We start from the raw sequence: 72,089 nt of genomic DNA on the forward strand, positions 1-72,089 counted from the left end.
AAAAATATGAAGGTAATATTCAATAGGCAGAAGAGACAGATTTTTCTTAAAGGCTGTTCTCCATCTCAAAGCAGTAAGTTAGCTGCTTTGAGATGCATTTATTTAAGTGTTTCCCAAAGTTTGTCCTATAAAACACTAGTCCTATGAGATGCACCTTGGGAAAAAAAGGTTCTATGAGAAATACATTTAGGAAATGGTGATTTCCATTTTGCCACTATTATCTCAACTTAGAAATTCATAGCGTAACTTAGCTTACTAAAGCCTCTGATTAGTCCTGCTATAAAGAAATCTGTTTAACTTTAATTAACCCACTATTTCCCAAACTTATCTGACCACCGTCTCAGGGGAATTTTCCATGGAAAACACTCTGAAACGTGGTAATATATGTCACCTAAGGAAAGAGCCGTACAAACCCAGACATTCTTCAAAATCTCTCAGATTGTTGCCTCAATTGTTGGCTTCAAATTATTTGGTAGAGTAAACGTTGTTTGTTCCGCCAGAAAAAAGAAAGAAAGAAAGAAAGAAAGAAAGAAAGAAAGAAAGAAAGAAAGAAAGAAAGAAAGAAAGAAAGAAAGAAAGAAAGAAAGAAAGAAAGAAGGAAGGAAGGAAGGAAGGAAGGAAGGAAGGAAGGAAGGAAGGAAGGAAGGAAGGAAGGAGGGAAAGAAAGAAAGAAAGAGACAAAAAATGTCATGAACTTTCTAAAGAGAGAGTCCACATTCTACTAAAATTTCAGAAGTATTTAAAATTTGACATGAGCTGTAAATAGTGGAGAGTGGATATCTTCAAATTTCTGTTTAAAAAAAAGATTGTGCACATCTGTGTGTATGTATATATACACAAACACATATATATATACACACACATATGTACGTATATATCTCCTTTATATACTGATCACTAATAAGCACTTTCACATTTATGTAGTTTTAAAATATATTTATATTAAGATACAACTTAACTTGTTGTTCTTACTGTGAATGACTAAGCTCTCATTTAAAAAGACGAGAAAGATGGATGGAAAGGAAAGAGAAGGGGAAGGATCAAATGGGAGAGATCAGGATCTCTAAGAACCTGGCCTGGGTTGATTTTGAGAACCAGAGGAAGGCCAAACATTGACATGACACAAAAGAATGTGTTTATCATCACTTGACAATTGCTCTACATCTGTCTGATGATGCCATTCTCACCTCTGAGCTTCTCTGACCCCCTTGGTGTCTGCACTCATTCAAGCTCTTCCTACAGTACCGTCTTCAACAAAGACTCTCTCCCATCGCATTACCTGGAGATGGGCTTACTCAGAATAACCAAGTGCAGATGTTGTTCCCCTTGGGATCGTCAGTCAATAAACTTATAATTTGGAGCCTGGGATGGGTAGGGGGTCCTAAGATTCACTCTTTCTCACCTGTAGGTTATAAGCACAGGTGGAAACTGACACAAGGAGATGGTGGCCAAAAAGAATCAAGGACCATAGGCCCCTCACTTGGGCCAAGGCTTCCCCCTAAAACAGGATGAGAGAACACAGCTTGGGCTAAGGCTGCAGTGGAGCTTTTCCTTTTCTGATTCTAGATCTTGAGACTTGTCCAGAGCACTGCAGGACCACAGGCCTAGCCCGGACACCTATTACTGCATGGAGAGAGTGCAAGGATGGGAGAGAAAGCACCTCCTCCTGGGAAACCCTGAGCAGTAGGTTTACTGATTGGTAATGACAAGTGGGAGAGCTGGTGCCAGCCACCTCGCCAGGGCCAGAGAACCTTCCAGACTCAAGTAGAGCCCTTGAACCCTGGCCCCACCCAGTGGCACAGGCCTGGACAGTGGCTATTCAGCTCTCATCCTGGGCATACGGCCAGGAGCCCATCAGCAGGGAGAAGGAACTCACACTACTCTCTTGAACATCCACCCCCTGTGGGAGGGGAGCAGAGATCTAGAAACTCACACAAGGAAAAAAGTTCCCCCTTATGTACACCATGAGTACAAACACATATAACCTGTACCCTGCAGAATTCTATATTTAAAAAGACCATAATAAGGTCATTGAGGCTTGATCTTAATTTATGGAACCATAGGCCCTGCTCTTTGTGAGGCCTCCAGTGGTGTGACAGGTGGCTTCTCTGCCTATGAATACTCCCAAAACCCTTCCAATCTGCATCGCTGGGCTACCCCCATTCTGAAGGGGGGCCATGAGGTGGCATCATTTGACCTACACAGCTCTACCCTAATTGGCAAGAAAACAATTCTTTTGATATCTTTCATTTGGAGAGGACCAGATGGATGGATTGGGGTTACTTCTCAAGAATTGTGTTTCTCTAGGCTTGGCACCTAAGGTAAGTACTAAGAAGATGGGTTTTTACTGTAAGCACCCAGAGGTCAGGGTCTGTACTCAGTTTTGTAGAACACACAATGGTATTTGAACGCTACATTTAATGAAAAGCTATTGTGAGGTCAAGAAATGTTGATAGAGTCTCTGTCGTCAAACAATCTGATGTTTGACTTACCTGATATTCTTTACATTTTATCCCTTTTCAAGTTAGCAGGTGCTCTTTGTCCTACATGCCTCTTTTTTCTACCACCAAATAATTCCTTTTCTTTTTGGGTCGCTTCAGATCCCATATTTGAGACTCATTCAAAATAATTCAACTTCGTTCCTGGGTCTCATGGAATTCATATAGAGTATCTAAAAAACATGACAGGTAGGAGTTGTTAACTTTCTCTGGACAACTTTAAGGGAAGACTTAATGGAGGACAATTAACTGGAGCTAATACTTTATCGATGAATTGGTGTGATAAACTAGAATAAAGCAAGAGCACAGCCCAGAAGTCCATGCCAAGGAAAACCTAAAACTATTGATAAAACAGATAGAAATGGTAAATATTTTTAATCAATACTGACTTTGGCATATGAATAAATGCTTGACTAATGCATCTTACTACTTATAATTCAGTTTTGAACTTCCATAAGATGTCCTAAGACCATCTGAGAGGAAATTGGGGTAAAATGCCTAAATCCAAAAAATCATCATCGGGCTTCCCTGGTGGCGCAGTGGTTGAGCGTCCGCCTGCCGATGCAGGGGACGCGGGTTCGTGCCCCGGTCTGGGAGGATCCCACATGCCGCGGAGCGGCTGGGCCCGTGAGCCATGGCCGCTGAGCCTGCGCATCCGGAGCCTGTGCTCTGCAACGGGAGAGGCCACAGCAGTGGGAGGCCCGCGTACCGCAAAAGAAAAAAAAAAAAAATCATCATCTTTATGGCATGTGTACTGGAATTATTTCTAGAATAATGCATCTTCACAGCTATAATTCAAATTAAGTTTTAGTCTATTGGTTTAACTGCAGCATATCTGAAATTTAGAAGTTTTTATAGCCCTCAATCCCACATAATGGTGGTTAAAAACCTTAGAGAAAATTCAATTATAGTAGAAGAGAGTTTTGTTCCTTTTTTTCTTCTTAAAAATAGACTTCATTTGGAGACCAGCTAAATATATAGCAGCTTCAAAATTTCCAGCCCAATGTCTATAAAAATGGAGTGGGTTACTAATCCAGAAGTGCTATGGAGGGACACCTAGATTGTTAAATATGGCATAAGAACATTAAAAGAGAATTTAATTCTCTAAGAGTAATTCTTGCTCAGGTAAAATACATCTGTCAAAGCTTTAAATATATCACATGACAAAATGATTATACCAATTTCTTTAAGTACATGTGGCATCAGAAAGAATCCAGAAAGGGCCCAGTAATGCTGAGGGCTAGAGGTCTCACCTTTCATCTTAAAGAACCTAGAAAAGGGAAGAAGCACTAAGCCTCCAGGATGCTGGCACATGGTCTACCAAGGACAGCTCTATGCCTGGCAGCTGTTTAAGGGGCTCCTGCTGCCCTAGAGAAGGGCTCTGGCTGCCCGGTGATTTAGCCACCTCTTATCTTCCTCTCCACACCCACCTACCTAACTAGGGCCATTCTTCAAGCTATAAGTTTCTCTTGGAGAGGTGCAGGGTAGGAAATGGGTTAGGAGGTGAGGTAAGAGGTGGGGTTCTGAGGAAGGGATTACAGAATTATTTAGAGTCCAAGATTAGAGATTATTCATCCAAATATCTCAGTTTGGTGTGAAAAAATTAGATCCAAAGAAATTAAATGGCTTGCCCAAGTTCAGAAACCTAAGTCACAGTGGACCCACCTAGAACTCAGCCTACAGATTCTGAGTCTCTGGCAGCTTCTTCTACACAAGAGCCTGCACGCCCTGTTCTCCTGGGATGGGCATCCCTTTATCATGACCTTCTCTTCTCCAGGCACTAGATGTCTTGGACCGGCTGAACTGACCGGAGTCACAAAAGGACCTGGCCTTGATGTCTGAAGGATGACCGTGAGCTTTCGGGCTGGATTTTCACTCAGTTGTAGAATAAATCTTTATTTATAGGATTCCACTGAAAGCAAGTTCAAGTGTGTCAAATTTATTAATGTCAGTCTTAGAGCTTCTGCACACAGTGCTTTATCGATATATGCATTGTGCAACACGCCTGGGCTGCGAGCCGGTGTGCAGGGAAAAACCAAGGGCTACAGCAACCCCACAGGTGTCTCAGTCACTGGGAAGCCCCCAGGTAATGACTTGTAGCCTCCAACTACAGTTTTGTTGTTCCTCCAGTGGGACAGCATTAAATGGATCGGAAGATAGCACCACAGCTATCACCCCTTCTACATACAGCCTTGACGAAAACAGTTCTGAGAATTCGTTGACTGGGACAGGCTGTAAGGAAGGAAAGCTTCCTGGAGAAGTCTGGATGTGAGCTGGGCCTCAAAACGTGAAGAAAATGACCTTGCTTAACATAGATCAGTGTTTCTCAACTTTTTTTCATCATCCCTCCCCCACAAAGAGACTTTTTAGACTTTTCCTAATCACCCCTTTCAAAACCAAATATTTAAGAAAGGATACAGCAAATATGAAATATACAATAGATTTGTTTACCCCAATAACAAAGCCAACTTTCCATTTTGGAGTTATGGTTGTGGGGAAAACTGAACATTTATGCATATTAGCATTGTGCCAAGAGCCTTGATTTATTTCAAAACCATGAAGATTCCATTTCTCTAAGCAAATTTTGGAGATTTTCTTTAAGAGAATCATTTGTTTGCTATTCTATTGAATGATGCTTTATCTCCTTTGTGTGTGTGTGTGTGTGTGTGTGTGTGTGTGTGTGTTTCAGTCTTATAGCTTCTCATCCCCTTTATTTATTTTTATTAGTTTCATATGTATTCAAAGAGATTTGCAGAGTAAGTCAAATTCATTTGTATTTTTAAGGATGCTGCATTTTTTCAGAATTAATGTATTTTTTAATGAATTTTTAAAACATACACTAGAAATTGTATTAACATTTTAAAGAGGAGAATAATAATAACAAATTTGTTTGCATTCCATTTAAATCATGTATGTGAAATGAACTATATCCTACAGCTATCTCTTGCAGAATACAGAAGGATGGAGCAGGAAGAGCTCCCTGTGGTCCTGTGAGATTTCCACTGGCTTTCTCATAATCCCCAAACAGTGCCGGTTTCCTTTCAAATTCTGAGGACTGCCTGGTGGATCAGGCATGGTTATGGCTGCCACCAGAAGCAGACCCAGTTCTTATCCCATCTGTGCTCACTCACAACTACAGAATTGGGACCATGCTTTCTTTAATTGCAAACAGCATTCTTTCTCCTTGGTCAGAAAAGTTTGTCCATGACGGGTCAGTACCTCAAGCACTCCCCTTTTTATGTCCTTGGCTATCACTGATTCCCAGTTATTGGGATCAGGGCACTGAGGAGTTAGCTTTGTCAAACTACTGGTTATAAAATATATGGGAATCGGGCAATAGCTGCTAGTCATCCTAGGAGGACAGAATTTCATAAAGACGATATTAGGCATCCGAGTTTGCCTTCTGTTTTTGACTCCTAATCAGAGAAGGCTAAAATCTTGCTGCCGGACACAGTGCACATGATGAACTGAATTAATGACTCAAGCTACACATTTTTGTTAAGCATCTTCTGAGCACTAGCACTTCTCTGAAGACCTGATCTGAAATGATTAGGAACAGTATGTGTCATCATAAAGTAGTATTGATGTCTGCTAAGTATTTGTTGAGAAGATTCCAAAATATTCTGATTAGCATCTGTACCTTTTATGGTGAAGACCCTGTGCCTTTAGGAGTTTTTCTAGTAAAAAAACACTTTCTTGATCTTAAGTGGCTGCCCTCTCCCTGATTCTTTCTCTCATCTTCCCTGTCAGAGGATTGAGGAGGAGAAGACCACCTCAACATCCTTGAGGAAAACAGTTCTGAGAATGAGTTGACTGGGACAGGTTGTAATTTCCTACCATTGCTAAGGAGTTGCTAAGCAAATATTATAAAACAAACAGAAAGGGGGATACATTCATTTCACTTCCAACAAAGGAAAACAAAAAGTTAGCTCCCTGGATATGAGAAATAACGGAAAGAGGGGGAGTTATCCTCTCCATGTTTGTTTTCTAAATAGGATTTGAGTCTCATTTGCCTTTTTTGGTTTGGTTTGGTTTGGTTTTTGCTTCAGATGAGAACAAAATGGGAGATGTGGTCAAGAAAGGCATGGAACACACCAAGTCGCTGTCCTCTGTTAACTCTCCAGGGCAGAGGCGGAGGTGGAGGCTTAAGGCAGCCTCCTATAGGTGAGAAGGAAGCCACAGTGGCCTGGGCCTCACACAAAGCCAGAGCAAAGGACCCTCCCTGGTTTCATAGTGAGAAAAAGAAGTCAGGTTTCTCTCTGAATAGTAGTACAAGATGAAAGATCACCCGCATGTCACTGAGATTCCCACGTGTACTGTGAAAGACACAAAGAATAATAGATCTGGCTGCTAACTGGGGGAATCTATCATCTCCTCTGGTACACACATAAGCTATTCCCCACAGGAAAGCAAGGCAAGGACAAAAGTAGAATATATGCCAAACTTGCCATGAGTGGTTCTTAGCACAGGTCGTGTAGGATGCCTTTCTCTCTCATGTCCTTAGCTATGGCTCAGGTTTCCTAAATTTTTATCCCCATCCTTGCTCTCTGCACTAGACTCTTGATTTGTGTATTTAACTGCTTATTTGACATCTCCACTTGTATATAAATAAGAATACCAAACTTTTTTTCCTAGACCTCTTCCTCCCCATTTTAGCAGTGATTTTTTCCCCCTTACATAGCATCTTGAGTCTAAAGCCTGGGAATCATCTCTGATGTCTTTTTTTTTTTTGCACCCCAGATCCAGTCCATCAGACCCTCCTGGCTCTACCTCCAAAGCTTAACCTGAATCCATCCATCTCTCACCATGGCCACATCATCACTATTTCTGGCTTTTACAACCACAAAGGTCTCCTTCACTCACTCCTGTCCCTCTATGATCTGTTATCCATAATGTAGCCAGAGGTCATTTCCCATCCCCTCTCAGGCCATTTGCAGGAATATTTCTTGGTCAAGAATGTACTTCTCTCAGCCCTAACCCTGCTGGCATCATCCTCATCCTTCAGGGGCCCTCGACTCAGAGTGGTCCATCCCGATCTCCTCATCTGAGGAGCACTCGGTCATTCTCTGTCCCTCCACCCAGTTTTATTGAAGAATTTTATTACAAATGGCTATGTTATTTCTTGTTTGTGTTGATTGCCTGGCTTCCCCTCAAGGATTAAGCTCCAGAGAGGAAAGACTGGGTCCTTCTATTCAGTTGCTATGTATGTAGGAACCAGAATAATGCCTGGCACAGAGTAAGTACTTAATAAGTGGTGACTGAGTAAGTAACCAGATAAATAAATGAATGTCCCAATCCTCTACATTGAAGCCAACCAACACAGCAACATGAAGGCAATGAAAACCCCCAAAGGTGTCTGTAGGAAGGCCCTCCTTGCCCTCTCGCAGTTCATATATGCTCCCTCATCGCAGGCTCTATCTCTCATTTATGAACCTGCTCCTGCCCTTTGGGCTGGTGTTGTCACGAGACCCCACTAACTCCCACCTCTGCTTATTCTAGAATGGGGAGCACACACGTGGGACGGCCCAGGGGGTGTCCTGCAGCAGGCGAGACCCTCTGGAACCCACAGCTCACCCTCCAGTCCCCACGCTTGTACTGGTGCCTCTGCTCTCCCTCAGGGGGCTTCAGAGAAAGTCACAAGATAGCACCACAGCTATCACCCCTTGTACAGCCTTGACGAAAACAGTTCTGAGAATTCGTTGACTGGGACAGGCGGGAAGGAAGGAAAGCTTCCTGGAGAAGTCTGGATATGAGCTGGGCCTCAAAACGTGGTGAAGAAAATGACCTCGCTTAACATAGATTAGTGTTTCTCAACTTATTTTCATCATCATCCCTCCCCCACAAAGAGCCTTTTTAGACTTTTCCTAATCGCCCCTTCCCATAAAATCTAAATGGCACCAACACACTGTATATCTGTCTATGTCCTATGACATTTTAGAGGTCCACAAATCATCGTAATATCTAAGATTTTTCTCACCCATGCTCCCCACCTCTGAGAACCAATTTTTGGCTCCTTGGGGGAAGCATCACTCTGTAGAGAATGCGTGTCACACATATGTGTTTCTCTTGTATAAATGATGGTGTTCCTCTGATAGCTTATTCTATGTTGGTGGACAAATTTCTTCTTTAAGAAAGATCTTTTCCAGTGTGGGTTACTTAAAGAAATGTTTAGATCCTCTTGGGGGAAAAAATTGAACCCCTCAAAAAATGAGCCTAGGTTGGCAGAAGAGGAGACGCTTCATCTCTCCTGTGGCTTTGCTCTTGGCTTTAGACTTCAAGGAGTTCAGATGTTAGAAGGGTGAGAGGTGGCTCCTGAGTCATGTCAAGCTGGACACTGGGAAGGCTGCCTTTCTTGGAGCAGATATTACCTAGAAATTAGAAAGAATGTTTGGTGAGCTAAATTATTTTTTCATGTTATTCTATGTTTATACATATTTGCTATGTCTGTGACTTAATGTGTCAGCAAGAGTAGGAAAGAAAAATGGGAAGTAAGATGGGAAAATGGACATGCTATGGGTCATTTAGTTGGATCAGTGAGGGCCATGGACCCCTTTTCCTGAAGATGTAAGGACAGCTTCATAAAAGAGATGAAAACCAATCATTGCCTATGTCTCAGTTTTGCATAGAACTAACAAGTGCTTGTAACCTTGACCTTAACTGGACGAAACTGGCCTGCCTCCTTCCTTCCTTCACTCATTCTTTCAACAAATATTTGAGTGTCAAGCATTTGTGAATAATATAAAAAAGCAAAGGTCAAGATCAATTGACTTTTCCCCCAAAGAGCATACAGCCCATGAGGAAATCACACAAATGATGAGATTCATGGAGTGACTGTGATGTTCCCCAGCTCCAGGCTCCATACTGAGACCCACCGAGGACATTCACTGTTTGCTGTTTTTCAAGGATGAACTCACCCTTTGGGAACTTAATGTTGCTTATACTTCCGAATTCAGTGTTTTTGAAGAGCATAATCAAGTGGCATAATATCAAGCTGCTACCTAAATTAAGGTCTCTTCTCTCATTTCCCTCTCCCCACAAAATCAGTGATTACAATCAAAGAAACAATTACCTTTGTTTAACAATTAAAACATAGGTTTTAATTAGCCTATGTTTGTTCCCCATTGAAAATACCTCTACTAAGGGAATGTCTAATGAGTCCTTCTGCTCTGGTGCCTGGAAGAATAGACAGGCAATAAGCCAATGGCCTGATGCCCCACAGTTGCTTCATTCTTAAGACCTTAAATCTCAAGGAAATCAAGTCTGTACATGGGATCCCAGGAGCTGGGGCTTGCTCCAGACAGCTTTTGAGCACAAAAGATTGTCCAGAGAACAAGACAGAGGAGGCTGGCCCTGAAAGATGGGAGACCGAGACTTTTTTCCTGGCTATTTCTTAAAGGAATTATGTCAGTTTCAGAAGGTGTTGTAATGACATGCTCCTCATCTGTTGACTTTTTTCATCCTTAGGACCAACCTGGGTCTGTAGATCTCCTTGATCACCAGCCAGTTCTCACAGCCAACTGCAGCCAGGCAGCTGCTGTGCAGGAGCCTGCTGAATCTTCTGGTTCTGTTCAGAAGTTGCAGAGGCCAATACAGCGGCTAGCCTGCTGAATGAGTCCTCAAGAAACCCAATTCTAAAAGTGCATTTCTTATCCTATGTGAGCTTACCTGCTGAGCCTGCTATGCAGTTAACCCTTCCCTCTAGCAGGAGACCTGTGTCCTAACACGTTGTGCTAAAGCTCCCACTTCACAGCCTCCTCTAAGTGGCCATCACCATGTCTCAATCCTCTGCTGTAGAATTCTTACAAAACTCCTTATCTTGCCCATAGAAGAACAGAAGTGTGTAGGGCAGGGAGACTTTGGGCTGCAAGCGTGTTTCAGTAGTATGGTTCTCAGGTCTGATATGCCTGTGCTTCTACATTGCAGGCAACTATCACGGGGAAATGACCTTGAAGACTCACCGTGAACTGTCCTTTACCCTTAGTTGATCTAACACTGTTTATCAAACTGACCTTTAGCATTGGAGATCAAATTGTTCTCCAGGCAGGAAGAGAAAATTCCTTTTGAACATTATGAATTCTTACCTTGGGCTTCCCAGATCAGCTGCTAAGTTTCAGAAGGACTTGAGGACTTTGAGGCTGCTACACACCTTCAAAGTCCCCCTGGCCACTGCCTCTCCACCTTCTGGCCACTTGATGCTCTTGTCCACTGCATTCACAAGTAGGCCACTGCCATGGTAGAGAAAATAACCAACTAAAAGATATCTTCCATTAGTCCCTTTCAGAAAGTTCCAGAAACCCATCAGATTCCCAAATTCCATCAGTTCAAACAAGCAAACAAACAAAACATGTATCACATAAATGAATCACCTCTCAAAAACACAGTACAGATTGACTGCTTTTCTCTGATAAATTTCCGCATCATCTTCGATTTTCCAAAGATGAGTAAAAAGTCTGCATTACATTTCTCTCTTGCTTCATTTAATTTGAGCTCAAATTTAAATGCAGTGTTTCCTTTAGAAACGATTGCAGCCTGAGTCTTTTATGGCCAGTTTCTAGCTACAAACTCAAGCTTATTTATGAACATAAGTTTTAAAATAATATTGAAATGGAACTTAAAAACTGAGGTTCTAGTGGGTTTTTTTAAGAAGAACTTAGTAAAGAAATGAAAAAGATAAGGAAATAAAGTTTGGTGTATGAAACTGAGTATGCTATTTCATAAAAGTCATACCTCTGAAATGCATTACGTGAATAGCTAAAACTGCTGATGGCTTTTGAAATTTGCTGAGAATAAATTTGAAATCATATTTCCATGGAAGTAATTGCCTATCCTCTAGAACAATGGTTCCTAACTTTTACAAAGATCCTTTTTGAGTACCAAGAAATTTAGTGAGAACTCTCTCGTGGTTGGAAAAACGTAGAACACATGCAGAGGCAGACTCACAGGCCTTTGTATTAATTCCACAACCCCTAGGAATCTGGGTCCCACTGGCTGGCTTCCACTGATTCTGTGCTGGGAGAGCCATAAAATTATCCAGAAATGATGATCGCTATGCAGACATCCTAGAACACGTTCACTGTTGGCCTTAAAACTTCAGATTACTGTGTGTCCACCAGATTTGCCTATGTCAGAAAACAAATCTCTTCCATTTTTTTCTTTTAGTCTTAACACATAGGCTACTATGGATGCTTTATACCCTCTCAATTTACCTTTCTAGTACTCTCTAATTAAATCTAACAACTGTTCACCTTCTTCTCAAGCGTAAGGTTGAATTGTGAGAACCCAGAGAATTCATGAAAGACCTTTCTATATGCAAATAATAAATGTGATAACTTATCATTCCCACCATTGGGATGATTGTCCACATAAATCTTAACTGTGCTATTGAGAGCCACATTAAATCATTCCACTAGTCCATTGCATTATGGGTGATAAGCCAGTATTTTTACATACTTAACATGATGACACTTTCACAGGAAATTCACACCTCAGCCTGTCTGCAAGAATCTCTGAAAGAAATTCAGGCCAAAAATGACCCATGCCAATCCTTGCCTACTTCATGGGCATAAGAACACAATGTCATACTGCTTCTCAATACTTTATGCCTCTACAATGAATAGTTTGCCATTTTGAGAGGGATTTTCTCATTTCCACCCTCTCTAGAAGACCTTCCCATGGACAGATCAGAAATATTGCAGCTCTTGTTTAGACATTCTTCTTTCCCAGCCTCTGGCATGCCTCCCAACCTGTACATCATTATGCATCTGCCTTTGGGTAATAGAATCATAGACATTATTGGGGTTGCATGAATTAGGGAATCTATAAACTTGGATGGGAAAAAGATTACATCTTTATTTTCACTAACCTCTAACTGAAATTGAGCATTTCCTTCAAATGTGAAAGCAGGTAGGAAACCACAGTAGTTTCGGGAACTTTATCACCAAGAGAAATCACAGGTATTTTCACATCACATTAAGGTTGTGCAGATGTCTGAAAATATTTACTCTCATCACTATTTCAAACTTTAGTAGCTGTAGACCTACCATGAGTAGGAGCTTGCTGGAGCTGGAGCTTGCTATTTAATATGGTAATAAAGAAGCCCATATATTACTAAATCACCAAATATATATATATATATAGGGGGTATATATATTTGGTAATTATATTTTACCACAATTGGTATTCTTTGTAATCCTATGTAGTTCATGTATTTAAAAACATGATTTGGAAAAAGGGTACATGGGCCTCATCAGGTGGCCAAAGGGGTCCAGGGGACAAAGAAAGGTAGGAATTCTTTCCTTGAAGGTGTGTGTCTTTGAATCATCACTGCTTCTCCCACATCCTTGAAGACCTGTGATTGGTTCCATTGCTCTTAATACCCCACTTCAAGGAGCCCTGGTTTACAATCTGTGAGCCCAGGCTTCCTTGGATGGGGCTAGTTCTGCCTCCACAAGCAAGAGACATTCTGAGCAGAAGGCCTGACCAGGTGGGCTGATCTCAGTAGACACCCTTTGTGGCTTTTCACCCTTTGTGGAAATGCCAAGGACCTCAGGCAGCACAGAAACATGTCCTGGCCCCTCATTCATTCCGACGAATGCTTAAGAGGCCCTTGGAGAACATGTCATCTGCCTCCTAATTTCACAGTCAAATCAATAGAATCAAAGAGCAAAATGCCCTGCCTCAAAATCCACAGTTAGCTAATAGCCCTGGCTCCCAGGAAAGCTCTCTTCTCTATACTACACACGGGCACAGAGCAGCAATCATTTACATTGACACTGTACTCATTATATACGATGTACTGTTTCAAGTGCTTTTCGTGTGTAATTTCTTTAATTATCACAATGACCTTGTTGGTAAGTTCAGTGATGATCCTCATCTTACAGATGGGGAAACTGAGACCAAGAGTGGTTAAGGAACTTAACTACTGGTTACACAACCAGTAGATGATGCAGCCAAGATCCCAATCGGGCAAGCAGACTCCTCTCAGACCTTTGACCATCCTGCCTCTCCAGCCAGGCAGCTATGGAAGCTGATGACAAAACCCCAAGTCAAACTGAGCAGAAGTAATCTCACAAAGCTCCAGTTTCCTCACCTTGTCAACTAGGGATAGAAAGACCTACCTTGCAGGGCTGCTCTGAAAATTAAGTTAAACATATATAGCAAGCGCTAAGTGTGTCTGCTACATAAGCTCCTAAAATGGTAGTTATTATCATTTTTGCTATTACTTTTACCAAGCTGGGCACAAAAGATTGCAGACAAAGATGAAGCAGATGGTGAAAACCAAAACTTTGAGAGTAAGGGCATAAGCAGAAAACCATGGCCCCCAAGTGGAACAGAGGTCAAGCAATCCAGCCCACATTTGCATCAACCTATTGATACTGAGAAGGGCCCTTTGGGGCTCTTGGGCACAAAAGCCTTTCTGTGTCCCCCATTTCTTTGATTACAGGAAATAGGCTTCATTCAGCCTCCATGACCTCCCCTAAGTTCCAGCAGGCAGATTCAAGCTGTTGTTAATTAAGGAAGGGAGGGGATGTGAGACAAGGAAGAAACGGTCAAGAGAAACAATAGTGCAGCCTTGGGGCAAGGTCTTGGCTCCCCATCAAGGGATACACATAATAATATATTTGAGCTGTTCTGCAGATACTGAAATCTGCACCAGGTGGGAGAAGTTAATGCTTGACAAGGGTGTGCTGTCCACAAGCACATAGGCCCCAGACCGGTTAGAACCAAAAGGTTGATGATGCTGATTCCCAATTACCTCACCACCAACCAATCAGAAGAATGCTCACGAGCTGGTCACATCCTCTTTGAACCATTACTATAAAACTTCTCACTACCCTTTTCAAGTTGGGACACAGTTTTGAGGGCATTAGCCAGCCCTCTGTGGCCCTTTACCTGGCAAAGCAATAAAGCTATTATTTTTTACTTCACCCAAAACTCTGTCTCCAAGATTTAATTTGGTGTCGGGATACAGAGGCCAGTTTCAGCTTCACTACGAGATTCCTCCAAACCCATAAGGTTTAAAACTCTACCCATTGTCACTCTTTTCACCAGAATTTGTTCATGTATTCCCTTACTTGGAGAATGTTGCTATATTCAACTTCCTTTACCTTCTTTCTTGCCCCTCTCTTCCTATCCCACCCACAAACCCTGCCAACCTGTGCCAGAAATATCTCCTATGGTTCAAAATATGATTCAAGCACTAAATTTAATCCCTTCTCAAAATTAGCATCAGATGACAAGAGAATCTATATCAATGCTGGAAAATTGGTAAGGTTGAAAACGACACTGAAATGATACTCAAGGGTTTTCCACGCAATATAGTGAAGTGAGGCCAGCCAGGGAACAGGCTACTCTGGCCCACAACTGCCAAATGCAAGGGGAAACCCACATGGGAAACAAGAGACAACAAGGGCAGGGAGCCCTGGCTAAGCTCCACCAGCAGCTCCTGGCTTGTGGAGCATAAGAAATGAATGTTTGTTTCACCTACCTTAACTTTTCCTTTGGAGGAGCTATCCTACCCTACTGTGTCCCCAACCACAAGACCTGCCACACCCTAACCCCAGGGTTGAGTGTGTGACCATGCTAGGTCAAACAGACTTTTCTTCCTGGGAGTTCGAGGGAGACACACAGGAGAGAAGGCATTTGGAGTTGAATCATTGGGTTGACAGCCACAACCTAGAGACAGATCCAGAAGCCCTTGTTTCTAAGAATCCAGAACTACAGCATGTCCTGTCCTCCGGAGGCCCAGAGGTTCGTTCTTCCTTTGATTCTATAAGGTATTCCAGTATCCTGAGTGTTTATCGTATTACTATGCTTCACAATATATACGTACACTACATAGTTCTTCTACATGGGTCAATATTTCATAATCGAGGTTAAAGAATAAAACAGAAAAATAAAGAGAATTTCTAAAAGAGATTCGCTTCAAGACAGTGGGGTGGGACTCATTGTGGATGTAAATAAGAGGAAAGAATTATGTGCTAATTCTGTGAAGGAAAATGGAAACCATTAAAATTATTTGAGAGAGCTAAAGAAATGTAAAATCTAACCAAGTAAGGGAGGAAGTTAGTGAGATCTCAGTGAGACTGAGGGCTTCATTCAACTCACAGTTAATTTGGTAACTGGTGAGAGTTAACTTGAACCGAGAGGACATGGGCTGCAAGCCCATCTCATTTGAAGGGTGTGGTCTAGGAGTCCCTATAGTCTCCCTACAGATGATTATTAAAAGACCCCACACATCCATCTGAAGCACAAGAAGACCTGGGCATCCAGGGCATGGATCCCAGACAAAATTCTCTTAAAGAGAAGTGACATCCTTCTGCTCAGGATGAGAATCCCAATATTCCTGGAATGGTGTATCAGTCAGTTCAGGCTCTCTTAACAAAACACCACAGACTCAATGGACTAAAAAAACAGAAAATTATTTCTCATAGTTCTGGAGGATAAAAGTCCAAGATGAAGGTGCCCACATGGTCAGGTACTGGTGACGACCCTCTTCCTGGCTTGCAGGTGATGCCTTTGTCCTCACATGGAGGTGAGAGGGGAAGGGAGGAAGCTTTCTGCTATCTCTCCTTATAAAGACACTAATCCCATCTTGAGGGCCCCACCCTCATGACCTCACCTAAACCTAATTACCTCCCAGAGGCCTCACCCCCTAATACCATTGTATTGGAGATCATAGGGCTTCAGCGTATGAATTTGAGGGGTGGCGGGCTGGGGTGGGAGACTGACAAAATTCAGTCCCTAACAAACTCTAAAACTTCCAAGGGCATCATTTACCCTTGGAAGGTGTTAAGATGTGTATAATCTATCTTAAAATACTTAGCATAGGCAGTGCTATATATCAGTTTAAGTTATACCTTAGGTATAGTCAGTGGCCTTATGAAGAACCCCAGCCTGTGGTTGGCATTCTCACCAACAAGCCTACTGTAACCAAAAAGGCTACACCAAGAGCTTCAGCCACCCAAATCTCCATCAATGCCCAAGGTTTTTCTAATTAATATAGAAAGAGTCTGAAAAGGGTTTTTGTTAGTAAAATTAGTGGTATGCAAGTTATGTGATTAAGTAAAATATGTTAGTTACAATCCCCACACTTCATGAATAGGATAGAAGAACCCAGTAAATGATGTCACCAACATTTGATGTCTTAAAACTCCCATGTCTAGCCATCAAGTTGGGAGAAGTCTGGCCTGTGGATAATGTCATATCTTCCTCAGATGAACCTTCCTGCATTGCAGTAGACCACCGACAAGATAGAGAAATGGGACTTCACTGAGCTCACACACTTAATAATAAGAGTTTGTTTAATAAATATCCATGTGGAAGGCAGAGTTTGGTTTGAGATCTGCTCCTCTCACCTGGTTAGGCCGTCACCATCTGCCTAAAAGAACCTGAGAGCTTCTGACAATCAGAGAACTAGCCAGCTCCCAAAAGAAGGTTAGAATATAAATGCTTGTATGTTACAATGTGTATGTTTGGTATTTAAAGTGTTTGGGGATAATCTCCACTATCAGAACCAATGAATTTGCTTGGTGATTCCATTAAAATGTGCATTTTATTTTAGGCTTGAGATTTTAAGCTGAAAGGTTTAAGAGAATTTGGCTAGGTTTGTAAACAGTGCTGGAATGCTTAAGAGAAGTTGAGATTTACTATATCCATAAGTTTAATTTATTATATCAACTACAGAGGAGAAATCAAATACATTATATTTATAAATGCAGTAAAAATGTTTAAAATAATTTAATTAACCAAGTTGTAAAAGGGGCTGATTATTTAAGATAGTTCTGTCTGTTCACTGGAACACTAGTAAAAGCACCCTTGAATAGGATTGTTAAAATCCACTGGATTTATAAAAAGAACAATAAGACTTACAAGTGGAATTTACAGGCTTAAGGAAAACAAAACTTGGATGTTTTTTAATTTGAATAAATTGAATGTTAATCTAAAACCCCCAATAAATGTAAGTCATCCCTTCTAGGGGGAAAAAGCCACCCTAATGACCAAAAAACTCATATCAACAAATGAGAACTTATGAGTTATTATTAGTTGAGGTATTGGCATTTTTTTCCCCACAAAAAAAATCAGCTTTCAAGGTTGGTGGTTAGCCAACTTTTTGATTATACAACCCTAAGAGTAGAACACTCTGGAGAATGCATCTTTACTACATGTATATTTACTGATGCACCATGGTGGGCACTACAAGGCAGTGCCAGGAGCCCCCTTAGTTGAAAGATGTGATGCCCAGCTACTCAGAGTGCTGGGGGCAGACAGCCCTCGGTGGCCAGTACTTTCAGGGATACCTCTGCTGCAGAGAGCCACCTGGCTGACCTCATGTGCCCTCTTCACATAGCCCCCATCCAGAGAATCTGCTGAGCAGGTGCATAAAGGCCTGGCCAGCCAGGTCCAGCTCTGGACAATTCTGTAGACTCATCTAGCATCGAGCTCCACACAGGGTCATTGAGGCCACCATGGCTAGACCTCTCCCTCTGCCCCATCCTGCTTCCTTCTGCTTCTCCCACAGAGGCTGATGCCTGGGACACCCCCAAATAAACATCCCGTAGGCTCTAATCCTTCTGGGACACAAAAACTGTGCCACAAACTATGTGCACAAACCTCTCAATGGCTTTGTTAAACATTTGCCAAGTTTAATATCCTTCTGCTATTAAATACCTTCAAACTGGCAAACAGAAGTGAGGAGACCAGAATTCTGGTGAGATTTAAAGTATGGATAATTGAGAGATTACCTGCTATGTGGTCTATAACTTACAGGAAAATACTCATCACAGGCTACATAATATACAGTATTGCATTCTAAGAATTTTTCATCTGTTACCGCCTCTGACTTAGCTCCTGGTGAGGCAGCTGTTGTTATGTCATTGTCATTGCCTGCGCAGGAACAAACGTCAAAACTACCAGCATCAAAGCCTGCAGCGTAGACTTCTGCTTCCAAGAAGGGAATAGATGTCCTTTCCCAATTCCTTTCAATATGTACAACTGAAAACCTTGAACATTATATTTAAAACAAATATAAGGAGACTCTGAATTGTGAGAGAAGAAGACAGACAACTTGGATGAATATCCAGAGAATTATGCTGAGTAGAAAAAAAAAATCTTAAAAAAGGTTACATACTATATGATCCATTTACAGTGGTCCCCCTTCTCCGTGAAGGATATGTTTCAAGGCCCCCAGTGGATGCCTAAAGTAGCAGATTTCAAACCAAAACCCATACATACCATGTTTTTTCCTATACTAGCAGGTAGCTAGTATATACAACACGGATACACTGGACGAAGTGATGATTCACATCCTGGGCAGGATAGAGCAGGTCAGCAAGAGCTTTCATCATGCTCCTCAAAAGAGCACACAATTTAAAACTTATGAATTGTTTATTTCTGGGATTTTCCATTTAATATTTTCAGACCACAATTAACTGTAGCTGAAACCACAGAGAGCAAAACCACACATAAGGGGGGACTACTGTATACAACATTCTCAAAATGACAAAATTTTAGAAATGGAGAACAGATTAGTGGATGTGAGAGATCAAGGAGAGGATGGAGGTGGGAGGGAAGTGGGTGTGGCTACAGAAGTTCAACAGGAAGGATTCTGACAGTGATGGAAATTTTCTGTGTCTTGACAGTATCTGTGTCCCTATCTGGGTTGTGATGTTGTACCACCGTTTTGCAAGATGCTACCATTGGGGAAAACTGAGTAAAAGGGGCACAGGGTCTTTCTATATTATTGCCCACAACTGCATGTGAATCTACAATGTCTTAAAATAAAAGGTCTAATTGGAAAAAAAAAAAAACTTTCAGGTTGGATGTTAGCAATTTAGAAGAAAATCCTGTAGATGAAGTAAAATACTTTTTAACCCCTAGGAGTCAAATAGTTGCAGGGAGGGGTTGGAGAATGGTGAAATCACATGCGTTTGGGGATTTTCCCATAGATGGCATCAAAGTTAAGTTAGCTCTCAGAGATGGGTTTACCACAAAACTAATAAAATTTTAAACTTCTGGTAGGGTCACTTGCACAGGACTATACCAAGGCCCTGAGATGCACCCTAACGGTGTAATTGCATGAGTTAAACCTGCAAAGTTAAGATATTCAACCAGTACTGGTGAGGACCATGGTCTCCTTCTACTCTGAACTGTCCCCACCTCCATTCTCCTCAGGTTGGGTAGGGACCTTGTTAAGGGGAAGTTGAACAGGAGAAACGGGTCATTTGGTTGGTAGTTGAGGTTCGATGAGGTTTACATGGCTCACAGACACTTGGAAGTTTAACTAATTCATCACTAGTCATCTCATTATAAGAATGCTTCTGGCTTTGCCCCACCACCCACTATGTCACCTCACCCAGCAATTTGGCACAAAGGTATAGTCCCAGAAGTGTCCCCCTACCCCCACCCCAAATTCATAGATTGAAGCCCTACCCCCAATGTGACTATACTTGAAGATGGGGCCTTTAAGGACGTGATTAGGTTAAATGAGGTCATAAGGATGGGGCCCTAATCCAATAGGACTTGTGTCCTTATAAGAAAGGGAAGAGACACCAGGGATACCCATGCAAAAAGAAAAGGCCCTGTGAGGATGCAGTGAGAAGGCAGTGGTCTACGAGCCAAGGAGAGAGGCTGCAGAAGAAACCAAACCTGCAGACACCTTGACCTTGGACTTCCTGTCTCCAGAACTGTGAGAAAACACATTTCTGTTGTTTCATCTGCCCTGTCTGTGGTGTTTTGTTATGGCAGCCAAAGCAGACGAATACAGCTCTAACACCTCAAGCATGGGGGTAGTGAAGGGAAAATAAGGTTCAAAATGTACAGAGCCAAAAGCTAGCCTATGCAAATTTATTCCAGTCATCAAAGGTGTAACACTGCAAGCAGAGGGCTCAGTTATCATCAATCCAAATCCACATGGAAGTGGCCTTCTGTAGAGAAACGCAACAATGACATGTTTACAACTGGAAACAAACCATACTTTTTTATGAAAATCACACAATTTATTAGAAGTCCTCTGTTTTAAGAGGACAAACATGGAACTGTGCCTCAAACTGCAAGTACTACAGACATCTCCGTGGGTGAGGTTTCATACATTCCAATACATGAGATGGCTTTTTTTAGTGTAACTATAGCATCTTGTCCTGATGGAATCTGGCAGTCTCATATGAAATGGCATGAAAAATCAAATCGAAGTGGTGAAATGGTCTGAAGAATTGAGTGTTCCAATGACAAAAACTGCTTCTCATGTTAAAGTCAATTTGGTAACTATTACATAGCTCAATATGACGCAGCAATCACTGAGTTTGCAGCCAAAAAAAATGTAGGAAAAAGAGCATTGTTGAGGCAGGCCAAGTAGTCAGTTAATGAAAGGATTTTTTTTTTTTTTTTGCTATTTTGGACTGTTTGTGGTATTTGACAACTCCTGATTGCAAAATTTGACTTCACAAATTTATAGTACTTTGTAATATTTGTTTTTCTCATTCTGAATAATCATGATCATACCTAATTTTGTATCTGTGATTTTGTGTTCTTTTTTTGAAAGCCTCCCTCCCCAAATTTTATAAACTTCAGTCCCCACACCACCTAGCTCCATCCCTACTGCATCTCCATGAGGACAGAGCCACGTAAGAGCCAGCACCAACGGCTTTAGTTATTCTAAGAAAAGCTGCATGCATCATCGCAGTCTTTAATAACACAAAGAAGAGCACTGGGTTTAAAAAAAAAAAAGACTTTCTTAGTCAAGAAAGTGATTGAAAAAAGTCAACCTTGGAATAGAAAGATTTTTTTTAGGAAAACCATAAGCAATTCTTCATATATTTTTTTCTTCTTAATCTGTGAACATGCTCAACCTAGGGTAAAAGTTTAAGTCTAATCTAAAAGTTTCTTTCAAAAAATACAAAATAAAAAATTTAAGTGATTAAGAAGTATTGTATCAGTTTTATTGGAAGCATTTATTTTCTTAGTGATATATAAAATAGTGACATGTCTTACAAGTGATGACATCTTAGATTCAGTAACATACACAAGTGTGTGTGAAGCAGTTTTCATCTACAACCCAGGAGTGGTTCACAAACATTTTAAATACCCCAATCAGGAATCTACACTCCAGGGGCAGTTTCTTCATATTTGAAAGACCCCTTTCAGAAGCCCACAATGCAGAGTCTTCAACTATATCACCCTGACTAGCAGAGGGTTTGTTAATTAGCACAAAGGGTAGTAGAAAGAATTTTTTTGTTGGTAAAATAAGTGGTGTTCAAGGTCTGTGAATCAGGAGCTAGAAATATTTTCCGGGTACCTCTGCCCAGGTATGAGCAAGGTCCAAGAATCCAGCTAGCAGACTGACACTACACCTACAACCCTATGAAGTCTTGGATTCCAGGAAGTTGCTATGGATTCTGCCACATGGTCTGACCTTCAGAGAGGCTAAGGACAAACAGCTGAGCCTCCCCTGAGCTTCCAAGGACAGGTTTCATTCTCTTTGCTCAACAAAGCTTGTTTGGTGGCTGAATGCATTCTGAGACTTGCTTTCATTGTCAACACTTGGTAGTGAGGTTATGGAGAGCAAAAACTAGAACCTTCACCCATCTCTGCTCTTGGGAGGCAACCCGTATCCACAAAAAGCCCCAGATAACGGTGAAGACCCAGCTGACCATCTACAGCTGGGAACCCCCACAGTTCCCCACCTCCCTTCACCATCATCACCCTCCCAGACCAAAGCCACTTCTCCGAGCCACTGAGTGTGTAACTGATTCAAGAGCCACAACCCAAGTCATGAACCCTCATAATCACGAACATCTCTCTCCTTGGCACAATTATGTGAACAAAATGACACTGGCATAGGTTCAGCTTTTGGAAATTCGTTTAATTTTGCCTCAGGTAATTAGCTTATTTGTTCTCCCAGCATGACCTAAAACTTATCCATTTGGAGTCTCTGTTACTAACAGACATATAGTGGTTGCTTAGCAACACCATGCATTGTTATTTCTTCATCTAATTTAAAATTCTCAATTCACCATAAAGGTCTTCAGAGAGGAGTTATTGTTCAGGGTGGGCCAGATACCATTTTTCACTGTAGCCCATTCAATTTAGAAAAGAAATTTCAGTGTACTGTTTAATCAACATAAAATGATTTGTACAAAACATTTAACATCTCCTTGAAATGTAGCTGTCTTCTTTCACTAATCAGATCTACTTAATTTATTCTGAACTTTCCCAGGGAGATTTCCTTTCTCCTTTCATCCTTGCTCAGTCTTCTCATCCAACTTCCAAGGTGATTTATGGATACCCTTCAAACAGGAAGTGGCAGATCTGGGAAGGAAGTTTGGAAATATAAGATACACTTTTATTGTCCTGCAATTAGTCATGGAAAGGAGCCTCAAGTAGTCATTCCAATGAGTCACTTACCCCAAATTCCAACTTCATTAGAATATACATTTAACATCAAAGTTTTCTGATAAGAATGCTGCAAAATGAATCAATTGTTTGCTCTAATAATAGTCTTCAAGTACTAGGGGAGAGTGTCGTTGAGGTGCCCTCCCACAGGACAGCACGTCATATTTTTTTTTCACCAAACAATATTCCTTGATGTTAAGATGAACTTCTCGCCAGAACTCATTGGAAAGGACTCATTTTCATAAAGCAGGCAAAGGCATTTCTGCAGGGACCCTTTCATTATGTGTTGAGTGTATTGAAACAGCAAGTGAATCAAAATGGATTTTAAAAGACTCGATTATCATGATTGCTTGGAATCTGGAACAATCTGGAATAAAAACTCACAAATTTAGTCTAATGGGGGAAAAGAACCATAAGAGTGACTAAATGGGCAAAAACAAATGGAATGTTTTAAAGGAAGTGCAATTTTGTCCCTATAACAATATGGAGAAAATCAGACGTTCGTAGCAGTAAAATCTCTCCGAGGACAGACAAGATTGATTTTTGTTGGCTTAAAACCTCATTACCCCTCTTGGTTTGTGTGTGTGTGGTGGGACGAGACTCCCCAGAGAGGATGCTTAAGTTACAGTAAAATAGATGGTCGATAAGTCACTGGGGTGGGGGTCAGTTTATTCTTGGCTTTGGGATTTGTTTTCATAATGGAGACTGTGATCTTAGGGGCTAAGAGGAGGGGCAGCTAGCAACACCAGAAAAGAAACTTGGGAAGAAGAGTCCAGCCATCCAACTGAGGGGCTTTACTGAAGGTTTGCTGTAGGTGTGGAGCCAGTACTCTCCTCCCTAGAGAGGCAGCAGAGGGCGCTGCTTAAGGGCTCACGTTGGAACCAAGAATACCTATGTTCCAGTCTCAGCTGTGCTGTGGTTTAACCCTGTGACATTACACTGATCACACTTACCCATCTGGACCTCAGCATTCCCATCTGTAAAATGGGGGCAGTAATTCCTCAAAATGTTGTTATGAGCATTAAAGAGTGAATACACAACAGAGGAGGCTTCATGGGCTTGTGACATGAGCAGACACACAGGGCCCTCCCCATCACCCTCCCCCATGCATAGAAGGGTCCCTATGCTTGGTTTAGTGATCTCCTGTCACTGTCTTGAAATTCCTAATCATTATTGAAGAAGGGCCTGGTATTTTCATTTTGACCTGAGCCACACAAATTCTGTATCAGTGCCCTATACACATTACATTAAGTATTTAGAACAAGTCCTTGCCCATAGTCAGTGCTGACTGTTATCATTATTCCTCTTCTCCCAACACAAAATTTTTAGGAAAATTCCCAAGATAGCAGTGAAGCTAGAAGTTAGGTGGGAAAGAGGGAACTGGGAGTTGACAGAGGAGCCAGCCTTGGTGCCTAACGTACTAATTCCTGCAATACCCCACCAACAGAGCAGGATGAGAACAGAGCTGCACAAGGGCATCCAGTCTGTTTTATTGGGGACTATTTTACTTTCAAGTCTGGATAGAAACTATACAGGCTGATGAAACCTGCATTGACAGAGAGGTCCTCAAGGACCAAATTTAGTGCCTAGCTACTGGCACTTGTGATGAACACACCGATTGTTTACACGCAAACCAGAACTTTAAAGGCACGAAAGATCATCTGAAGATCCTTCATCCTTTTACAGATGTTGAATACCAGCACCCACGCCCTGCCTCTCCCAGCCCCACTCCCACCCCACCCACCCCTGCCATCATTCTCAGGGCCCAAGGCAAAACTACAGTGGAGGCCCATGTGCCTTATGTCTAAATATGAACAAGTAATTCATCAAGCCAACAAACTTTTAAATAAGTTATTTTCTATTCTACTACCTTGTCAAATACACCTTTAAGTGACCTGGAAGGCCAAGTTCCAATTTAAAATTCCTTTCACTTCTTAAAGTTGTTTGTGTGTATGTGTGTGGACAATCCTGCTCTCACAACCAGGCTCCACCCCTTATTCCTGAAACCATTCAAGATTCAGCCACTCTTGGGACCTTGGGACAGATGCTCCAGTGGGTGGGCCCCTCCCCATAGGACAAACCTGAGGAGGACACCAGCACAGAATCAGAATCTTGGATCCACTAGCTGGTTTCAAGACCCACAGCCCAATGACCGTGTCTGTGACATCCAGTTACAATTATGAAAAAGAACATCTGATTGGTCACTCCTAAGCCAATGGGGTTACCACTCTTTGGGCCAATCCACAATGTCCACGGGTAGAAGGTCACTGGATGAAAAAAAGGCTACCTAGGCACACTTTCTGTGAAGGTGGCATAGACCCATTTGGTAATCTGAACAGGACTGTCAAACATTTACACACATACTCCAAACTAGTTTGTTTCCTGGGCAGGATTCTCTGGCAAACCAGTGATGTGGTGGATAAGCCAGTCAGTATTACAGTACAGAGGGAGGGTTATCTAAACAGTAACTGATGCTGAAGTGTGCAAGTCACTCACTGATGCTCTTTACATCCATCCCTGGTGGACAACACTAGCCATCACCAATATCCCATTCTCTTTCTGTTCTGGTCAATGGAAGATTGCACATCTCAGGCCTGTGCACTGGGGAGCTGATGGACCATAAGACTAGCTTCTGGCCGATGGGTTGACTGAGGTAACAAAGAGTGTCTCTCTTCCCCTGCTGCTGCCATCTAGAAGTCCATGTGTTCCAGATGGCACAGCCAAAAGGTGGTGGAGCCTCCATCATCCAGGGCCCCTGATGACTGGGTTGGGCCCAGCCATCTGCCCTCTGTGCTGGATACGAAGTGCAAGTGAGAAGAAACTCTTGTGTTACTCCATTGAGCTGTTGGTGTTCTCTCTTACTGCAGCAAAACCCAGCCTGTTCCAACTAATACACTCAATCCACTCAATTAAGTTCCCGATGAATCAAACTCAGACATAAAGCCAAAAAAGAAAGCTTACAGATGACCTTTGATATTTAGAACCACCTTTCATAATTAGCAGGATTTCTGGTTCTTTTATAAGTGGGAAAGAGAAAGTACCATGAACTTTAAAATTGTGGAAACCGAATTCAAAGGGAGTTGAATGTACAAAAGCACTTAAGACCCTGACAATTAATTCAGGGCTGGATGAACCAACCATGGCTGATCAGAGTACACCAGACCACTGCTTCGGAACTTCATGAGAAACATCGTCACTGTCAGAGCAGTGGTTTGTGCAGTCCAATAACTTGTCTCAATGACACAAAATTGTGCCTCCACCTTTCTGCCTTCAACTGCACATGGTTTTAACCTAATTTCCTATCATCTTGTTTCTCGCCACTTTTTACCCTCAAATAACCTTTAGTTGTGATAATTAGGAGCATTAGAGCAGACAGAAGTTTGTAAGGGGAAGTCAGATCCATTCAGGGTCTTGCCCTACCCAGTTAAGGTAATTATCTTAAAATTCCAATGCCGAGACCAGAATTCAGAGCATCCTACTCCCAGCAGAGTCACACCCAGTCACGTCCATTGTGTTGCCCGTTACTAACAATAGCCATCACAGACTCAAACTCACTGCTTCATCAGACAAGGCAGGAGGAAGTCCAGGGCTCTCTTTAATTCACGTCCACACAGACGTGACGACCAGGCCGCCTTAAAACCCAGCAGTTGTCTTGGTCAGTCTCTCTGCTATACTTGACCTTGACGACTCTCCTCGAAACTCTCTATTCCCTTGTCCCAATAACAAGGCTGGCTCATGGCCCTCCTCCTACCCCTGTGACCACTCCTTAGTGGACCCTGACTCTTCTCCCTCTCCTTAATTGCTGGCATTCCTCAAGGATTCACCCTTAGTCACTGCTTCCCTTGTGGGCCATGCTCTCCTTGAAAGAGCTTAGCTATTCTCATCTACCCAACGTAGACAGTGATACCCAAGCCCATCTCCTCAACTCCCAGTTCATATACTTTTTGCACATCTCCACCTGGACGTCCCACAGACACTTCAATGTGCCCCAAACTAAAACTTGCCACTTTCCCCCCAACGCCTTTCTCTTCAGTGTTCTCTATTTTGTTCAGATGATACAGTGGGTTGAATGGTGTGCCCCCACAAAGAGACGTCTATCTTGACATCAGTATGTAACCTTATTTGGAATAAGCATCTTTGAAGATGTAATTAAGTTAGGGACCTCAAGATGAGATTATCTTGAATTTAGGGTGGGCCCTAAATCCAATGACTGATGTCCTTCTAAGAGAAAGACAGAGGGAGATTTGAGGCAGACACACACAGTGGGAAGGCCACATGAAAACAGAGGCAGAGGCTGGAGGGATGCCTCTACCAGCCCAGGAACACCAAGGATTGCCCACAACACCAGAAGTGAAGAAATAAAAAGCCATGGAAGGGATTCTCTGTCACAGCCTCCAGAGGAACCAGTCCTGCTGACACTCTGATTGTGGACTTCTGGCCTCCAGAATTTTAGCACAATAAGTTTATGTTGCTTTAAGCCACCAAGTCTGTAGTCATTTGTTACCCGGCCCCAGGACACCAATACAGATGACATAGCTCTCACCTTCTGAAACCTGGCAGTGACCTTGGACTCCTTCCTCCTCTCTCTCTTCCCATTCCCAAACAGTTGCCAAACGCTGTTGACTCCTCCTCCAAAATATCTCCCAGATCTGCCTCGACCTTGCCTCTCTCAAATCCAGCCATTGTATGTCTAGACCACATTTTGTTTATCTTTTCATCTGTCAATGGACATTTGGATTGTTCCCACCTTTTGGCTCTTATGAATAATGAACAATGCTGCTGTGAACATTGGTGTACAAACATCTGTTCAAGTTCCTTATTTCAATTCTTTTAGGGGTTTTCTTGGTGAAATTAGTGGCATTTAAGATTACTGGTTGGTGGGACTTTCCTGGCAGTCCAGTGGTTAAGACTCCACTCTTCCAGTGTGGGGGGCAAGGGTTCAATCCCCGGTCAGGGAACTAAGAACTCACATGCTGCACGGTGCAGCTAAAAAAAAAAGATTAGTGGTTGGTGGGACACGTGCAGGAAGGGGGCATAGGGATCAAGCAGGGCCGGCAGCCTGTACCAGAGGAGCAGGCGGTTGGTCCCGAGCCCCGTGGACTCATGGCCATGTGCTGAGAGGCTACAAGAAGGCAAGTCCTGCCCCCCATGGCCCCAGTGAGAGCCTTACCTGCAAGGCAAGGCTTGCAGCCTGAGGAAAGAAAAACGGACAATACCTTCCTCCCTCCCTGGTTACTTGCTGCAAATCTCCAGGGCCTCCCCATATTTACTCAGATTAGCTCAGGCCAGCTCACAACACAGGGAGACCCTGATATCAGCGCAAGGCAGGTTAAACAAGATGGTGAGTGACTACGCACACAGCACCTGGAATGTGCCAGGTTCTCAGCTGAGTGCTCGCCAGTGTGAGCTAGGGTGAGCTAGCACCGTGGGGAGTGGCAGGTTTGATCCAGGCAGGTGGTCAGAGTGGGCAGGTACAGAAGATGCTGGGCCAGAGAGCTGGGCAGTGAGAAGAAGTGTATGAGTTTCCTATTGCTACTGTAACAAGTTATCATGAATGGAGTGGCTTAAAACAATACAGATTTACTATTACAATTGTAATTTACAATTAATTTAATATAATTGCAATTTACAATTACCCATTCACTCCCAATTCTGAAGGTCATAAGTCTAGAGTGGGTCTCGCTGAGCCAAAATCAAGGTGTCAGCAGGGCTGCATTCCTTTCTGGAGGCTCTAAGGAGAAAGCCCATTCCTCACCTTTTCCAGCCTTGAGGCTGCCTGCATTCCTTGACCTGTAGCCCCTTCCTCTGTCCTCAAAGCCAGCAACCAATGGCAGGTCCAGAATCTCACATAGCATCCCTCTGCCCTCCTCTTCCACCTCCTTTCCCACTTTTAAGGACCCTTGTGATAACATTGGGCCCACCCAGTGAATCCCAGATCAGCTCCCCATCTGCTGATCAGCAACCTTAATTCCATCTGCAACCAGAATTCCCCCTTACCATGTGACCTGACATATTTACAGGTCCCAAGGATTCGGACATGGACATCTTTGGGGGGCTGTGGTTATGTTGCTCACCATACATGATCTGGGGAAGGCAGTATGGGGAGATAGAGGGGAAATCAGAATCAGGGAGGAGGGGTAGTTGGCAGCAGCACCTCAAAGACCAGGGAGAAGTTTAAGAATCTCGAATGGCTTTCCAAGAGCAAAGCAGGGTGTCAGACTCTGGAGACGGGGCTTAACGAGTGTGTTATCATAGCAAAAATGGAGGTCTAGCAAGCAAAGCCAGGGCTGGTGGGTGAGACTGGGGTACCGGTGGGGACTTGGCCTCAAGAACAAGGTGGAAGTACATTCACAGTCACTGGGGCAGGATCAGAGCAGCCCTGCCAACAAGGCTTATGGAACATGGAGTCGTCTGAGAATTTAACCAATTCTCAGGGGATCCGCAAGTCCCCTGACTTTGTAGCAAGCCAGATCGCATCCTGAAGTTAGAAGGCGAGTGTTGGCAGGAAACATCCAGGGCATCCGGGTTCTAACCCACATTCAGGAATGCTGAATGCTGTTGGAGTGTGAAACACAACCAACAGGGCAACGGGAGGAGGAGTTCTTCCACTCGGGACACAGACTCAGCCAAGCAAGGAGATGAATGCAGACACCAGGGACGAGCCGAGGAGCAGGAACAGATGGCACTGCTCAGGTCCCCTGCGCCAGCTTTGCTGACTGAGCCGGCAGGCTGACAGCCAAAGCCAAAACGGACCCAGAAGATGGAAGGGAACTTTCGAGGGTGCGCTTGGATTGGAAGGCAAAGAAGAATGTTGACAGGGATCAGAGCTGTCCATCGGGAATTTGATTCCATTTCAGCTGGGCAGCGGTGATGAGTCTTTGCCATTTCTGCAGAAAATAGGAAGCCAAGAATCCCTTTCTCATTCGTGTACAGTCAAATCAGTTGTGTTTGGGGGACACTTAGAAACACCAAGTCCCGCCTCGAGGTGGCTTGGGCATGAATGTAGTTGCCCCACAGGTCCTGTGTCACCAAAGGAAGACAATTATAAAGAATTCAACAGTCTTGCAACAGAATTCTCACTTCAGATGTCAAATAAGCACAGGGCATAAAAAGGACCTCTCTCCATGTTGATTTCTCCCTTTGCTCTTAGATTCTATTTGATTTCCTAGGAGACCTTAGGGCATTGCTTTGTTTAAGATGCTGAAAGCCCAGCGATCCCGAGCTGTAATTAGTTTTCTCCATCAGCAGAAAGCACCTTTGTCTTATTTCTCAAAAGTCAAAGCCAATCAATACACACTACATTTTATACCTCCCCTGGCTAATCAGAAGGTCAACTGGCAAGAAACTCTCCACCTGGGCACGTCAGAAATCCTTAGGACTACAAAAAGAGCAAAGCTCACACTGTCTCCCCCTGCCTTTCTCTGAGAAGTCATCAAAGGTGAATCCAAGCGTGCTGGCCAAGCAGGGCAATAAGGTGCCAGGTTAACCTCAAAATGCAGGCGCTAGGACTCAGACAGAACCCACATGCGTTTCTGAGTTAGCGCCTTTTCCTAGCCTGGGGCCCACATATTAAAAATGAATATATTAATTGGATCACAGCTAACACTTTTAACCGAGACTCCGATTTGCAATTTGATAAACTCCTGCTACAGTGACCAGTTTATGAAAACTAGAACATTAAGACCCCGTTCAACCACCTCCTCACCAGCCTTGTCGGGCTGGTTATCGATAGCATCCAGTTTTCAACATCAAGCCTTTCATTTTGGAAAGCCTCAAGATCACACACGGTTTGCCACGCAAGAGTTTTTACTACAAAATCATGTTAAGTCTGCTTAAAACATACAGGCCTGGTTAGGTCCAAAATGGAACATGATTTTCATATTACTGCTTCCAGAGGAAAGTCTCAGCACCTAGGTGTTTCCCATCAGATAAAACAATAGCCCAACCCAAGTGATTTAAAAGTAGAGCAGGGCTTCCCTGGTGGTGCAGTGGTTAAGAATCTGCCTGCCAATGCAGAGGACATGAGTTCGAGCCCTGGTCCAGGAAGATCCCACATGCCCATGGAGCAACAGGGCCTGTGCGCCACAACTACTGAGCGTGCACTCTAGAGCCCGCGAGCCACAACTACTGAGCCCACGTGCCACAACTACTGAAGCCCACGCGCCTACAGCCCATGCTCCGCAACAGGGGAAGCCACTGCAATGAGAAGCCCGCGCACCGCAATGAAGAGTAGCCCCCACTCGCCGCAACTAGGGAAAGCCCACACACAGCAGTGAAGACACAACACAGCCAAAAATAAATAAATACATTAAAAGAAAAAAAAGTAGAGCAGGGTGTTGGGTGGCTGTCAGGAGCTTTCAAGGAAACTTCTCTTTCTGCCACCTTTGTGCAATCACTAGGAAAGAAGAAGAACAGTAGATAAGGAAGAAGAAGCAGGTCACACCCAGGCATTAATTTCAGGAAATCGAACACAAGCTTTAGTCTCCATTCAGCTGCCACTCATCCCTGGTTAGAGGAGAACAGGTCAAGGTCCAGAATAAATGGGGGCCCATAGCCTTCCTGAGCAAATTCTAAGGGCTTGGAGCTGTTTGGTGGCAAACCCATCCCTGTGGAATCACTCCCCATAGTGCCTGGGCGGTTTCATATTCCTCCCCAACTGTTACCCCAAAACGGGGGTAAAGCAAGACTGACCCACCTCCCCACTGCATTGTTTGGAACCCCCGTTAATCAAGGCCAGCAGGTTCGGCAGGCAGGAATTTGTGCTAACACTTCTCAGGTGACTGACCATGGTAAGGCTGATGTGACTTAATAGTATGGATGAATGAACACCTTCCATCTTGTCCAGAAGTCCTTCACCTGACTTTCAAGGTTCTGCATGAGCTGGTCCAGGCCTACTTAGCGACCTTTACTTCTAGTAAACATCAATCTTCCAGCTGTCCTCTGCAAATTTCCTCTTCCCTCTCCCCTCTCCTAGACCCCATCCCTCTTGTGTTCGCCATGGTTCTCAGATCCCAGGGCATCCCAGGACTGAGGCCTGGGGAAGCTGCATTTTTACAGACTCTTCGGGAGACATGGCTCAAGGCTCCAAATCCAACAGTCCTCCTAGCCTCCCCCTCGTTATCTATACCAGCGTGTCCCAAGCTGCAGGATGTGGCCCCCAGCGCAGGGGTTGAAGTCAATTTAGGGAGTTCAGAGTGAGACAAGCATTTTTTATGAACCAGAATAGAATCTGTAAAACAATATACATATATATAAATATATATATGTATACATATCTGAATCACTCTCCTGTACACCTGAAACTAGCACAACATTGTAAATCAACTCTACTCCAATTAAAAAACATATTTTAAAAAAAAGTCACAACAACATAAGATGAAAAGTGCTGGAACACCAAAGACAGCACAAGGTAGCTGTAGAGGAGAGAGCGCATCAGTGTTCCCGCAAGAGGCAGGGAGGAGTCACCAAGACTGTGGAGGCTGCGTGGCGGAGGCTGGGTGTGAAGAGGAGGAATGACTCTCTGGACAAAACGACCCCACACGATCGGCTCTTCCTGCCCTTAGCAATCACCTGGGCACTTGTTTAAAATTTCCCAAACTCCTCCTCCCAGAGTCCAACCCGGTAGCTCTGGGGCAGGGAGGGCCCAGCTTTTGCACAGGGCTTCCATCCCCTCTATTCTGTGCCCCTGCAACAAGAGGGCAGAGGGCTGTCCAGTGGACCTGCAGCATTAACTACACATGGATTAAAAAATCCAAGATTCTCAGTGTATGAGAATAGTGTACGTACATACAGGAGCCAGCAAGGCACTCATGCAAACTTCTTTTTTACATTGATATAGTTCAGCCTTGTACCACTTACACTCAATGAGAAAAGGCTTCATACCCCCAAACGCTGTTCAGCCGGATATCCTTTGTAGAAATTGCTTGCTAACTGTTTCTCCATCTACCAGCCATGATGCCTCCTCTCTCCTCCTTTTAGGAAACCACGTCTCACACATTCTGGGGTTCTCACTCTGGCTCCAGGATGGAGGATATGACCAAGCCTAAGGGAATCATCAGCAACCCTCAATTGATTTGGGGGGTAGAAATCCACACAGAAAATTAGAACTAAGGGGATATAAGGAAACCCTGGCTGGGATTGTTCTTGGAGAGACACATACTCTTTCCCTCTCCATCCCCACCTGAACCTAGGATGAAGTGATGCTCAGGCTGCAGCAGCCAGCTAACCACCATAGGATGGGCGAGTGGCCATTCTGAGAAAGAATTCACGCAGAGAAAGTAGAGCTCATACCTAGAGAGAGAAGCCAGGTTCTGGTAACAATGTGGGAGCCCTGGAGCCTGGTCCACTTTTTCCATTATATGAACAAAAACCTTCCCATTTTTGTTTAGGCCAGTTAGAGTAGCATTTTTTATTACTTGCAACTGCAAGGGTCCAACTGATACATCTTCCACCTCCTAGACACACTGTAAGGTGGTTAGAGGCCCCAACTCCTTGAGCTTCTACACACCTTCTACACAAAAGGTGGGCACTTGGTAAATTTTTATTAACTATATGAACAGACAGTTCTTTTCCAAAGACAAGCTACAACAGAAAACTTCATTTTTCCAAAGAGCAATTTTGGACATGACTATTGTACATCCTCCATGATCATATATCAAAATAAAGCCACTTTCTTAAACATCTAAAAGAGAAACTATAAAACATATATGCCCAAAATTCATTTGACCTGTGTTATGCAATATGCATGATACACTGTGGCTATAAGATGTTCCCCTGATCCTTAATAATCTGATTCTATAATTTCCTAAGATTCTCTTCCAAAACCCAAATGTAAAATTAAGATTAAAGGATCATTACAACTGAGTTAAGTTCAATTAAACATGCATCCATTCAACAGTAAATCAGTTAACAGGGGCAGCATGCCTTTATGTACCACCAGATGTGAGATGCCTTATAAGCTATGATGAAACTGGGCTTGATAACTAGAGGGAAAGAGTGAAACATACCAAGTGGTTTTCAGGCATTTTGTAGAAAGGAATTCTGTCCTATCTGCAGGATTAGCTTTTGGATCCTCTAAGAAACTCTAATTACTATTAAAAATGTTTCTACTCTTTATTTTGTAAGTTTTGTAAGACTGGAGAAAATTATAACTAAAAGGATTAAAAGTTAGAAACCCCTGACTTATCTAGGAGCAAACATATTGTATTAGGATTCTTTGCTTGGCAATTGTCAGAAACCCAATTAGAAAAGTGTGGGCAAAAGCTGGAGATCCATTGGATCACATTAAACATGTTGTCCTTGCCAAAGTTGGGGAGAGATGGAACCAAAAACTCAAGTGGTTTTGGGACTTTGTTTCTATCTCATTCTCCACAAAGAGACTTTATTATCTCAGACAAGTTTAGTCCTGGGATTGAAAGCAGAACTTGCCAGCTACTCTTCACTTACATCTTCACAGTTTTGTGGCCAGAAAGAGAAAGACTTCATTTCTAGTCCAAATCTCCCAGGTCCAAATCTCCCAGGGAAGAATGCCGATTGGCTAATTTCGGTTAAATGTTGGATGACCATCTGCCCCAGTTTGCCTGAGACTGAAGAGGTTCCCCGGACATGGGACTTTCAATTTTGAAATTGGGGAAGTCTGAGCAAGTATAACCCTAGTAATGGTACCCCCAGACCAATTATTGTAGCTATCGAGGTGAGTTACCAATGCTCGAATTTAGGTCAAATGTCTGCCCTTTAATGGATCACAGTTGGGACCCATACAGGACCCATGCAGACCTCAAAGTGGGACAAGGGGAAAGAGCCAAGAAGGGTAGCTTAGAAATGACCACCAAAAATGACTGTAAGGGGGGCACCTGCCCCAATCTGTTTCTATCATGCATACCTAATAATCTGGTTAACTGATTCCTGGAATCATTCCAATAAAAGAAACTTACCTGGGAATTTTAATTCTCTAAACTCCCTAGAATGAGTCTTAGTCCATTATTGCTTCAATTTGACAAATGCTACCCCGGTGAACCAAAATAGTCAATACATGTCTTCAACCACTTCCATATCCAAGAAAACTAATTCATTTCTTAGAAACTATCTCACTAAGTACTATATTAATCACTTGTCTTCAAAATTACTGTGCTCTGTCAAAACACATCTACAGTTTGATGTTAAACAATCTGAAGCATTTATAACAATATAATGTATGCACACTGTCAAATTGCATACTTCACCTTCTAGCAATTTTCTCTTCTTGAGAGCTTAGTTTCTCCTTCATGTGCTTTAGGATTGCTTGAATTCTTCAGCTCATTGTTTCAGGAAACGGAATTAATATTTAAAAATAGTAACAGTGTTATTTCAAGAATGTCTCAGTAATAACCAGAGTTATTTATAACATAAATTACCTTCTCCTTTTAGTAGTCTTATTTCCTTTACCAAGTCACACAATCAAGACAAGCCAAGGGAGAAAACATGTTTGAATTATATTACATCTCCCAGGAAGACTTAAGTTTGCTCTACCAAGATGCACAGTCGACAAAGATGCACAGACATTCTGGGCGACCTTCAGTTGCTTATGCTTTTAAGAAAATAGATTAAGTACCATGTGTGCAAACTAGCAGCGTGTAAGGAATCATCCTGGGTTATAAAAGCACAAAAAGTCACAACTGTCCCACTCTCAGAATTGCTTCTCCCTACCTTTGACCCCGTTGCCAACAGACTCTTTGAGTTTTCCAGGTAGACGGTGGTCCCTCTGGGACCACGTATGGTCTCTAGGAACATCCTGACCACTACAGCATGAAGGATCTCTTTTGCCTTGATTCAGCTGGTTCAAGTTGGATATTTCCCCAAAGGATATTTAATAGAAAAATAAGGACAAATAAAGCAGTAGAAAATACCAAAGGACAGGCGTGCATATGTTTGCAGAGCGAAGGTGCTTTGTTCGGAGGTTCCTGAAATAAGATAGGTCTTTTTCCCTCCTTCACTAAAGCAGGGCCTCCTGGTGCTCAGCTCTAGATGACCCAGAAAGTAAGCAAAGCACTCGCATCCTAGTAGGAGACCCAAGTTCCAAGTGTTCCCTAATCCCACTTCATCTCACTCTCAGCACCTTTGCAAAAATTGTACAATGTTAGGTATAGAGGAAGCCGGAAGAAAGATTGGGGGGAAAGTACATCCTGGAGACTGGACAGGAAAGTTCAGAAAGAAGGGGAAAGTGCTGGAAAGGAAGGAAAGGGGAGGTATCTGTATAAAAGAGAGTAGAACAAAAATGTCTTGGTGAGCACATTGATGGGACCAAAGGAGCCCCACAGCCTTGCGGAGGTGGACACCCACTGAGTCCAGGACGGAGAGGTTCTGTCTCATATCCCAGGCCCAGCTGCCCTCAACAAGACTTTGCTGAGGTCAGTTCCCAATTTAGGAACTGGTGAAAGACGCCTTGAATCATGAACTATATCCCCTAAATTTAAAATGGCTACTTTTGTTGGAATCCTTGAAATTGAAGGCAAACTGAGACAAACGAACTTAAACACGGAGAAAGGATTTTTCTCAAGTAAGTTTGCAACACAGCACTTTGAATTCACCTTAGAATTAAAGGTTTAATTCTACAGACCAAAAAAATTGACATATTAAATTTAAACTTCACGTAGTACTTTTATTTTTAGTAATAATATGTGCACAGATATCTTACAGCTGCTCACTTTGCATTGTATGATCAATTTATAAGTAACTATACATGCACAATTTTTGTAGGTTGAATAATGACACTCCAAGAGAGAACTGCAACTTAATCCCTGGAACCTGTGAATATCACCTTAAAAGGGAAAAAATTACTTTGCAGAGGTGATAGAGTTAAGGATCTTGAGAAGGGGAGACTAGCCTGTGTTAGGCAGGTGGCCCCTAAATGCAATCACATGTGTCCTTATAAAAGCGAGGCAGAGGGAGATTTGACACAGACACACAGAGGAGAGGGTGATGCAATCACAGAAGCAGAGACTGGAGTGAAGCAGCCCTGAGCCAGGAAGGCTGCAGCCACCCAACACTGTAGAGCAGGGACAGACGCTCCCCTAGAACCCCCTGCGGAGGTGCAGCTCTGCTGACACCTGGATTTCAGTCCAACAATAACGACTTTGGACCTCTGGCTTCCAGAACTGCGAGAGAATGAGTTTCTATTGTTTTATGTTACCAAGTTGTGGTAAGTTGTTATCGCAGCCACAGGAAACTCATACAAGAAGGTTAGGAATCCATAATTCTAGGGTAAGAGGAAAGATGTACCATTATGAAAATCACAGAAACTAAGTCTACATACTATTATTAACATAAGTTGAAATCATCAGTACGAACTCATGGGTTTTTTTCATTGACACACAACATTATATCAGTTTCAGGTATATAACATAATGATTTGCTTTTGCATACATTGAAAAATGATCACCACAATAGATCTAGTTAACATCCATCGTCATACATAGATACAGAATTCTTTTCTTGTGATGAAAACTTATAAGATCTGTTTTCTTAGCAACTTTCAAATACTGTATTTATTTCAGTATTATTAACCATAGTCACCATGCTGTATGTTTTAAAATAGAATATCGCATTGAATCTAAGATACCTTTTTTTTTTTTTTTTTTTTTGCGGTACGCAGGCCTCTCACTGTTGTGGCCTTTCCCGTTGCGGAGCACAGGCGCCGGACACGCAGGCTCAGCGGCCATGGCTCACGGGCCCAGCCGCTCCGCAGCATGTGGGATCTTCCCGGACCGGGGCACGAACTCGTGTCCCCTGCATCGGCAGGTGGACTCTCAACCACTGCGCCACCAGGGAAGCCCTAAGATTCACCTTTTTTGTTACATTTTAACGTCTCTGAAATCAGGAGTTATCTTACAATTAACGACAACTTATACGAAAATTGGTTGTGAACTAATTTTTCAATGTTACCTAAAATAATGTTGCAACATACAATGAACGAAGCCTTGGTTTTGATGAAATGTAGAATATACTTCCTAGTTTTAAGCATTGACATGGCCTAGAAGCTTCCACATCCAAATCTGTGACAATTTGAGCAACAAAAAGAATCTCAGTTATAGTGGATTGAAACACAATGAATCAGTGAAAATAGGTGAGTCCACAATGATACTAAGAAAGAGAGAGATTAGGAAAAATTTCTTATGTCACAATATGCTGTAAATTACTTTGAAAGTTGGTAATTAAAATGAAATAATTAAGCATTTTTCAAGTCTTCCCAGTAAAAATAGCATTTCAGAGAAATCAATTATCTAGTTGATGAAGGAAAGCTCTGCTTTACAGAAGAATGCCAGATAATAGTGAGAAGAAATAATGGAATTCAAAAATCATCATTCTGCAAATTTTATGAAGCCATTGACCCAGGCAAATATATTCAGATGACGTTAAAACTATTGGGTATGAGTGGATGTATGTATATGTATAAGTGATACACTTTGCTGTACAGCAGAAGCTAACACAACATTGTAAATCAACTATATTCCAATAAAAATTAATTTAAAAATAAAAAATGGGTAAAAAATTTAAATAAAAAATTTTTTAAAACTATTGGGTATGACTGATGGAAATTGGATATTCATATTGCACCCAAGTAGCAACACACAGATTATTTCCTTATGTCAAGGAGAAAAATCAATAATTTTACCATGGAGGAATCAAGCCACTATCATCGTAATCTAGTGGCCAAACTCACTAATGGTGTCCTAAGATATGACGTGTCCCAATGCAAAATGAGGTTGCAACATCACCTACGATGGTTTCTAATCAAAAATGTGTGAATTGAATCCATTAATCCTATAACACTAACTCCTAGTTTATAGGAAATAGAGGGGAGAAAGCTCAAGTCCAATGGCACCATGAGAGACAAAACTGACAAATGCAGAAAGTGGACAGCTTTCAGGAAAGATGCCTGGCCAGCTCAACAAGTCGAGGTCATGGAAACAAAGAGGGAAGTTGTGTCTGAGTAGAGAAGACGTGGGGATTCAACAACCAGATTTGCTGAGGGCTCCTGGGTTGGGGTTGAGGGTGAAGAAATCAACCGAACTGGACATTTGGGCACAGTTGGAAAAACCGGAATAGGGACAGCGTATAGGACAAAATAAAAATGTATGGACATGCAAAGGTGGACGTTACTAACTGGAAAAGCACCTTACTACTTAGCATGAGTAGTATGATATTATGTTGGCTTTTAAAAGCATACAAAGATATATATCATGTCACACACACACACACGTGGAACAATATACCCTAAGGTATTAAAAGTGATCATCTGTGAGTGACAGGAATAAGGTGTTTTTATTTGGTTATTCCTATTCCCCTGTATTTTCTAACTTCCTAGAATATTCATTTATTGCATTTTAAATAATGAAAATTATAGTTTAAATAGAAAATAAAATCCATTCAGGACTTCCATTTCGGTCAGTGTAAAAGACTAGATACCCTGGTTGACTGTCTCACTGACACAACTAAAAATCCTGAATAAATAGAAAAACATCATTTAAATCTATTAATGAAATAGAAAAAGAGTAAAGACTTCTCCAAAGCCAAAAAAAAGGAAAAGAAGGAGCCAGAAAATTAACTTCAATGTGCAAATTAAAATTTCAAAGATAGACACTAAAAGAATTGAGGAAAAGTATAGAGCTTCTAAATTATTAGTGAGAATATGGGGAAAGAAGACAGAAAAAAGGAGAAACAAATAACAAGAATAAAAGCTTATGGTAAACATTAACCCAAATATATGTTATGACAATAATGTAAATGGATTAAATGTTTCAGTTTAAAGACAAAGATGTTCAGATTGGACTAAAACACCCAACTGCATATAGTTTGCAAAAGGCAAATATATAATGAAAGGACACATGAAGGTTAAAAGAAAAAGGTTATGAGAAGATAGGCCAGGAAAATAGTAACAAAAGAGAGTTGGTGTCACTCTGCTAGGTATTCTATAGATAGATATGTAGATAGATAGATACAGTAGATATAAAGAAATAGGTAAATGATTGATAGATGGATGGATAGATAAATAGATGAAGAGATAGGTAGATAAATGATAGATAAGTTATAAGGAAATAGGTGGATGATGGATAGAGAGATAGATAGGTAGAGTGACATACATATAGATACATATATATAGATACACACACACATGAATTTATATTATTAGATATATAAACCTTAAGGCAAAAAGCATTTCTTAACATGAAGTTAAAATAAAAATTTTAATTTACTAGGAAGATATAATAATTTGTAACTTGTACACAACTCATAAAATAGACTCCAAAGAGAAAAAGCCAAACTGACAGAATTATGGAAGAAAATTCAAATCAATAATCATATGGGAAATTTTCACATACCCTTTTTAGCAATTGATAGGTCAAATTAATTTGCTTAATTAGACAAATGATTAGCCTAATTAAGGCTATAATATAACTAAGGCCATAACAGACTTGACTATAATCACTAAGATTTATTTAAGGCACTATAAAGCTAAGACTGCATCCAAAAAATAGAAAATACAAATTCTTCTCAAGCACATACAAAACATTTAAAAAAATCGACCATATATTGGGCTACAAAGCAAGTTTGAACACATTTTAAAGGATTTGAGTTGTACAGACCACTATGCAATTATTAGAAATCAGTAACAGAGATAAGAAAAATATTTTATTTGTATAACCATCGAGTTACAATAAATTTGGTTACAGCAGATTTACAAAACAATACAATACAATAATTTTGGTTATAGCAAAATAATGTGCCTGACAGGGTAAGCTGGCTTTACCGATTCTCTTTAGGATTCTAACAGAAGAATATGTTCATTCATAAGAATGAATAACCACCATTCATCCAGGGATGAAATTAATATTTGCATCTGTACGTAAGGGGTTAATTTGGACTTAATGGCAACTTTTCTTTTTGGAAGGTGGGAAATCACTTGCATCTAAGCAATACACCGTGTTTTCTGTTTCAGCCCTTGTGCTTTTCCAAGCCAAAAATCTTCCTTCCCACTGTCCAGCAAGATAAAGGATTTAGGACAGTTGGATTTTACAAACACTCTTGTGAGTTGGGTCTTTATTAGGATAAGCACCCCCAAAATCACTGAATGTAGTTCTTCTTTCATATTTTATATACTTGGGATCGAGTCCTAAGTACTAGCACCAGAAAACACAAACTGGGCACATGGACATTGCACATTTAATTCATGCTAAAAAGAGGAAAGTTGTTAGACAAACTGCAATCGAACTTCTTGATAAAGGCCAAAGAAGCGCTGTGTGGTCATTTTATGTTTGATGTGATCTGTGGTTCTCTCTTCTTTTATTTGGAAGATATTCTGGAGCTTAGAAAAGATGAGTGTGAATTTAGTTAACAGTAATGGGAAAATTCCAGAATGCCATTAGAATGCTCGGCAGACCCTTCCAATTGTAACTAGAACCTTGAATCATCATTCTGGGCACAATGGGGTTTTCAGGTCTGTTTCGATTCTATGTATATAACATATATAGAATAAACATGTATGTGTATATTCTATATGTGTATGTCCTATGTACAACACTCTAGAAGAAATTGTGAACTCAGAGATCTAGTCTACCTTGGATAGTTTCATCTCCCAGTGAGAACAGATCAGAATCCCAGGCAACTGTTAAAAGACTTCACAGTAAAATATTGAAGAAAAGGAAGAGGTGCATCAAAGAAGTGATCACAGGAGGACAGAGAAGGAGGCGAAAGGAGAGTGAATTTCAAAGTGATATCAATGCAGCTGTGTGTATGTGGCTCATTGCCACATACGAGCAGACTACAACGTATCCAAGGGATAATTAAGACTCTGAAATGTCTTTTTGTTTCTGGTCCAATTGCTCCCTCCTGCCCCCAGCCTCCATCATCCCTTGCCTGGTCTCCCTGCTTCCACTGTCACCCCCTCTCTTCCCCAACAATCTATTTTCAGCACAGGGGTCCAAGTCACTCTTTGAAAACCAACTGAAATCACATCCCCTTTTCTCACTCTCTATTGAGTCCCATCTCACCCAAAGCAAAGGTCAAAGTCCATCCAATGGCCAACAAGGCGTCCCATGGTCTGGTTCTCCAGGTAACACTCCAACCTCACAGCCCATTCCTTACTCTTCCTCATCCCCTTCATGGTCCCCACTCAGAGTTTTGGCACCTGTTGCTCCCTCTGCTTTGAACATTCACTCCCAAATATCCACGTAGCTGCTTCCCCCATCTCCCTCGGGTCCCATCCTCTCATGGAGACCTTCCCTGACCTTTCCACACGGAGCCGTGGCACTCCTTCCCACCCTGGCTGCTAGGCCCTAGCCTTCTCTGTAGCCCTGAGAACAGGGCTTCGGTGTGGCAGTCCCTCAATGAATACTTGCTGTACCATTGAAGAAATGATGCTTCTCAACACCCAAGACCTCCTGCTCAGACCCAGAGGAACAGCTCTCCATCTGTCCCATGATGCCAACACAGTCTCACACTGGGGAGTAGGGTCTGCCTGAGAGGTGGGGAATCTCAGCCAGGAAAGAAAGAGAACTGTAGCTTGGACCATCCTAATCTACTAAAGGCCAGGACAGTGTGGTTTAATGGGAAATGTCAAAGAGTTTGATAAGATAGCCAAATAAGAAGAAAAAAAGAGAAAGAGAATCACCCATGAAACTGCCCGTGACAAAGAAAAAGAAAAATAACATCAGAGAAGAAAACCTATATGCGGAAAGATAGGTTTGAATGTGTGGGGTTCATAGAGACACCAGGTTCATACAATATATTTTGGACCCATTATTTTTTTTAAAAAAAAGAGCTGTGGTACTATTGTTATAACTTCCAAAAAAAGCATAATGTCTTTATCATTCATATGATTATTTCATTGTATTGAGGAAGAGAGAATGAACAGGGGATTTGCAAAATACATTAACAGGCAATTCGAAAAAAGAAACAGAAGAAAGAGCAAAAAGCCAATAAACATTGTGTTTTTTGAAAAAGTGCGTTTAACCTCACAAGTCATCAAAGAAGCACTCATTAGAACAATCACAAAAACATTTCCCTATATGCTGGGTAGGATTATTAAATGATAAATCTGCTGAATTTCAGAACAAGCATGGTGGCAGGGTAAAACTGGCATAACCCTTCTAAAGGAAAAGTTGGCATTACATGTCAAAAGGTTTTTAAAATTCATATTTTATGATTCAATGACAGCACCTATAATCTACTCCAATTCACCCACAATGCTTTCTGTACTTAAAAAACCATTGCTCCCGGGAAGTGCCAGAGATGGGATTGGAACTGAGGTCTTCTAGCTCCAAAGCTCAGGAACCTACCAGGCTTTCAGCCTCCCACATAAAGGAAAGTGGGTCCACAGAAGTAGAAACAGAATTTATATGCAGAGCTACTTTCAATCTGTCAGCAAATGGGATGGAAAACGTTTAAGTAGCTCTAAGTCAAACTTTGACCGGCAGAACATCTAAACCCAGATCATGCCCAGCCAAATGAGACAGTACACTTGAGCATTTAAAAACCCGAGCACAGATGACTTCTGACTATAGCAACACATTACCAATTCACATCACCGTGATATACTTAAGAAGGTTATCTTCACAAGAAATTTCCTGACACTCACATGAATAAATGCATGTACACATCTGAATAGATTTAAGATGCTCGCTCTAGAACGCTTTGCTAAAAAGAGGTTTAACTTGAGACACAAAACACCGGTTACTTTGCAGGCTCAAGCTTAACCAATTTAGCGTGTTTTTGAACGCCCTTGTCATAAACGCAAACCAAAGACAAGGGAAGCTCTGCAGCATCTCAGGCTCTCCCTCCAGTCAGCCCACTGCTGTGGGATTTTACAGGGTTAGTTGCAAACGTGAACGGGACAACTCCAAGCTAGCTGTTCTCTCAGTATTAATACATTTTGAAGTGGAGAGCCATGCAATGGCTAATCAAGCAAGTGACAGCATTAATCTCCTTTGGCTCAGCTCGAAATAGGCTTTGCCACAGGTGACCCGGAGTCCTTCCCTCCCCTTCTCAAGCCATTAGCCAAACATTGTATTTCTTTCTGCTGCCAGTGCCGGCGCCACCAGCAGCACGATTCAAATGGGAGAAAAGAACACACATGATGAGAACAGCTTTTTAACTCCGTCTGGGAATTTCTATGCTCACCTATGGCTGGTTCTAAGGAATTCTTCTGATTTGCCAAAAGTAATGAGAAGACAGTTCATAACCAATTATCTTCTCCGTGGTACAGGAGGATGAACAACTAAGAACATTAGGATTTAAATGTAAATTGAGTGTTATAATGACCAAAGAGAGGCTTATGCCACAGGAAACTTCAGGAAGTGATTTCAGCACGAATGAATTCTCAGAAAAATATAGGTGTTCCTCTTCCATTGCAGGATCTCAACCATGACCAGGGGCCACGAATGAACTAGACCTGAAGTATGACAAGGTACTTGATCTCCTGAAACCTGGACTAGCTCTGCCCAGAAGGGATGGTTTAAAGAACAAACCGGATAAGACTGTATCAATCATTCTCCATAAACAAGGGTTCTATAAAGAACCTAGCAAACTAAAACATAGTCCTGTAATCGTCTACACCAATGAGAAGTGCCCTCGACTTTAATTTCCACCCCTTAAAATTCCAAATGCCCCTGAATTTAAGGGCCAAATGGCTGGCAATTTCTCTTTTAAATGTTCTTTACTATTTTATGCAGATGCCCCTGTGCCCTTCTCTCCAGGTTTATTGGAATCCAGAATTCTGTTGCTGTGGCCTTTCCTCTGATCTCCTTACAGACGACAGGAGGCTGGTGCAGAAGGACATCAGCTCTGCTTCCTTTGCCAGCTTTCAACTCTTGTCAAGCACAGAACCTGAATTTTCACTGCTGATTTCCAGACCTGAAATGCATCCTTATTTGTCTTCTCCTTCCTGGAGCACATGTTCTTCAGGATGATGCAGTGTCCTTCCCTACTGAATTGCAGATTCTAGCAGAAGTGTCTGGATCGATTCCCTTTGGAGGAGGCAGTTAGGGAAGAAATTACCTTGAACGTACTTTCCTGCATCCCTCCGCTGTGAATAACTCGATCAGGCCAGTGAGAACCTGGCCCAAGGATAGCCAATCAGCAGGCTGGCAAGTGACCTGAGACAGAAGCTCAGTGGTAGGGGACTTGGGGAGGACGTGTGGTTTGATAAAGGACAGTAAGGTGCAATTTAGAGTTTGGAATGTATGGCCGAAAAAAGTAACACCTGCTGTTTTCATAATACACTCTATAGAACATAACGTTTGACAAGATTTTCTGGGCCTGTAGAGGAACACAGGAGCTAATGATGCGAGATTTCAAAGGTGGAAGGAATATTGAATAAGCCCCAAAGAGAGTGAGCATGGCCCAGTGAGTGGAAGAAAGAGGGAAGGACCAGCAGGGTCACTGTCAGGGTAGAGTGGTCTTTTCGAGGCTCCAGGGTACATGTATCCTACAAGAAAATCCTAAATACTTAAAGTAACACAAGTGGGTCACTCTTCTATTAAATGGCATTGAAATTAATACCTAAAGAGTTAAAGGGGTGTTGGAATTAACCTATGACTGAAATATCATTACAACATTATTTGTCCATTAGTAACTTAAACTACTTTCCCTTAAAAAAATTCCATTTCTAAGAATGATGATTATAGTTTATATATGGTGATATCTATTCCTTTAACGTGCAATTTCAGGCATGGGACTCATTTCCCCTGTTTACCAACCAGCTTATATACTGTATGTGAATTTCTGTGGGTGGTATTTCACTGAAGATAGATCTAAAATGGTTTGATGAGAAAAGGAAAGATATTATGTTCAACTGCATTTTAATGAAGTTAATCGACACAACTAGTGCTCATGATTGCTTTCGAGAGACTGAATATATACACATGGGCAGTGGCCAGATTATATATGGAAACAGAGCTCTGACCCACAATCTGCAACCACCAGCCCAGGAAACCAGCCCCTTCTCTACAGTAACCAGCCCAGGAAGCCAGCCTGCTCTTTAAGTCAGACTTGCAGGAAGTCAGACCACATCTCTAGTGACTGATTCCAGAAGCCAGCCAATAGCCCCTGTAACCATTGGCCCAAAAAGGCCAGGACTTGGTTAATAACTGACAGCTTCCCTAATTTTTGTCTCCACCTCCAATCTAGGACCAACCAGAGAAAGCCAAATGTGCACCCCTAACCAATCACACAGGATGCCCTGCTTCTAGTTAGCCCACCTCCAGCTTCCCCATAACAACAGCCTCCAATCAGAGCCCACCTGAAGCCCTCCGGGTTTTTCCCCTGTAAACCTTCCCCAATCCCCTGCCTGCCTTTGAGTGTCTGCCAAAACACAGCAAAGGTGGTTGACTCCCTTGCTAGGGTGAGTAAAGAATAAATAGCCTGTACTTCTTCTCATTTGGTTGGTCTTCATCAATTTCCACATTTTTATGGCCATTTCTAAAAAGAATTCTTTTTCTTTAATTAATTAATTGCTATTTGTTTGTTTGTTTGTTTGTTTATTTATGGCTGCATTGAGTCTTCGTTGCTGCGTGCAGGCTTTCTCTAGCTGCAGCGAGGGGGGTCTGCTCTTTGTAGCAGTGCGCGGGCTTCTCATTACAGTGGCTTCTCTTGTTGCAGAGCACAGGCTCTAGGCACACGGGCTTCATTAGTTGTGACACGTGGGCTCAGTAGTTGTGGCTCACAGGCTCTAGAGCGCAGGCTCAGTAGTTGTGGCGCACGGGCTTAGTTGCTCCACGGCATGTGGGATCTTCCCGGACCAGGGCTAGAACCCGTGTCCCCTGCATTGGCAGGTGGATTCTTAACCACTGCGCCACCAGGGAAGTCCCAAGAATTCTTATATCGATAAAGATAAGCAAGACAGTAAAGCAAGGAAGGTAAAGGTGAAGTGACCTGTCATTATAGCACCTGGGCACAAGAATCTTTTTTTTTTTTATGATGTATCTGAGATTTTATTGTTGATACTGGTTCAGCCATTTTCTTCTTCAATTTTTTTTAAATAATTCTTTATTTATTTATTTATTTTTGGCTGTGTTGGGTCTTCGTTTCTGTGCGAGGGCTTTCTCCAGTTATGGCAAGAGGGGGACACTCTTCATCGCGGTGCGCGGGCCTCTCATTATCGCGGCCTCTCTTGTTGCAGAGCACAGGCTCCAGATGCGCAGGCTCAGTAGTTGTGGCTCACGGGCCTAGTTGCTCCGCGGCATGTGGGATCTTCCCAGACCAGGGCTCACACCTGTGTCCCCTGCATTGGCAGGCAGATTCTCAACCACTGTGCCACCAGGGAAGCCCCACAAGAATCTTGAGTGCTGTTTTTTGTGCCACCTTGTCTGAAACAATGGCCTGAGTCCAAATCCATCCTGCACATGGATACATTTATGAGTCCATTTCTGTAAAGCATTGTTTCCACAGTATGTACACTTCACAGTCAAAACAAGAGTACTTTTTCGGCAGGCTTCCAAAGGATACAATGAAAAGATTTATAAAAGAAAGCTGGGCCAATAGAGAGCTCCCAAGTCATCATAAAAATTAGAAATTGAAGAGTACGGAAGACATCCTTAAGTTTTTAAGAGTCTATTAAGAAATATGAAACCAATGATCTGATGAAAGAGGTAAAAAGAAAAGCCAGAAGCTAGATGTCAACAACTCTCCATTTCTCACTGAAGCTCAAGCCATGTGTCTTAAGGCCTCCACTGTGAGGTTTAAAGTTCTCCTCCCAGTAGATGCCGAGAGGTAACAGCACTTCCAGAAATAGGGGAATAGTGATGGACGAGAGCAAGGGAGGGAAAGTTCTAAAGTATCAAAAGCAAAACGATTTCCTCCCAGCAACTGTGACTCATGGAAGGAATGATTCCATGTACTTGACTACTCAGAAATTAGCGAAACAGACAAAAGCCCCACAAGGGAAAAGTGAGGAAGAAGCAAGTTCACTGCCGACCTTGGTGCCCCATGAACTAGTTAACCAAGGAACAGCAGGTGTTAAGACCCAAGCACACTACCCACCAACATTCTGGTTCTGCTGAGAACCGTGCTTTTACAATAGGCCTCAAACCTATCTGCAATAATTACCCGAGGAGCAGAAAGGTAGCATTTTAAATTTTAGTGACACATTAATGAACGAGGTAGTACTCTTGACAGATGCAGAGGAAGATTCATCCCACGAAGCTAAGCAACGGCTCCTCAGATCGAAACACAAGCCAAGTAGCTGGCCTTGGTAGGTCCCGTTGCGCTTCAGAGCTGCCCCTCAGGTAACTGTGTCCCCTTCAGACACCTCGCAGCTACTGACAGATCTACTGCTCTTATTGTCCCTGGCAACCTTTGGCAGATATCTCATCTCAGAAGATTCGAGCCTCTGTCTCGGAGTCGGGGGTTAATAGGACCCCTCAATTGCAGTTATAACAAGGTCCTGCCTTTTTTAAAGCAATGCTTCTTCAAGCTTAGGAATTGATCTTCCAGTCTGAGATGGTATCATCTCAAAGCTCAGCAGTTCAAAGGACAATGCTAGGACATGAAGAGAAGTAGATTTTCCACATAGTAGGATACTTTATGGTCGTGCACATGTACCCAGATACGTTCTGTGGCATCTTTGGCCAGTCACCAGAGCCAGTGAGGAAAGGGGTGGGTGTCACAGCTCCTGGGTGGCTCTCCTGAGGCCCCTGAAGGCTCCTCATGGTGGTGGGTCTCCTGAAGACAGTTTGAACAAGAACTAAGCTCAGGGTCACTGTCAGGGGTTGAAATGTGCCCCTCAAATATCCATGTGTTGAAGTCCTATACCCCAGGCCCTATGCCTCCGAATGTGACCTTATTTGGAAACAGGATCATTGCAGATGTAAATAGTTACGGTGAGGTCCTTAGGGTGGATGCTAATCCAATAGGACTGGTGTCCTTATAAAAAGGGGAATTTGGGGCTTCCCTGGTGGCACAGTGGTTGAGAGTCCGCCTGCCGATGCAGGGGACACAGGTTCGTGCCCTGGTCCGGGAAGATCCCACATGGCGCAGAGCGGCTGGGCCTGTGAGCCATGGCCACTGAGCCTGTGTGTCTGGAACCTGTGCTCCGCAACGGGAGAGGCCACAACAGTGAGAGGCTCGCGTACCACAAAAAAAAAGGGGGAGTGGGAATTTGGACACAAAGATTGTCCCTCACAGCCTCAGAAGGAACACCTTGATCTCATACTTCTGGCCTCCAGAACTGTGAGACAGTACCTTTCCATTGCTTAAACCACCCGGTTTGTAGTACTTTGTTAGGGCAGCTCCAGGAAACAGTCACCCTTTGTCATTCTTGTAATGATCATCTCAACTTCCAATAACCAGCCACATCATCATTGGTAGAAACCCTTGACCTGGAGTGAAAACTGGGACTTTTCCTAAATTCCCAGCACATTCTTCTTTGATTTACTCTTCAACCTACCAGCTCTTCTTATATTCTGAAACTGCCCATTTCATATTCTAAAACATTCACTTACCTTCCAGCTAAGGTACTATAGTCATTGGAATGTCAAGAATTGAATGTCCCGGACTATGACATTTTCTTGACTTAAGGTCATAGGTTCGTAAAGCCGCTAATTAAGGGATCAAAAGGAAGAACTACAGAGAACAAGGAAGGGAGAGAAAATGTAAGGGAATTCTAAACGGTTGCTCTCTTCACCAATCTAATCCTCATTAAAGTGGAAAACTGAGCTGCTGTCTGTTGGTTGTTCTAAAATCCAAGATGGTGGTCCTCAAAGTGTTCTCCCCATCAAGCAGCATCAACAGCACATCTATGCCCCCCCACCCTCCACCAGGGCTATTAAATCAGAGGGAGTGGGGTCCAGTTCCTGTGTTGGAACAAGTCTTTCAGGGGTTTCTGATGCCCGCTCAAGTGTAAGAACCACTCTTACTACATTCAAAGCCAGGAGGCAAGTTGGTTCCACCTGACTGCAAATTCAGTTGGGATTGACCGTGCAAGAGCACTGTGTTCAGATGGATTCTGAAGCACACTCTGAGCTCTGATTTTAAAATGGGGAATCTCCTGGGAAGAAGAAGAAGGGGACGGCAGCTAGTAAGCCACTTAACAACCACCCCATGAGTTTCAGACTCAGGCCGTCACCACTATATCTTTCTTCATGTCAATGTTTCTAATTTAAAAAGGTCCCAAATTTCTGAAGTGATTTGGACCCTAAATATACTGACATAAAAATGAAAAGAAGAAATGAAAACCTTTTTCTCAGTTCTGAGACAAAACTCAAAATAAGCGCTTGATGGCATTGCTCTGTCTTCTACTAAATATTTATTTCCCCCTTTTCTCTCCACACCATGCTTCTCTTTCAGGATGGCATTACTTTGGTGGTGGGATAAAAGAAATGAGGTTGTACTTCACTTAATTCAGGAAAACAAGCGATACACAAAATTTAAACTTGTAATTGAATTTGAAAGTTACCATTTTCACTGCATTTACATGATGAAGGATTCACTTCATTTTTAAAAGGATTTACAAAAGAGTTCTTTAGAAGATTGTTTTCCTCTGAGGTATTTCATATCTGATTTGATTTACCTTAAAAATCACCTACTGCTTCCTGTTGCCTTCAAATCTGAACTCCTGGGGCTTCCCTGGTGGCGCAGTGGTTGAGAGTCCGCCTGTCGATGCAGGGGATGCGGGTTCATGCCCCGGGCCGGGAAGATCCCACATGCCGCGGAGCGGCTGGACCCGTGAGCCATGGCCGCTGAGCCTGCGTGTCCGGAGCCTGTGCTCCGCAACGGGAGAGGCCGCAACAGTGAGAGGCCCGCGTACCGCAAAAAAAACAAAAAAGCAAAAACAAATCTGAACTCCTGGGGATGACGGGCTACAGCCTGAGTGCAGCTCACCTGGCAACCTTCTCTTCCCTCCTGCTCCTCCCTGGGTCAGATGGTGCCACTCTAGCGTCTCCCAAAGTGCTTTCCTTTGTCCTGCTGCCTCTCCTGTTGCCATGGATACCACGCCCTCACGGATACCACACCCAGGTAACATCCTCCCTTCCTCTGGACCCCTGTTCTGCCCCTTTGCCTCCCCCCAGCCTTCCCTGGCCAACCCAGACTTGGGTGCCTCTTCTCTCCCTAAGGTCACATACTTTGTGCCATGGTTCCTGCATATTCCACCCTTCCCCAACCATTCCCTGAGGGAAGCCATTTCCATCATATCTCTCAGAGCAGCAATACAATGATTGAATAGGCTCATTGCATGCATAGATTCCTTGCTGGGACATTGCCTATGACAGGCTCCAAATGGAAGGACTGGATTTCTTGCCTGTCAAGGGTTGTTCCCAGCCTCTGGGAAGCCTTCGGAGCGATCTAGTTACCAGATGATGAACAGTTGGGGAGATTGTGTGACATACCTAGACTGGAAAACCAGGAAGTTGGATTCTTTCACTCAGTGGCCCCTAATGAAGTGTGTGGCCTGGGCTTTGTCTCTGGCCCACGCTTTGGCCATAGAATCTCTCTTGTCCATTCTTAAGAGTAATTCACTTGACAATCAGCTAAAATGGCTTAAAGCATCAACCAACCTCTGCATAACCTGAACAGTATTATGAATCATTTGCCTGACCTCCTAAGATATTCCTTTAATCCTTATATTTTCTAGCACAAATGACGGGAGGCATCTTTATCTTATTTATAGCTTTAAATAAATTGGTGTGAGCATCTACCAAACATATTTATTTTATTTCCCAAGAAATATACCCCCAGAAAATGTCAAGGAAATGATCTTTGAAAAATGCACATCCGAATGCAGTATAAAATATTTAAGGGAATGACTGTGCTCGTGGTTTCCATTTTCTGTTAGATAATTCTACCGGCTCCTATAAAAGTCAAGTCAGTGCTTTTAAAGGTGGAAAATGGCCACGAGTTAAGAAAAACCTTCAAAGCCCCGGGGTTCTCCTTGATTTTGCTTTTACTTTCAGCAGTTTGCCTTGAATGAACCACCTCAAATAACTTAGATATTCAAAACTTGTTGGATAGTACTTAGCAAAGTAAAACTCAAATAAAGATGGTAAGAACTAAGCCAGTCACTAATGGCTTAAAAATTCCCAACTGCGTTTAGTGTTTCCTCATAAGGCATCTCTTCACACGACACTTTCAGTGGGTTCTCCCCCATCCATCCACCTTCCCTCAAAATCCTCCACTATTAAGGGACATTTCCCACATTCACCTGCGATGTCAAAGTAGCAGATCATGTTGTCAAAAAAAAAAAAGGATTCTAGAAAAGAAGACTATTATTTAAATCTGAACATAAAGCCATTCAATTGAATTGGCTGGGGAGCAAATCCTCACATAGATTAACTCGTTTAATCCTCCAAAAATCCTGTGAGGCACGTACCATTTTATCCCCATTCTAAGAGGAAGAAACTGAAGCACAGAGATGTCAAATCAATTGCTCGACAGTTGCACAGCCAGGAAGTGGCCAAGCCAGGGTTTGACCATGCTACATGCCCCGACCAATACAATCATTCCATGTGTGCTGACATTAGTCTCATAAATGATGCATTAAATGAAAATTTTTAATGAACTGAAGTTCATCGAATTCATCAGTAAATTTCATCGGTACAAACGGCTGTTTCAGCGAAGAAAGGTGAAGCCTATAAAAAATGAAGACTTCCTCAGGATCCATGAGAGTGACCCGGGGAGGATGAGAACCCCCAAGAGGACATGCCAAGATCAACTGCTATGGTCCAGGCAGGCAAGGAAGATACCAGCACGCAGTGTAGCTCCCTGCCCACACCTCCTGGATGGCTGGTCCATGGTGGGGCTCATCTGGGGGGAACAGCTAGAGGACAAGCCTGCACCACAGTTTTGGGCAGCTGCAAGGTGACCTAAATCCAACCCTCATCTACCCACCCTCCAGATACCTGGGCAGTTGAGACTCCTATATCAACATATTCTGCACTGGCCTCTTATCACTGGGACCAGCAGTCTAATGAGGTCTACCCATCACCCTCAGGACACCCTCAGCCAGTTCCTGAAATCTGCCGTGCTGGCCACAGCTCTCACCGGCTGATCGGCCATTTGCTTTGGGTCCAACCCAGTGGGCTACAGAGGTGTTCTGAGCTCAGGCGCTGGGGTCAATATCTCTGCACTTACTAGCTGGTGACCTTGGGAAGATTTAGAAGTTCTTGGAGTCTCAGTGTCCTCACCTGTAAGATGGGGATAATAAGACCACTCTGCCGGGTTATCGTGAGGATGACACGAGAAGATGAACATAAGATACAGGGAATAGTGAAGCGCCCCAACATGACAGCTGCTACTCTTACTTTTGGTGTCACCTATAATGGCAAAGGGAGCTGGAAGCACAGGCTCAGTTCACCCGATGGCATCTGTTGACCATCTCCATGTCCGGACTTCCCTTTACAATACTCCAGATGTACCATGCGATGTGAAGCGTGCTGCCAGTATCCTTGACAAGAGAGCAGAGCTCAGGGTGGACCTCTGGTGGTCTGCTCAGGAAGCCCAGACACAGGGCAGCTACGGCCAGCACTTCTGTTGTCATCAAACAAGGCTTGACAGAATAGCAAAAATGGTTCCTATAAGTGCAATTAGTGTCCTCTCAATTGTCATGATGGCTGCTAGAAATGAGCTCTCTGTGGTGACATTAAAGATATTCAAGATATGTGGAGTGGCTGAAACATTTAAGAAAATATCCGCCCCCCCACCCTTGCAGGAAGAGAGTGCATGAATCCGGTGATGCCTGGACCCTTTCTCGTGGGAAGAGGTATAACAACAGCCCTTAGCCCCACGCCCAGGAAACCTGAAACTTGGAGGTCTTAGCTTGTCTGATGCCGGCTGTCAGGGTGACAGCATTTGCCTCTGCAGTCTTGGCATTAGCCTCGAGGCTCATTCTGCCCAGGGGCGGTCAGAGTATCTGAGGGGCAAGGAGCTAGCACTTTACTAAGCTCACAGAACAGGTTGATGAGCACTTGGGCCTGCCAGCAAATTCATGCTTCTTCAGTAAATGTCTTGTGTGCAGCTGAGCTGCTCTGAGAGTTTCTGTCACAAACACCCAGGAGCAAAATGTCAAAGGACAAACCGGCCCTCACCTGCCTCAGACTTCTATAGCTGCTACCCAAATGGACCAAAAAGAGCCCGAGAGATGTGCATGACTACACTGGCTTAGGTCTCTTTTCACAGTACTTGTGTCTGTAGGCTTCACGGGGGAAGATCTAGGGCAAGTTTCCTCAGCTCCGACAAAGCCACTCAAGCTAAGGACAGCTACAGCCACCCCCATGGAGTCAACAGGGGAAGCCCAGCAAAGCCAGGAGATCATGTCCAAGGTCACACACGAGGAGATGAGCTGGACAAGAAAACAGTTGCAGTCAGGAACTGCTTCTCCCTGGTTGTTCCTATACATGAAGCAGGCAACCCTAAATAAAACTCTTTTCCCCCAAGGTAAGTATAACCCAGAATCCCTAGTAAAGGCAAATAGTAGTCTTGGAATTTGGGGTCCCCAAATTGGGGAAGAGAAGAGTAGGTAGTCATCAAGCCAAGCCTCAGGACTTCCTGCCCTTCAAGGATGTCTGTCCCCTGGGCAGACCATTTATATCAAAGAACCTGCCTCAAGCTCCATCCTGACCTGCTTTCGCTCTACTGAGAAATGTGTATATAGACAGAGTGCTTCAGTAAAAAAGGCAAATGGCAAATGAGGGTCTGATCAACGGCTCAAAGGAGACACAAGCTGCTTTTCCACTGAGCTTCTATAAAGCGCCCAGCACGACCACAGGTGCTGAAGCCCAAGTCACAGGGGACACAGGCGAGGACATCATGGTCAGGCAGGCAGATATCCAAATCCTGAGCTGCAGTATGGAGCTGAATGTGTGAATCAGATGATCACGGAGCAATGCACTTGCCCCGTTTAGATCCCCTAAAAAGACCATGAAAGTGAGGAGCTTGGTGCTAAGCAATGCCACACTTTGGAAAGCCCAGACTTTCTGGGGTAGCTTAACACCATGAAGATGTTTTCCTTCATGGGATGTGGTGTGAGTCGGCCATCAGAGCATGCATCCAGCAAGGTGGCCACCGCCAGGGAGGGTCACACGGGATGGCTTAATTGCTTCTGCCCACACCCCGCGCCAGTCCCATGGCCATCGTGCCTGCAGGGAAGCCTGGATAAGTGGGGCCAGCCTCTGCCCTGGGGAGGAAGAGCTCTGGATGTGACATGCATACGGGACTTGTCACACAGCCTATGCCCCCGAGCCCTCCCCCGCTCCTCACCCCCACTTGCACACTTGAATCCCCAGAGATTCCTTCTTTGCAGGATTACAGATGCTTTGGCATTCATGACGCTCCTTCTGGACTATACATACCATTCGGAAGGGATGAAACACGGTTTTATCATGAATGCTCTTTCGAGGCACTGACATGTGAGAAGCAATTATCCAAATGTAGATGTCATTCCTAGCCAAGGTCAGGGTCCAGGAGGACAGGTGGGTAACAACAGCCAAGAAGGGGTAGAATGAGATTGGGACATGGATATGAGCCCAAGTTGGGGTCAAGACAGAATATGAGCTGCTACACCCACAGCAGGGGCAGGACTCAAGTGAGGACTCAAGGACCCTGTGAGGCTGGGGTGAGGGTGGGGTTTTGGGGAGTCGGTGAAGGAGCAGCGGAAGGGGCTGGAGGTGCAGGGAAGACGGGCTGCCTGCTCCCTGAGCTCAGGTCTTTGGGCAACCTATTAAGGACCCGATGCAGGGAGGAGGGGGTTACTCGTGCCTCTAACTGGAAATCCAGGGACCTCCGTGATGTGAGTTCAGCCCTAACTACCCTGACCCCCAGCATCCCGAGCCCTGTGCCTGCCCCACCTCCCCGCCTGAACTGGCCTCCAGGAAGTTGGCCCTTTGTTTGCCCAAAAGGAAAGAAATCATCTGCCAGCGCCTTTCCTCTTAGTTGCTTCCTGGGTCCCTAGTTCTGTCCTGGTCACCCTGTTCTGGTGTCGTCCACCACCTGACATAAGAGTGAGATTTATCTTTTTTTTTTTTTAATTGCTTAAAGTATGGGCCTTAAACTTGCCCTTTCAAAAGAGTTCCTTTCCTCAGCCTGAGATCTTGAATTTTTCTTCAGCCCCTTCAAGAAAGTGTTCTGCTTCCTGTTCTGCCTGTGCTATCAGAGAAAACCTTGATTCTCAGCGTGAGAACATTTATCTCAATGGGTCACTTTTTGGAAAAGACTAAAGCAACTGAAAGAAGGCTTTTCCTTGATATCAAAGCCATAGACTTGGATCATTTTTTTAGGCCAAAAGAAACCCGCTGTAAAAAATAAAATAAAAATAGGCATTTCCTAAAAAGAAAAATGCCTGCTGCTTTTTCTTAGCCCAGAAAATTATTAGTTCACAAGGTGAATCTCCCATGAATAAACTCAATATGGATGGGGAAATAAATCATATGACTGTCTACCTTTTTTCTTTTTGACAGTCATCTTGTTGAAAAAGGCCATTATTTTTCTGTTCTAATGGAAGTGTCTTGCTAGCTGAGACTTATAGGTTATCTAAAATATATAGTAGGCTTCATCTTTTCGGTGCACTTTATTCCCTTTAGCTAATCATTTTCTGTAGAAGCGCTACAAATTAAGTTGCAGATGTAAATATCTGCATTTCAGAGATGTGACTATTGAGAAACCTTATTTGAGATCACTTTCAAATGACCTTGTCATTATCTTGGACTCTTACCCCTTCATACACTGTACCAAATGAATCAATGAATTACCATCCCTCCAGGGTAGGGCCATTGCTTAACAATGCTCCAGAATTTCCATCTTTTTTTGCCAGACTGTATGTCCAAACAAGCTATCCCACCTTTTTATTTGGAAAGTATGTCCATCAGAACTACAGTCAGGTCTGAGAGCAGTCAGAATGTTTTGGTTCTATACCAGCCTGCAGCTATTCTGATGGGTCAGCACATGTGCTACACCAGTTGTTAAGTAGCTTGAATAGACCCTGGGCTACAGCTCATCTATCTCCCATTTCCGTAGATGCTCTCTGCTCCTTTCTCCTTGATCCATCCAACCTAACTTCCTCCTGCGAGGCTCCATCTGGACTGCTCTTTCAAGATCACCAGGGACCTGCATGTTCCCAAAGGCGTGGGTGGTTTGAGCAACAGTTAGCAGCAGTACAGCACAGATTACTCCTTTCTCCTGGTTACTTTGTCTTATTTTCTCCACCACCACACTCCTCCGGTTTTGCTTCTACCATCCTGATCCCTTTTGGGGAGGCCATGCAAGTTCCTCATCTTCCGCTCATTCTTAAATGTGGCCATGTCTCCGAGCACTTTTCTGTCCTTGCTGTACAAAGTCTCATCAACTATTTGACTCTAAATGATGAGCTCCAGCCCAGATTTCTCTAGGCCAATCGGCATATCTAGTAGAACATCACTCAGGAACTCAAACTCTACGTATCCAAAACTGGACTCCACATCATTCCACAATTCCAATAATTCACATTATTTCAACTACTACCGAAGGAGAATTCACTCACTCCAGTGCACCCTGGAAATGGCACCTCAAAATACCTGCTCGTCCCCGTCAGAAACCTGGATATCTTCCTTAATTCCTCCCTCTCGCTTTCCATCGAGTGCCCTTTACTCTACCTCCTCAACAGCCCTCCAATCTGTCAATCCGTCTGCTTTTGACTTTCCCATTGTCGTCATCCTCTGAGCCGACATCCTTCCTTGTCCATCCCAGCCCATCAGTCTTGATGGCATCCTTGCACCATCTTGCTCTGCTCCACTCTCACCTCCACACTGCAACCATAGTGAACTTTCCAAAACTTAAATCTGATCCCATCACTCCATTGCTTTAAGACTTTAAAACTCTTAAATATTTTCCATTGGCTTTAGGATGACACCTGAACTCCTGGTATGAATCAAGGTTCTCCTAGACACAGGTACTGCTGCGTCTCTAGCTTTATCTGCTGCTCTTCTCTTTTCATCTTCGACATGCAGAACCACTTATATGCCACCCTCTCACTCACCTGCAAACATCTGAACAAGCCGCTCTGCCTGTGCCTCCAAAGCCACTCCCTCCCTACACTCCAACTCCTGATACACACTCACTCACACCTTATTCATGGGCCAACTCCCACTTAACCCTTCTCGTTGTATTTTAAAGGATAATTCTCTTTGGCAGGAGTTTCCTGGCCTTCTAACTAAGATGTGTCTCTTTGTGGTGGGTTCCCTTAGCACCCTGTATTCTCCATCACAATAATTATTATACATGATTTTCATTTTTTTTCTTAATCGTTGTTTCCCTTTAAACTGTAAGACCTATGCCCACAGAACTACTTTGGTTATTCCCTATCATATTCTCCATGACAAAACTGGTACTGGAAAATAGTAGGCACTAAACAAATATTGAACAAATATGAGAATGAATGAAAGAAAAAGTAAATTAAATGTCACCTCCTCCTTAAAGCCTATACCAGGGTTTCTCCAACTTAGCGCTATTGCTATTTTGAGCCAGACAATCTTTTTATGGAGGGCTCTCCTGTGCACCGTAGAATGTTTAACAGCATCCTTAAATACCTTAAATAACACCCTGACCATCTGTGACAATCAGAAATGTCTTCAGACACTGAGAGGTGCAGTGTGAGAACCACAGACCCACACTGGCCTCTGTCCCTTCTCATAACTTCTTTACTGCCACTTGTTATCACCTAATTGTTCTTCACCCCAAAAGAACTGAAAACTCCTTGGAATCAGGGCCCTGTCCCCTAGTGTCCTCACGGCATCTTATCCTGGACTGAATGTAACAAATGGAATCCACATATGTGTCCATAAGTGGAAAGGCATGGAAAACCAAGATCTCCATTCTCATTGGCAGGTAGAATTCTGACTCTCCATCCTAACACTATCCTACCTGCCCAAACCTTTCAATACTGGAAAATTCAGCATTATCAGAAAGCCATTAATGAACTATTAATTTTATTCAGTGCTAGTGATGGTTACTTTTATGTGTCAACTTGACTGGACCACAGGGTAACCAGACATTTGTCAAACATTGTTCTGGATGTGTCTGAAAGGGTGTTACTGAATGAGATTAACATTGGAATTGGTAGACTGACTGAAGAAGATTGCGCTCCCTAATGTGGGTGGGTCTCATCCAATCAGTTGAAGGTCTGAATAGAGCAAAAAAGCTGAACTTCCCTAAAATAAGGGAAAGTCTTCCTGCTTGATTGCCTTCAAGCTGTGACATCAGTTTTTCCCTACCTTCAGGCTCGAGCTGAAACAGCTGCTCTCTTTGCATCTCAAGCATGCCAGCCTTCAGACCAGAACAACACTAGCAACTCTCCTTTGTCTCCAGCTTGCCGCCTGCAGCTCTTGGAAACTGTTAGCTTCCAAAATCGTGTAAGCCAATTCCTTATATTAAATCTCTTTCTGTATATACATACATCTTATTAATTCTGTTTCTCCAAAGAACGAACCCAAATACAGCGCTGTTCCACATGCTCTGTAAAGAAGATTGGAAACATTGCAGAACTAACAATCTCCCCATCTGGAATTCATTAAACTCTCATTTTCTAAAAATTCAACAGAGTTAACTGAACCATGGGCAGCTTGCTATGGGTTCACTGGTCACTCCCTTGGAACGCTTCTTTCTCTGGATAACTCAGCTCTACATACCTTCTGGCACATTTGGGCCATAATCAAAGGGAATGGAACCAGTTTGCCCTTGACCTTCTATAATGATATTTGACTTCTCCTAAACTATCCTAGATGTCTCTAATGTTCTTTAAATAAATAATGATGATAATTAATATCAGCCAAAAAATATGGTTAAAAATTAACCATTTATATTAAATATTTAGCAAATGTTTATGTATGATTTTAACACTGTAGTAGTCCTGCTTAAAAAGAACCCCAACATGCCATTTCCTAAGATTAGAAAAACACTATTCTATCTAGGAAATCATCTCAATTAATACATGTACATGTAGTAAAAAGAGACAATAAAAATTGCATCTTTCCTTTATTATGTGCTCATGCTCAAACACACAATAAACAGGCAGGTCAAACCAAAGCCTCTTCTGTGAGTGCAGCCATGTGGTATGGTGGGAAGAACAGTTCTTAAAGTCATCCCGCCATGTTCTGAGCCAAATTCTGCCACCAGTCACCCCGTGAGCTTGGGAGCATTCCCTGTACATCTCTTTGGCCCTCAGTTTACTCATCTGTAAAATGCGGAGAAAGATTCCATTCAATGGCCAAGGTCCCTTCTAGAGCTAAAATTTCAGTTTTGAGTATGTCTGTGACACAATTCTTCAACCTGAAAATGATTTTTCTACTCCTTTTTCAATTGGCAAATGACAAAAGTAAAATTGGTTTTAAAAAAAAAAGCATTTACAGTGCCCTGGAATGAAATGGCACAAGAGAAAGCTCCCCTGCCAGAAGATGGGAGGGTCAGAAGCAGTAGAGAATAAGGAGTGAGAGCAGGATAAGAAGAAGACTCAGAACTCAAGCTGTAAATGACAAACTTGTGCTATGACACAGTCCTACCTCCACGACATATGCTTATAACCATGGTGAGTATTACCAGAGTAGTGGTGGCAACACAAGACCACATAGAAATGGACAAGTAGAATTATGGGTCCCAAGAACCAAATGCTGATGGCCATGGTTGGTACTAAAGAACTTTGGCCAGTAAAATAACTCATTCCTCGAATGCAACATGGAAACCCCCAAGTCCAGAAGCCAACAACATTGCCACGGCTGCCCCGTGACTTCCCTGTGTAAAGAAAGAGCCAACCCATCCCAGGGCCCTCAACCCAAAATCTGAGTGTCACAGATGTGCTTCCCATTAGTCATTTCTCCCAGCCTGGTCTACCTCCAATAAAGTTAAGCTTCACTTTTAAGTCAAAATTTCCAAATATTTTCTTATGTCTGTTAGCTATAACCGGAATGCTTGTCCCCAGGTAAAATCCTGTGCACTCAGGATGCTTTGGTGCCAAAGACTTGGCCCAAATCTTCAGAAACATTCCCCTGGAGTGGAAATCCTAATAGGTTTAGAGTGAGTGAAAAGCATTTGACAACAACCTGAAACTTGACTATATAGAGATAGCTCCATCCTTGACAACAAGGGACACAGAGAGAACCAAGGGGGACTCATCTTGAGTGGCATGTGGCAAAGATTGTGCAAAGATTGTGCACAGCTTCAAATTTCTCCTACAGCCACGTGTGCTAGAAACTGTAAAGGGGGATGAACAGCAAGCAGGCAAAGCACTTTGAGTTTGTTTTTCAAAATAAGCAGATGAAAGGCCCAATGGGCATTGATATCAGAAAAGAATAAAGATAGTTAAACCTAACAAGGAGTCTAATGCAGCCCATCTTACCTAAAGTCTCCTATATTTTTACCGTTTTGCAAATTGTAGGTGGATACGTAAATCATTTAAAGTCATTTCTGTCTTTTCTCTCTAAATTTCCAATTATAACACCCACAATACCAAATAGAGGGGGAATTGTAATCAATTTCTTAAATTCATGTAAAATAAAGTTAGTGGACCTAGAGTCTGTCACACAGAGTGAAGTAAGTCAGAAAGAGAAAAACAAATACCGTATGCTAACACAAATATATGGAATCTAAGAAAAAAAAAGGTCATGAAGTACCTAGGGGTAAGATGGGAATAAAGACACAGACCTACTAGAGCATGGACTTGAGGATATGGGGAGGAGGAAGGGTAAGCTGTGACAAAGTGAGAGAGTGGCATGGACATATATACACTACCAAATGTAAAATAGATAGCTAGTGGGAAGCAGCTATCTAACAGAGAGATCAGCTAGGTGGTTTGTGACCACCTAGAGGGGTGGGATAGGGAGGGTGGGAGAGAGGGAAATGCAAGAGGGAAGAGATATGGGAACATATGTATATGTATAACTGATTCACTTTGTTATAACTGATTCACTTTGTTATAAAACAGAAACTAACACACCATTGTAAAACAATTATACTCCAATAAGGATGTTAAAAAAATATTAATAAATAAAAAAATAAATTTAGACCCAAAGGATCTGAACAACAGAGCCAATTCATTCAACCAGGAAATCAGATTTTGACAGCCAGACTTTTTTAAAAATTGAATTTATTTTCTAGAGAACTTATTCAAGTGCTCACTGCCACCAGACACTGTAACAGAACCATAAACAACACACTGTTCCAATATGGGTCCTATTTGTAATTTAAGGACACATTTGATAGATGGGTGACATGGATTTTACCCCAGCTTGACCACCAAGGAGCTGTAGACCCTGAGGAAATCACTTCCTCTCAGCCTTGTTTCAGTATTTGTAAAATGGGGCACAATAGTTGATGTACTAATGCCCAATTCTTCACCCCTTTTGTATCTTCACCCTTTGCCAAGTAAGTTGGTAATACTCTCCCAGTCTGACTCTAGATTTGGCCATTGACATTGGTCAATAGAATATAATAGAAATAAAAGTGCAGCAGTTCCGGGCGTCCCTGGTGGTGCAGTGGTTAAGAATCCGCCTGCCAGTGCAGGGGACATGGGTTTGAGCCCTGGTCCGGGAAGATCCCACATGCTGTGGAGCAACTGAGCCCATGAGCCACAGCTACTGAGCCTGTGCTCTAGAGCCCGCAAGCCACAACTACTGAGCCCACATGCCACAGCTACTGAAACTCGTGCTTCTAGAGCCCGTGCTCCACAACAACAGAAGTCACAGCAATGAGAAGCCCGCACACTGCAACGAAGACCAAACGCAGCCAAAAATAAATAAAATAAATTTATTTTTAAAAAGAGTGCATCAGTTCCAAACCTAGGCCAAGAGGCCTTGCACATTTCCACCTGCTTTCTTGAGCGTCTGCCATCACAATGGGAAGGACATGCTGGCAGTCTAGCCCCCTGAAGAGGGTGGGAGATGTGTGGAGCAGAGCCAAGTGTGCCCTGCCACGTCTCTCCTGCCAAGTCAAGCTGACGCCCATTCCACAGCAGCAAATGTAACTGAGATGAGCAAAGCCATCCATGAGAATAAATAACTCAGAGTGGATGTTACACAGCCAAAGCTAACTAGTACAGAGACAGCGCCACCTGCCCCAACTACCTCACTGGCATGTTGGGAAGATCAATTGAAATCATATATGTAAGAGCACTTGAAAAACTGTAAAGCTGCCTCCCGCCCATGGGTAGGACCACATGCTCTGTAGCCCATTATGTTCTATTCTGCACCTCGGGCACATTCTCCAGGTGGACGCTCCATTCTGAACTTGGTTTTCCTAGCCTGGTGACACAGTTTCTATACCACGTTTCATGCATATCTTCTGCCTTTCTATCCAATCCCTTTGGATCCTGCTGGACAGTGTGCTCACTCATTACTCTAATTCCCTCCATCCCCCAAATAGAAAGTTTCCTCTAAAATCTCCATTCGTTCCATGTTCTGCAGAATCCAGGGCCAGACCTTCCTCCTCCCATTGACCTACCCTGTTTCCCGTACCCCTATCTGATATTCCCTAGTCATGACTTAATCTGAAAGGGTGCTCAAACATATGATATATCATTACTACAAAGCATCATGGCAAAATTAACTTTGTCCCTGAGGAATTGTGTGTGCTACTAATTGTCACTTGAAAGCCTTGTTGAATATTGGGTAGGTGGGTAGACAAGCCCTTTCCCAAGGTTACTTAAGCGTATGTTTCTTCTCGTTTTTGTGCTAGAGTGAATGTTACCATACTTAGAATAACTTCTCTTAGGGTGGGCTAAGAACATTCTTGGAATTCCCCATTCCCCATCACCCAGCTAGGAGACAGGCAACGGAAGGTTGTTGGCCATCCTAGGGCAAACTCTGCGCTTCATCAGTAAATTGTGGGATCCTATGCCATGCCTAGTGAGGGTTGCCTGAAGAAAATTGTGTATCCAAGAGCATGGTCACTAGGATGAGGCCACCAAGGCTGTTGTGAGATAAGGAGGGGTGGAGAGGGCAGCAATTCTTATCACGGTTAATGACCAAAGCCAACTGATGCATGGAAGAAAGGCAATGTCCAAACAGAACCGTGCACAGCTCACCATTGGGCCCATCAGCAGGACACCAGAGTCAGACAGAGCTGTGGTCAGTAGGCAGCCTGAAGAAGAGGTGCTCTCTGTCCTGGCACCTCAGTGTTGGCTGCTACAGCCGACTGTGGACCACTCCAAAGATGGGTGCTCAAGCCCACGTAAAAGAAGGCCAGTGATGCCTGTGAAAAGTCTGGCTGCCATCAGATGACATGGAGACCGAGATATGGACCTTGAAGCAAGAAGGAATCCAAAGGAAACAGTCGAGAAACTTATGACCAAAGACCCAGCACCCACAAGAAAGGCAGAGTTTCTTTGAGCAAAGAAAAGTGCTTTTAGTCATTACACTAGCTACCCGTTAGCATTTAGCATCTGCTAAGAGCCTGTTACAGGCCCGTTACAGTGAAATGAAGGATAAAAGGAAAATCGAGATGTATCACCTGCCCACAGGGGATTGTAAAACCGGTTTAGAATTCATTGCTAAAACATAAGAAACAATAGTCAAGAGTAACACAACAAAATATAATTAAGTGCAAACACGTTATACACCAGTTGTTCTCAAATTCCAGTGTACTTCAGGACCACCTAGGAGGTTTGTTTAAAAAGACAGAAGCCCTAGCCCACCCCAAATACAGCAGGATCTACAGGAGAGGGTCCAGGCAGTGGCGACACACACCTGATTGGAGACAGGAGACACACCCAAGAGCTCTGAGAGCTCAGAGGATGCAGGATCAGAGGCATCCTGGACCACAGGAAAGAGAGCTGCCCTTGACCCAGAGGAGCCTGACCCCCAAATCAGGCAAAGAAATGTTGGATCATGGGCCTGGCAGGCTCGGTGTTACTTTTTAAGACACTGTTAAAAATACTTAGCTCCTGTTTTTATCAGATTGGCCTTGAGCCTTTCTGAATACGATGTTTGCTCAATTCAACCATGACTTAAACCACCAAGAAGGAAGTGATCTGAAAACTCCATATCGGCTCTAAAAGAGCTACATGCCTTAAAAGTATCCAACCATTTCAAACAATGGTTAAGACAGGTCAGTAGACTTTGTGTTACCAAGTTCCCATCCACCTCAAATAGAAAGCTTCCCCAAATCTATTTCTATTTTAGCAAATTATGATCAATAGGAGAGATCTGAGCATATTGATGTCTTTCTGCCTTGGTACAGTCACTGTAAGGAAATGCAAATTAAACAAAGGAGGCGGGTTTATATGGGATGATACATTGGATCCTCTGTGAGTCAGCTTGGGCTGACATGACAAAATACCACAGACTGGGGGGTTTACACATTAGAAATTTATTTTTGCACAGTTCTGGAGGCTGGAAGTCCGAGGACAAGGTGCCGTCAGGGTTAGCGTCTGGTGGGGCCTCTCTTCCTGGCTTGCAAATGGCCCCCTTCTCGCTGTGTCCTCACCTGGTCTCTCCTCTGTGCACGTGTGCCGAGAGTAAGAGAGAGACCTCTGGGTGTCTCTTCCTCTTCTTATAAAGACACCAGCCCTATCGGATTAGGGCCTCACCCTTACAACATCATTTAACCTTAATGACCTCCCCAAAGGCTCTATCTCCAAACACAGTCACATTGAGAATCAGGGCTTTAGCATATTAATTGGGGGAGAAGGAGGGAGGGACACAATTCAGTCCAAAACAGATCCCAAAGGAGTACTCAGACAATGCAGTTATACACTGGCAAGTCCATACCTTCCTGCCCTAGAGGAGACAAGTCCCTCGGTTTTAATGGATTTTTTAAAACATGCTTTTATTTAACAAACCCATACAAAGTGTCCATCTCTGGCAAGCTTTGTACAAGGTGCAGGGGACGCAATGGTGGGAAAACGAGACGTGGTCCCCGCCTCTCAGATCTTACAGTCTAGTAGAATGAACTCTGCTCATCACCCAAGTACAGAATGAGGATAGAGGGGCGAAAGTGGATGTGATGATAATCCCACAGAGCTAGATCTTTCCAATCCAGAACGCATTCACCACTTCACTCTGTCTATGCCCATTTCACTTACTCCTTCCAAATTAATCTCCCAAATAGCTGTCCCAGTCTACACACTCTCACCAGCAGGATACAAAGTGTTCCCCATGTTCAAGTCAATGCTTGATGTTTTCCAACTCTATAGCTTTTGACAGTTGCATGGATATCTTGATTTAATTTGCATTTCTTTGATTACTAATGAGATTTCTTACAAGCCGTTAGCTTTTTCCGCTCTGAATTGCCTCTTCTTGCCCTTTGCCGTATTTCTATTCGTTTCCTGACTTTTTCTTGTTGATTTACAGGTGTTCCTTACATACACTAGAAACTAATCATTCACTGACTGTGTGTTTTAGAAATGTCTTCTCAGTCTGTCAACACTGGCTATGAGGTCAGGGTAGACATGTGTTGCCCTTCCCTGAGGGAGGATTACACACGCCTGACCCATTGATAACAAGCTTGGCCATATGACTTCCTCTGGCAAAACAATGTGAACAGAGGTGACGTGATCTTTTCAAGCCAAAGATTTAAGATTCATGGCATGAAACTGCCATGTACTTTGCTCTCAGAGAGGGGCCACCCCTTTGGCCTGGATCCTGGAACAAAGGAGACACATGGAGTAGACCCCCAGCCAGCCCATAGTCACCTCTGCAGACAGAAACTTTTGCTATTATAAGCTATAGGTTTGGTTGTCTGGTTTTGGTGTTGATTGTTTTGGCAGAAGAGCTGAACCATTCCCAGACTGACACCAGAAGTAAAGTGCTACTGTAATAAACACAAAATGTGTGCATGGGCCTTGGTGTCGCGTGGCAGGCGACAAAAACAAAAAACAAGAAACTGGTATTAAAGGTTTTTTATGCAGTGCCATAGCATTTGATAAAACGATCGCCTGTGATAATCTGGAAGGCAGAGTGTCACTAATGAACTCGTGGTTTTGGGGAGAAAGCAGAATGCTGGTAACACTGGATATTTGCTAATGACTGTTTTTGACAGTGCACAATAAAAGAGAAATAAGCTCATAGAAGAAATGGCCATTTTGCAAGCAGAATTGAAAGATAGTTTGGAGAGACCATAAATTCCAGGATTTGCAGGTTAAAAAATAGTGCTGTTTCTCATCTCCAACCCATAAAAGATAAAACTGAGAAGGCCTTGAGCTACAAAACCCAATTAAGGCTCATCCCTGGGGCAAAGATGAAATCAAGTAGCCTGGGTAGCCCACTGTTCAAACTCTAATGGGGTAGAAATGGGGGGAGGGGATCAAGCCTTGTAAGTGAGCTACTCTTCACCCATCAGAGAACAAAGTGATACAGGATGCCAAAAATGAACGATTCCATAAATGGCAACAAAAGCCCTTTTGTTTAGAAATACAGAGGTGTAGTTGCTTTCTATCTCTGTAAAAAGTGCCACAAACCCTGTTGCTTAAAAGGACTTACTACCTCACAATTTCCATGGGTCAAGAGTCAGTGTGAGTTAGCTAGGTGCTACACTCAGCCTCACATCAGGTTAAACCAAGGTGTCAGCCAGGGCTGTGGTCTCATCTGAGGCTGTGGGTGCTTCTCCAAACTCACTGGTTATTGTCAGAATTCAGTTACTTGTGGTTAAATGACTGAGACCCTCAGCTCTCAGACACTTATCTACCACAAAGTTCACGTGCATTCATCACCAAAAAAAGTAAAGGTAACTTACATGAGGAGATGACATGTTAATTAGCTTGACTGTAGTTTTTATTTCAGTATGTGTATATATATAGCAAATCATCATGTTCTACAGCTTAGCTATACATAAAAATATATAATTTAAAAAGGAAGCAAAACAGTATGGTTAAAATAGAATACATGCATAGATTTATCATTGGACAAAGAGGGTCATTATATGTTAAAGGAAGGCAAAATTCACAGGGAGCACGTTAGTCTTTGCTATGTGGCCAACCATGCTAGAATTTAGTGGCCTAAAGCAACGATTTTTTATTTATCTCACTATTCTGTGAGTTGGTGATCTCGGTTGGGCTCAGCTAGGCATTTCTTCTGATGGTCTCTGCTGGGCTCAGTCTGCATTTGTGGTCAGCTGCCATGGTCAGCAGCTGGGGTTGGCTGACTGTCTGCAGGGCCAGCAGGAGCAATGCTGAGGATGGGGCCATGTGTATCTCCGCACCCAGCAGGCTAGCCGGGAATGGTCATATGGCAGGAGTCCCCAGAGCAGCGAAAGAGCAAGCTCCAGTGGGCCAGTGCTTTTCAGTCAGTGCTTCTGCCATGTTTGCACCTATGCATGTTTATAAATAACTTAGCATCAAAATAAGCCAAACTAGAGCTCTCAGAAATATAAGAATCAAAAACACCACAGCCATAGCTTTATCTTTATATAGACAAAAGAATTAGGATTCAAATAGTATAATGAATAAGGTCACCAAATATCAGAGTCTGTTTTCCACAGAGAATATGCGTCCTTTTTTCAATGTCTTTGGAACATTTATAAAATTTGGCCATACGTTGAGGTGACAAAAGAAATCTCAGTAAATCAAAAATAAAGAAAAGAAAAAAGAAGACACTGTGTAGGCAATATTCGCTGACCAAATGCAGTAAAACTAGAAGTTAACAAAACTATAAACAAGAAAATTCAAACCACTGGAAATTAAAACACTTTCCTGGATAACTTGTTCGGTCAATAATTATAGACTGCTTAGAAAAAAGTGATAAAACTGTATACCAACAACTATGGAATGCTTTACATTGGGGACAGCAAACTTTTTCTGTAAAGGGCCACACAGTAAGTATTTTAGGTTTTGCGGGCCATAGGTCTCTCTGTAACTACTTAATTCTGCCACGGTAGTGTGAAGCAGCCATACACAACACACAAATGAATGGGTGTGGATGTGTTCCAGTAACACTTTATTTATAGGAACCGGCAGCAGGCTGGACTTGGCCCATAACCTTGGTTTACCAACTCCTGCTTCATATTAATTAAATGTTAAGCACTTAGAGAGAAATTCCTAACTTCACATGTTTTTATTGCTAAACAAGAAAAATAGAAATCAATGAAATAAGTAATGTACTCTAGAAGCTAGAAAAATATCAGCAACAGCAAAACAGAAAAAGCAAGAATAAAAATATAACACTAAAAACAGAAATTAATGAAAGAGAAGACAGAAAAACAATACCATTGGTAAATAAATCCAATATTAGAGAATACCAATAAAACATAAAAACCCCAAACAAAGCTAATCAAGAAAAATGAGGGGAAAAGCACAAACACATATTATTAAGAATTAGAAAGGAACCACAACCACAGATGTAGAAAATGCTTTTTAAAATCATAAGCAAATACTATGAATGACCGTATGGTAATAAATATTTAACTCTCAATGAAATGGTTAATTGTCTAGAAATAGTCTATTTACTATAATTGACTCTTTAAAGGGGAGCAAGTCTGAACAGATCAAGAATAAGAAAACAGCTAACAGGCTTCCCTGGTGGCACAGTGGTTAAGAATGCACCTGCTAATGCAGGGGACACAGGTTCGAGCCCTTGTCCGGGAAGATCCGACATGCCATGGAACAACTAAGCCCACGAGCCAGAACTACTGAACCTGTGCTCTAGAGCCCTCAAGCCACAACTGCTGATCCCATGCGCCTAGAGCCCGAGCTCCGCAACAAGAGAAGCCACCTCAATGTGAAGCCCGTGCACTGCAACGAAGAGTAGCCCCCGCTCACTGCAACTAGGGAAAGCCCGCGTGCAGCAATGAAGACCCAATACAGCCAAAGATAGATAAATATTTTTTAAAAAGATGTTTAGGAGAGACCTTCAAGATGGCGGAGGAGTAAGACGTGGAGATCACCATTCTCCCCACAAATACATCAGAAGTACATCTACATGTGGAACAACTCTTACAGAACACTTACTGAATGCAGGCAGAAGACCTCAGACTTCCCAAAAGGCAAGAAACTCCCCCATGTACCTGAGTAGGGCAAAAGGAAAAAGGAAGAACAGAGACAAAAGAACAGGGACGGGACCTGCACCTCGGGGAGGGAGCTGTGAAGGAGGGAAACTTTCCACACACTAGGAAGTCCCTTAACTGGTGGAGATGGGGGATGGCGGGGGGGAAGCTTCAGAGCCATGGAAAAGAGCACAGCAACAGAGGTGCAGAGGGCAAGGCGGAGAGATTCCCGCACAGAGGATTGGTGCCAACCAGCACTCACCAGCCCGAAAGGCTTGTCTGCTCACCCTCCAGGGTGGATGGGGGCAGGGAGCTGAGGTTTGGGCTTTGGAGGTCAGACACCAGGGAGAGGACTGAGGTTGGCTGCGTGAACACGGCCTGAAGGGGGCTAGTGCAACACAGCTAGCTGCGAGACAGTCTGGGAAAAAGTCTGGACCTGCCTAAGAGGCAAGAAACCATTGTTTCAGGTGCACAAGGAGAGGGGATTCAGAGCACCACCTAAAGGAGCTCCAGAGATGGGCGTAGCCGCGACTATCAACGCGGACACAAGAGATGAGCATGAGATGCTAAGGCTGCTGCTGCAGGCACCAAGAAGCCTGTGTGCGAGCACAGGTCACTATCCACACCACCCCTCCCAGGAGCCTGTGCAGCCCACCACTGCCAGGGTCCCGTGATCCAGGGACAACTTCCCTGGGAGAACACACGGTATGCCACAGGCTGGTGCAACGTCACGCAGGCCTCTGCCACCACAGGCTCACCCCGCATCCGTACCCCTCCCTCCCCCGAGCCTGAGTGAGCCAGAGCCCCCAAAGCAGCTGCTCCTTTAACCCCATCCTGTCCGGGCAGGAACAGATGCCCTCTGGTGACCTACACGCAGAGGTGGGGCCAAATCCAAAGCTGGGCCCCTGGGAGCTGTTCGAACAAAGAAGAGAAAGGGAAATCTCTCCCAGCAGCCTCAGGAGCAGCAGATTAAATCTCCACAATCAACTTGATGTACCCTGCATCTGTGGAATACCTGAATAGACAACGAGTCATCCCAAATTGAGGAGGTGGACTTTGGGAACAACTGTAGACTTGGGGTTTGCTTTCTGCATCTAATTTGTTTCTGGTTTTATGTTTATTTTAGCTTAGTATTTAAAGTTTATTATCATTGGTAGATTTTTTAATTGATTAGGTTGCTCTCTTCCTCCCCTTTTTTTAAAAATATATAGATATATATTTTTTCCCATTTTTTCTTTTTGTGAGTTGTGTATGTGTATGTTTCTTTGTGTGACTTTGTCTGTATAGCTTTGCTTTTACCATTTGTCCTAGGGTTCTGTCTGTCTATTTTTTGTTTTCTTGTTTTTTTATTTTAATTTTTTTTTATTTTTAATAATTTTTTATTTTAATAACTTTTTATTTGCTTTATTTATTTCTTTTTTTTCCCTCCCTTTTCTTCTGAGCCATGTGACTGACAGGGTCTTTGTGCTCTGGCCAGGTGTCAGGCCTGTGCCTCTGAGGTGGGAGAGCTGAGTTCAGGACATTGGTCCACCAGAGACCTCCCAGCTCCATGTAATATCAAATGGCAAAAGCTCTCCCAGAGAGCTCCATCTCAAGGCTAAGACCCAGCTCCACTCAACGACCAGCAAGCTATAGTGCTGGACACCCTATACCAAACAACTAGCAAGACAGGAACACAACCAGAAAGACAAGACCCAGCCTCATCCACCAGAAAACAGGCACCACTCACTTCCACCAGGAAGCCTACACAACCCACTGAACAACATTACCCACTGGGGGCAGACATTAAAAACAACGAGAACTATGAACCTGCAGTCTGTGAAAAGGAGACCCCAAACACAGTAGGTTAAGCAAAATAAGAAGACAGAGAAACACACAGCAGATGAAGGAGCAAGGCAAAAACCCACCAGACCAAATAAAGAAATAGGAAATAGGCAGTCTACCTGAAAAAGAATTCAGAATAATGATAGTAAAGATGATCCAAAATCTTGGAAAGAGAATGGAGAAAATACAAGAAACTTTTAACAAAGACCTCAAAGAACTAAAGAGCAAACAAACAATGATGAACAACACAATAAATGAAATTTAAAATTCTCTAGAAGGAATCAACAGCAGAAAAACTGAGGCAGAAGAATGGATAAGTGACCTGGAAGATAAAATAGTGGGAATAAATACCACAGAGCAGAATAAAGAAAAAGGAATGAAAAGAATTGAGGACAGTCTCAGAGACCTCTGGGACAACATTAAAAGCACCAACATTCAAATTATAGGCATCCCAGAAGAAGAAGAGAAAAAGGAACGGAGAACATA

The sequence above is a fragment of the Stenella coeruleoalba genome (assembly GCF_951394435.1).
Source record: "Stenella coeruleoalba genome assembly, chromosome: 3".
NCBI classification, from domain to species: Eukaryota; Metazoa; Chordata; class Mammalia; order Artiodactyla; family Delphinidae; genus Stenella; species Stenella coeruleoalba.